General features: G+C 40.7%; 4 protein-coding genes across 9 annotated transcripts in view; 2 read left to right on the forward strand and 2 right to left on the reverse strand.

Moving 5' to 3' along the window:
• LOC137255703 (uncharacterized) overlaps positions 1–11,240 on the forward strand; it is a 22,201-nt gene extending 10,961 nt beyond the window's left edge. Inside the window, exons 3-7 of the mRNA XM_067793193.1 lie at positions 2,142–2,547; positions 3,014–3,193; positions 6,974–7,263; positions 8,335–9,080; positions 9,620–11,240. Of these exons, the coding sequence (XP_067649294.1) occupies positions 2,142–2,547; positions 3,014–3,193; positions 6,974–7,263; positions 8,335–9,080; positions 9,620–9,903 (1,906 nt within the window). The 3' untranslated portion in view covers positions 9,904–11,240. The remainder of the gene's footprint in view (positions 1–2,141; positions 2,548–3,013; positions 3,194–6,973; positions 7,264–8,334; positions 9,081–9,619) is intronic.
• Positions 11,241–31,297: 20,057 nt separating this feature from the next.
• On the forward strand, positions 31,298–44,143 carry LOC137255286 (uncharacterized). The gene is made up of 4 exons (XM_067792740.1): positions 31,298–31,478; positions 41,672–41,974; positions 42,038–42,158; positions 44,077–44,143. Exons 1-4 carry the CDS (start codon positions 31,298–31,300, stop codon positions 44,141–44,143), a joined length of 672 nt encoding a protein of 223 aa, XP_067648841.1.
• Positions 44,144–44,873: 730 nt separating this feature from the next.
• LOC137255647 (uncharacterized) lies at positions 44,874–51,080 on the reverse strand. 6 transcript variants are annotated; one of them, XM_067793115.1, is made up of 4 exons: positions 51,012–51,050; positions 50,541–50,611; positions 49,691–49,792; positions 44,885–49,515 (listed from the first exon to the last, which is right to left on the reverse strand). In XM_067793115.1, exon 4 carries the CDS (start codon positions 49,511–49,513, stop codon positions 45,011–45,013), a length of 4,503 nt encoding a protein of 1,500 aa, XP_067649216.1. In that variant the 5' UTR covers positions 49,514–49,515; positions 49,691–49,792; positions 50,541–50,611; positions 51,012–51,050; the 3' UTR covers positions 44,885–45,010. The 6 variants fall into 6 exon arrangements, with proteins under 6 accessions (XP_067649215.1, XP_067649216.1, XP_067649219.1 ...); XM_067793118.1 differs by having other exon boundaries at positions 50,541–50,767; positions 51,012–51,049; XM_067793119.1 differs by having other exon boundaries at positions 50,541–50,665; positions 51,012–51,045.
• A 3,022-nt stretch (positions 51,081–54,102) lies between these two features.
• LOC137255489 (uncharacterized) lies at positions 54,103–60,180 on the reverse strand. The gene is made up of 3 exons (XM_067792924.1): positions 60,089–60,180; positions 59,673–59,733; positions 54,103–58,198 (listed from the first exon to the last, which is right to left on the reverse strand). The coding sequence occupies exon 3, from the start codon at positions 58,194–58,196 to the stop codon at positions 54,249–54,251; it is 3,948 nt and encodes a 1,315-aa protein (XP_067649025.1). The 5' UTR covers positions 58,197–58,198; positions 59,673–59,733; positions 60,089–60,180; the 3' UTR covers positions 54,103–54,248.
• Positions 60,181–69,927: the final 9,747 nt, after the last annotated feature.

A 69,927-nucleotide genomic window follows, 5' to 3' on the forward strand; every position in this document is an offset into this window, starting at 1 on the left:
TCCCCATGGTCCTTAGTATGGTGATCTACCTTTAGTTGTTGACAATCTACAGCCTGCTTTTATGTTGTATTGTCCGAACGGTGATACTATAATTAATTTTCCTCGCAGGTTTTAATTCCATTTGCGATATTCTAGTTGTTTTACTGTCCTTCGTTGACAGGTTTTTATAGTAGACATGTATTTCTTTTCAGTATTAAATGTTCTCGTCACAATATGGCTGAGATATTGCCGATGTGACGTTAAATATTAACTCACTCAGTCACTATATTTTTAGACATTTTTATACGATGCATTTCTAAGGGTGTCAGGTATCATAGTCTTTTACATATCTGAACATGAACAGGTTAATCAACAGATCAGACATATTCAACACACATAAAAAAACACAAAATATCTTTGAGATGACCCCTTGTGCCAGTAGGCAGCACAAACATTTCGTGCCAAGTGAGGCGACGGTCCCCCGAAATGAGTTATTTCGGTATGTGCTTTTCGCAGTTGTGTAAATTTTAGGGATTCAGAGTAACAACCTAAAAACTGGGTTTTTGTCTATTTCCGACAGCACTTTTTGACAGTCTTTGGTGTTGTCCAACTGCTTAATTTAGTAGGCAGTTCAAGTCAAGCGGTAAGACATGGAATCTTTTTGTCATGGACTACCAGTTCGAAACACTGATCCTATCCAGTGATGTACGGTTTATCGACACAGTATGCGATATATCCTCTGTCACTGACAAAGTACACGCGAGGAAAATATACAGATGCATTGAATCATAACATCGTATCTGTTTTAGATGTGTAACAGACTCTAAACACGCTTCGGAAGCCAGCTTAAAAGAATCCCTCAGTAGTGCTTGCATGTATAACGACGTGTTCAGCGACGTCAACTGTTACGGGAATAAAATCTGACAAGTAAACACAGATATCACACTGGTGATCTCCCGTCGTGACTCGGTTAGATCTAGAGAAACATCTCATCCATTCGTATTCCGCAATTCGTATCTTTCCGTCAGAAGTAATCGCGCCCCTTCTCAATGACACCATGATTTTAGATAGTTCCACCAATGTATTCTGTTTGTATGAATTTGTTATGAATTATTTTAAAATGTTATGTTATTACTGTTAGTATATAAGAAAGTTTTGATCCAAACAGTGATTTAGCTTTTTGTAGATTACACAATTCCAAACAGGTCTGCATACATCTGTCAACGATCTTGGATTTTGGTTAGTTGCTCAGATCCTAGATCAACTAAACAGGAGTTCTTGCCAAGTCTGGCATGATTTAACATTATCTATATTGAATTATAGAGTGGCGTGACACTAAACAATATGGCTGTTACGTATCCTGTATTCTGTAGGTGTATCCCGAACAGAACATGTGACTACTGTTCAAAGAGATGGCTCTGGTTTCTATTGCCATTCTTCTGAGAATAAGTCGTGTGTCAGCCATGTCGACCTGTGGCACACTGGAGTTCTACTCAAATGTCTTCCATTGGTCCCGACAGCATTGATACAATTCACATGTTCACATTCAATCTTGTGACACTGATACTCCCTAACAGTACACTTGATTGGAGCAACTTAAAGGGCGGTGGGGTAGCCTAATGGTTAAAGTGTCCGTTCGTTACGCTGAAGATTCAGACGCCGTAGCGCTACGACAGTCTTAAGTTAAAGTCTTGGAATTTTAGCGCCACGATCGCTTTTATTACTGTAATGTACATATTACTGTAATTCAGACAACCTTTTGAGTAATATTTCACGTTGGTGAATCGTTCAGTGTATGATGCATTGTGGGAAATTCAGGGGTTCAAAAATCCCATCGCCCGACGCCCGGGACAAGACAGTTTTAATTTCGGGCCACCCTAATATGTTATCTTACTTGTCTGTGGGCTGCTAGATAATTTCTCTTTTCAAACTGCAAATAAACATAGATTTCATTTAATATCAGCTCAAATTAACATAAAAGTAACCATGAAGTTATTCATTAGTTCTTTCATAATTACATCATCATGATTGTGTCATAAAAATCGGGGCAAGTCAGAACAAGTTACTCTCTAAAAGTAACAGTCCCTGTGGCAAGTGGCATTTTTTAAAAAACAAATGGACCCCTGAAATGCCTTCCGTTCACAACAATTTACTGTCAACAGGCCCAAGGAGGTGGAGTCGGAAGAAGAGTCGGATTCGAGCAGTGAGGAAGAAACAAGGAAACCGAAAAAGGTCAAGGTCAAGGTCGACAACAGTTGGAAACAAAAGGATCTGAAAGGTCTTGGCCTAAAGTTAAGCTTCGTGAACAAAGAAGACGCTCTGGCTATAAGTGACTGCAAGATCGAAACATGGACAATGGATGAGAGAAACAAACAGATAGATGAGATACTGACAGAGAAGAATGAATTCATCGCGAGTGACATCTATCACGTGACGGGGCCGAAACTGACCTTGACTGACACTGTCACTGTTCTTGTTAAACTCGGCAAGGATATTTCTAAAAGACACAAGGTCAAGGTCAAGATGCACAAGAATGGGATATGGATCAACGAGGAAGCCACATTTAAGGTTGGTATTCCGCAAAGTCATTGTTCTATACTCTTAATACCTAGCGTCAGGCAAGGTAACAACGAGTAGCACTCATACTACAAGCAGCCCTGTCATGGAAACTAGTCCACTGCCATCGTTGACGCTTTACCAATGTCAGGCAAGGCTTAAACTAATGAAACCTACTATACACTTTATCGTGCTTTGAAACTGGGGCACTATCAAGGGTGTTTAATGAACTGAGACGGCTTTATTTCTTGTTTGCATCCAGCCAGCAACTGGGAAGTATCCTTTCTTCAAGTATACCTCAGGTTTAACATTGGGTTTTCCTAAAGGAATAAAAACACGTATATAAATTATTACACCTGCACATCATGAGGTGTACCTTGGAAAAAAAGGGAAATAATAGAACAGTTGTATTTGCAAAGAAGTCGGTCAGGGGGCGAGATTAAGACCTGAGATCATGTTTCTTTTTGGTATATTACAGAAAGGCAGTGCCGAATTTAAAACCACTGAAGTTCAGGACTTCGTGATTGTCGGTGACCTGGTGACGAAGAAGGTCAAGGTCCCTCCTGAGGGCATGACGGTCAAGGTCGATGAATCGTCTAAGATGGAGGTCGAAATTCCAGCTGGCGCGGTAGAGGCCGATGAAGACTTAGATTTTCAGGTATATTGTTGAATCATTATTACGTCATTGTTGATTTATTGTTGAAACCTTATTACGTCGTTGTTTGGTCATTGCTGGGCCATTGTGAAATCATTATTGCTCTATGGCTGGTTCCTTACTGAATCAGTATCGCGTTATTGTAATAATGAATTGTTAGTGCATTGTTGAATTTCATTATTGCGTCATTGCTGGATCATTGATAAATCATTATTACGTCATTGTAATACTGGTTTGTTGGTTCATTGTTCAATCATTATTGCGTCATTGTTTAAACATTAGTGAATCATTGTTGGTTCATTGTTGAATCATTGTTGTTGTCATTTGTCGAAATATTGTTGCATCATTGTGGGGGCTAGGTGTGGGTAATATTAGCAGTAGTTATTGTCAAATCAGAAACAGCAGTAGTAATAATAACACCGGCAGTAGTAGAAGAAGTAGTCATAGCAGTAGCAGTAGTAGTAGTAGAAGTAGTAGTAGTACAAGTAGTAGTACCAGCATTGGTAGTAGTAGCAGCAGTAGTAGTAGTACAAGTAGTAGTACCAGCATTGGTAGTAGTAGCAGCAGTAGTAGTAGCAGCATTGGTAGTAGTACCAGCATTGGTAGTAGTAGCAGCATTGGTAGTAGTAGCAGCAGTAGTAGTAGTACAAGTAGTAGTAGCAGCATTGGTAGTAGTAGCAGCAGTAGTAGTAGCAGCAGTAGTAGTAGTACAAGTAGTAGTACCAGCATTGGTAGTAGTAGCAGCATTGGTAGTAGTAGCAGCAGTAGTAGTAGTACAAGTAGTAGTACCAGCATTGGTAGTAGTAGCAGCAGTAGTAGTAGCAGCAGTAGTAGTAGTACAAGTAGTAGTACCAGCATTGGTAGTAGTAGCAGCATTGGTAGTAGTAGCAGCAGTAGTAGTAGTACAAGTAGTAGTACAAGTAGTAGTACCAGCATTGGTAGTAGTAGCAGCAGTAGTAGTAGTACAAGTAGTAGTACCAGCATTGGTAGTAGTAGCAGCAGTAGTAGTAGTACAAGTAGTAGTAGCAGCAGTAGTAGTAGCAGCAGTAGTAGTAGTACAAGTAGTAGTACCAGCATTGGTAGTAGTAGCAGCATTGGTAGTAGTAGCAGCAGTAGTAGTAGTACAAGTAGTAGTACAAGTAGTAGTACCAGCATTGGTAGTAGTAGCAGCAGTAGTAGTAGTACAAGTAGTAGTACCAGCATTGGTAGTAGTAGCAGCAGTAGTAGTAGTACAAGTAGTAGTACCAGCATTGGTAGTAGTAGCAGCATTGGTAGTAGTAGCAGCAGTAGTAGTAGTACAAGTAGTAGTACCAGCATTGGTAGTAGTAGCAGCAGCAGTAGTAGTACAAGTAGTAGTACCAGCATTGGTAGTAGTACCAGCATTGGTAGTAGTAGCAGCAGTAGTAGTAGTACAAGTAGTAGTACCAGCATTGGTAGTAGTAGCAGCAGTAGTAGTAGTACAAGTAGTAGTACCAGCATTAGTAGTAGTAGCAGCAGTAGTAGTAGTAGCAGTAGTAGTAGTACAAGTAGTAGTACCAGCATTGGTAGAAGTAGCAGCAGTAGTAGTAGTACAAGTAGTAGTACCAGCATTGGTAGTAGTAGCAGCAGTAGTAGTAGTACAAGTAGTAGTACCAGCATTGGTAGTAGTAGCAGCAGTAGTAGTAGTACAAGTAGTAGTACCAGCATTGGTAGTAGTAGCAGCAGTAGTAGTAGTAGCAGTAGTAGTAGTACAAGTAGTAGTACCAGCATTGGTAGTAGTAGCAGCAGTAGTAGTAGTAGCAGTAGTAGTAGTACAAGTAGTAGTACCAGCATTGGTAGTAGTAGCAGCAGTAGTAGTAGCAGCAGTAGTAGTAGTACAAGTAGTAGTACCAGCATTGGTAGTAGTAGCAGCAGTAGTAGTAGTACAAGTAGTAGTACCAGCATTGGTAGTAGTAGCAGCAGTAGTAGTAGTACAAGTAGTAGTACCAGCATTGGTAGTAGTAGCAGCAGCAGTAGTAGTAGCAGCAGCAGTAGTAGTACAAGTAGTAGTACCAGCATTGGTAGTAGTACCAGCATTGGTAGTAGTAGCAGCAGTAGTAGTAGTACAAGTAGTAGTACCAGCATTGGTAGTAGTAGCAGCAGTAGTAGTAGTACAAGTAGTAGTACCAGCATTGGTAGTAGTAGCAGCAGTAGTAGTAGTACAAGTAGTAGTACAAGTAGTAGTAGCAGCATTGGTAGTAGTAGCAGCAGTAGTAGTAGTACAAGTAGTAGTACCAGCATTGGTAGTAGTAGCAGCATTGGTAGTAGTACAAGTAGTAGTACCAGCATTGGTAGTAGTAGCAGCAGTAGTAGTAGTAGCAGTAGTAGTAGTACAAGTAGTAGTAGCAGCATTGGTAGTAGTAGCAGCAGTAGTAGTAGTAGCAGTAGTAGTAGTACAAGTAGTAGTACCAGCAATGGTAGTAGTAGCAGCAGTAGTAGTAGTACAAGTAGTAGTACCAGCATTGGTAGTAGTAGCAGCATTGGTAGTAGTACAAGTAGTAGTACCAGCATTGGTAGTAGTAGCAGCAGTAGTAGTAGTACAAGTAGTAGTACAAGTAGTAGTAGCAGCATTGGTAGTAGTAGCAGCAGTAGTAGTAGTACAAGTAGTAGTACCAGCATTGGTAGTAGTAGCAGCATTGGTAGTAGTACAAGTAGTAGTACCAGCATTGGTAGTAGTAGCAGCAGTAGTAGTAGCAGCAGTAGTAGTAGTACAAGTAGTAGTAGCAGCATTGGTAGTAGTAGCAGCAGTAGTAGTAGTACAAGTAGTAGTACCAGCATTGGTAGTAGTAGCAGCAGTAGTAGTAGTACAAGTAGTAGTACCAGCATTGGTAGTAGTAGCAGCAGTAGTAGTAGCAGCAGTAGTAGTAGTACAAGTAGTAGTAGCAGCATTGGTAGTAGTAGCAGCAGTAGTAGTAGTACAAGTAGTAGTACCAGCATTGGTAGTAGTAGCAGCAGTAGTAGTAGTACAAGTAGTAGTACCAGCATTGGTAGTAGTAGCAGCAGTAGTAGTAGCAGCAGTAGTAGTAGTACAAGTAGTAGTACCAGCATTGGTAGTAGTAGCAGCAGTAGTAGTAGTACAAGTAGTAGTACCAGCATTGGTAGTAGTAGCAGCATTGGTAGTAGTACCAGCTTTGGTAGTAGTACCAGCATTGGTAGTAGTACCAGCATTGGTAGTAGTACCAGCATTGGTAGTAGTAGCAGCAGCAGTAGTAGTAGCAGCAGTAGTAGTAGTACAAGTAGTAGTACCAGCATTGGTAGTAGTAGCAGCAGCAGTAGTAGTAGCAGCAGTAGTAGTAGTACAAGTAGTAGTACCAGCATTGGTAGTAGTAGCAGCAGTAGTAGTAGTACAAGTAGTAGTACCAGCATTGGTAGTAGTAGCAGCAGTAGTAGTAGTACAAGTAGTAGTACCAGCATTGGTAGTAGTAGCAGCAGTAGTAGTAGCAGCAGTAATAGTAGCAGGAGTAATAGTAGTAGCAGCAGTGTTAGTAGTAATAGTAGCAGTAGTAGTGGTAGCAGCATTAGTCGCAGTAGCAGTAGCAGCACCACCACCACCACCACCACCACCACCAGTAGTAGTAGTAGTAGTAGTAGTAGTAGTAGTAGTAGTAGTAGTAGTAGTAGTAGTAGTAGTAGTAGTAGTAGTAGTAGTAGTAGTAGTAGTAGTAGTAGTAGTAGTAGTAAGCCTTCAGTATATGAGATGGCCGATGCAGCCGTTGAAACATGAGTTTGCATCAGCAAACCTTAATGGTAGTTTTCTCTCTCCAGATCATCCCCCCCGATGCGACAGCCATGGAGAAGTACCTGACCGGTGAGGACCCCGTGTGTAAGTCGGTAGTTGGGGTCACGGAGTGCATGTATGGGGAGAGCCCCAAGACCGTCACCTTCAAGAAACCAGTCACTGTCAAACTCCCATTTGACAAGAAACCTGTGGATAATGACGTCACACTCGTTATGTTCCGGATGGTTGGCAATGAGATTACGATGATGGACAGAAATACACAGATTGGGATGAATGAAGGCAACGTGTGTAATCTGCAAGTGTCGACCTTCAGTGGGTAGGTCATGATCTGTTGTAAAAAGGACAATATGTGCATACATTTTCGGAGTTCAATGGGTAAGTCATGGTCTGGTGTAGAAAAGGACAACTCTGTGTGTAAAATGTCGGCCATCAGTGTAATAGTATGTTGTAGAAAGGACAAATCTGTGCATATAGTGTCGGCCTTATATGGTTAGGTCATTGTCTGGTGTAGAAAGGACACATTTTGTGTGTATAATGTCGGCCATCAAGGGGGTATGTAATAGTCTGGTGTAGAAAGGACAAATCTGCACATACAATGTCGGCCTTCAGAGGGTAAGCCATAATCTGGTGTAGAAAGGACACATTTGTGTGTAAAATGTCGGCCATCATACTCTTGCATCCAAGTGATATGTCGGTATATAACTGAAATACTCTCGCATCATGGTGATATGTCGGTATATTACTGAAATACTCTCGCATCATGGTGATATATCGGTATATAACTGAAATACTCTCGCATCATAGTGATATGCCGGTTTAACTGAAATACTTTCAATTTAAACTGAAATGACGTGATATGACTGAAATACTCTCACTGCAAACAGGAATGCTGGAATGTAACTGACATAGTTTCAATCTGAACTGATATGTATCGACTTTCCTGAATACTTCCACATCAAGCTGGTATGCATGGATTTATCTGTAATTCTGCTGAAAACTATGTTACCCCCAGGTTGTATTTTAGGATTACGTTTGCATGTATCCGAGTACCAGTTAACCGTCCTACATTTTTGTGGCTGAGTGGGTTTAGACGGCTGACTCTGTGCGCTGACGATTAGATGCCTGACTCTGAGGGCATGGGTTCAATACCCAGATGGGACCCAACGCAAGAACTGTCCTAAGAATGTGCAAACCAAATACAATATGTGATGTTTGGGTCTCACTAAATGAGTATCTAATACCTTATGCAGAACTCATGTATTGCACCTATTCCCATATGTACATGTTTGGACTATCAATATACGTTTCACGCAATTTCATGTAATCCTTCGGATATCATAGAGTGTTCCCCTTTCTTTCCACTGACCTTTTCAATATGTATTTTCAGATATATTGCAAGCTACGTAAAGAACGATGCCCTTGATGACCCTAAAACGGTTGAGTCAGAGATTCGGCTCTTGTTTGGGAAGAACTACATCGCCAAAATTCTGATATTTCGCGAGAGGAAGCTCATGCCGACTGGGTTCCCAAAGCTCTGGGTGGAGATAGTGGACAAGATCAACGTCGAGAGGGTTGTGGAGAGACGCACCAAGATGGATAAGCTTGTGGAGCTCGAGAACAGCCGGTCTCAGGATATCAAGGTTTACGATGGGTATCGAATGCGTATTGATATCGTCGGGAATCTGAAAGGTCTTCGTGATATACCGAAGAGCTACTATCTTCTGACCTACTTGGATGTAGCAGAAGACAATCATAAAATGTTTACGGTGGAGAAAAAAGGTGACATCCACACCAGCATTGGCATCATTAACTTCTACTGCGACAAGGGACCTCGCCGACAGTGTGTTCACTCTGTTCAGGTGGACACTGTGGTGGGCTTTGATAAAGTTTACCGGACAGACCATGAACCGCGTCAAAGGCAGAAGAGACTCGCCTCTGGAGGGGATGAACTCTCCATGATGTCTGGCTTCAGTGGACATGCTTCCAACACATCCATCGGAAATGATGCCATGTCAGTGGCATCTGGAGTTTCCGGTTACCATGGAAATCAACCGTATCCGTTGGAGCGTCAGAATAGTAACAGCTCCATCGGGTCTGCAACAACCCTGATGTCACAGGCTCCTCTGTGTCCAGGTAGGTTTGTCATGTTAGAACTGAAACAGCATTGAAAAATGATTGGATGGTGGCTCCTTAGACAACCCTAGGCTTCTGAGTAAGAAGTTTATATGGTCTATCAAAGGTCGATTGGGAGTGCTGATTCGCTTCCTTACCCCCCAGATCAAATATGTTTCCTTTTCCACTCACGGCATACTCTCTAAACGGTTCATGTGTGTTTGGCAGGGAGTGGGTGTCTTGTTAACATGGAAATGGTTTGACGTCTCACTCCAGTGTTGAAATTGGTAGACACGATATGAAGACTGGCTCTATCTGTGTCCTGTCTTAGGTGAAGTAACTCACATTGGAATTCGTAAAACCATTGGTCCAGACGCTGCTTTGCTATCGTACGTATGTATCAATGCAAGCAGTGTAAAACTTGTTTCTGACAGTTTTATCTTAATCAGATAACCCACTTGTCATTACCCGAATCACAGTCGCGTTACTGATATGACTTGTATACTGTTCCTTGTGGCGTTAAACCAAACTTAATCACTCACACAATCATGTTGTTTCAGCTCTGAATGAAGGCAGTCTCTTCAACATGTCGGAGATGATCAAACAGCCCGACGACGGCATGAACCTATCCGCGCACCTGGGCATGTCAGACGACTTTGATGCCATCAGTCAAAGCAGCCAGAGCCAAAGGGCGGCTGTCTTCAAACTCCTCAAAGAATGGTCAAAGAAACAGACTTCAAAAGACGAGGCTGTAACGGAATTAACATCTGCTCTGAAGGCCGCTAAACTGAAGAAAGTGGCCGAATCGTTTATGAAGGCTGTGAAGAAAAACACAGCCATGTAGAGACGAAACACCGTGTGACAAAGACAACAGAAAGTGCGTATGTGCATATACCAGGCTCTTCAAAGTTGACAGCACTGATTCCTGCAAAGGAAAGGAGGTGGCACATGGTGCGCTAGAGTTTGTTCATGTACATATGAAGGGACATAATTCCGTGATGACTGTTTGTTATAGTATTCCAGCCATACAACGGCGGTCTGTAATTAATCCAGTCTGGACATTCCAGCGATCAACATCTCGACCATTAATCTTTGAAGATACGCTGACACGTTTAACAAGGCCAGTGAGTCTCAACCCCCGACCACCTCAGTCGCCTCTTACACTCGGTGATGTTTGGTGCACTGTCACGAATGGGATATTGTTCAGCAACCGATTCACACCATGTGACCTGAACATATAGTATTACTGTGATTGCAACTTTGTTTAATGTCATCCAGTGATCATCTGATATTGATCTGCTGCTTGCTAACATATGACGAGGCTGGTGATTTCATATAACCTCCTAACACGTGTTATTATTTGGTGATTGTACCAGTTCCATTGTTACTGCAACTATTTCATGACCGATATTCCTCTTCCAGAAATTACTTGCCGTTTATTTACTACGGCTGTGAATGTCCTACAACTGGACATGAGATGACGGGGTTTAGTCTCTAATCGCCTACATCTCTTTTCGCCTACGTCTCCAATAGCCAAGAAAAGCAAGGCTGATTAACCAGAATGAAAAAAATACACCCCTTATAATAAAATCTCCTGACTAGGGCTAAAGTGATCTTGACTGACTGTTGTTATAAGAATATCTAGTGGGGTAGATAGATAAGTATATTCAATATGAATCCCATTATTTATTTATATGAAAAGCATTGGCGAATGTGTGAGTATATATAGTATATATTGTAGTATATTTTTATCTCCATTTTGATCTGGTGAAAGTTGCTCATAATGCTCATTACTATTAGGCGGATAATGTCCACTTTTTTAAACCAAAAAATATATTTTATAATGTTAATTCAGTATGTCCTTCGCCCAACATCCCGAGCCATGAGGACAATTCGGTCCTCCCTTTACAAAACTACACTCAAACAGTAGATGCCATACAAACTTTCGTGTCTGTTTACAAAATGTGCATAATGATGATTCTCTAATTCCAGTTTTGTGTAAACAGTTGTTAAGATATTCTGAGTAAACGTGTATTGGACATATTTAAAATTTACACTTTGTGTAAATCTATTGGACATTAATTTATGTATGTCCCAATCATTCCGATTAAATCTTTATTAAATCTAATATTTCTTCTCAGTAAGACATTAAATATCTCTTTGGGTGTTGCTTTTGATCAATTTGTTGTTGTTGGGCTTTTTATTTATATTTCGTATTGACAAAGGATTGTATTTAAAGGAACGCCCATCTATTTCCTCCCTGGTTATTCAGTATATCACGTCTCCGTTCTGTGGGTATATTTACCGACACCCATTTCCTGTTTATGATTACCGGGTGTTCAATAATTATAGATAAATGGTGTATATTTTTTTTTTAATTTTTTTTTTTTTAATTCTGTGATTATATATATTCGGTACACATTCTGATATAATAGCTATTCGATGTCCGTATAATGATAGCCGCTGTCCCACGTCCGTTCAGTAATAATAGCTATCCAACGTGACAATAACCAACTGACGTCTACGTAGATGAGTGAGTGAGTGATCAAAGGGCTTTAGCAGTATTACAGCAATATCACGGCTCGGGACAGCACCAACTGGTTTCACATATTTTACCCATGTGAGGAATCGAACCCGGATCCTCACCGTGACGAGTAAACAATACTAGGCTGGTCCACCGCCCCGATTCGAAGATGACAAATAATAGGCGCCCATATAGGTGATATATACCTTGTGTTTATTACGTGATTGAAAGAACCTGATCATTAGCTCATGATTAATACTCGGTTTCCATTCCATGAGTGTGCATTCCCTGCGGCCAAATCTCTCGTTATTTATACAGGGTGCCAATTGTGAAGATCCTGTGAAGACCGAACCTTGCCCTGTTATACTATTCAGTCATATTTTATATCTTGTGTTTCTTTTGAAATTCTTCTACTATTACAGACTATTTTGAGAGCTCGCTTTAATTCGAATGTTTCGTTATAAACTTTATTAGCGAGAACTTATGAGAGAGAGAGGGGGGGCGCGGTATTGTGTATTCTTAGCTTTCTGTCGTCTCTGCCAATCTTGCAGTTGTCAGTTTCTACACAATGTTACCCACTGACGCAAGTTGCAATGGCTGTGTGGGTTGGATCGATGGTTCCGTGTGCTGTCAAGAAAGTATACTACCGCTCAGAGTCTGATTACACGATCAGTCACCTACATGAATGCAACATGTGACGTAATGAGCATGGATGACGTAACACGTTATCAACAATGGAGCAAGGTGACGTATAACACACATTCTGCCATGAAATACGTGAAACACTCAAATGTAATTGGGCAGTAAATACAAGTAGACACTACCACATTGGAATGCAAAAATGTCGCTGATTTTAAGACCGCTTCATTGCGCACTTACACAACACTTCAGGCAACTTTTCTTAAATAAATTTTGCAAAACATTCCATTCTGTTTACAGGCACTGTTTACACAGGAACTGATGTATTTTGTAAAACGAAAGGATTGCAGTCACGAGTCCAGTAAATGATGGACATCAATGAAAATTGGTAAATTCTTAACCAAACCTTACACTTGTGGAGAAATTCATTTTTGATGTGACCACATATAATATACCTTGTGAGTGCTTTATGTGAGACGAAACGTTTGACGGGAAGTATATAAATTCACTTTGGACATATTGTCTGCTTATGTCAATGCCTGCCTATTTCTTGTGAAAAAAAGTATTTTGTAAATATTTCAATACAAGATAACGAATGTACATAATCATTTTCATTGTCGTTTGTATTCTGTAACCTTTTTGAGTGTTACCGGTTGGGCTTACAGAGAGTATATGCCTTCACATTACTTAATGCCACAGATCACAGCAACACTCCCCACTGTTAGTTAACGGGCACCCATGAAGAGCCACCTCCTCGTGGTGGGTGCTGGGTAACGCTAAGTGCTCTTCTCCCGTGTGGACCCGGGGCAGAATGTGTCCACAGCACCCCATTGCTGGTCGTAAGAGGCGACCAAATTGGACAACCTGTTTGCCGTGGGTTGCGTTCCGTGTCGGTGGAGGACGGTAGTCTGGTGGTTGAGGGCAGTAGGAGACTGTACATTTTATCTCCTTTTGCTCAACACACCACTTCGGCCCTTACTTCACCTAGACGGGTGGTAGAACTGGCCCAGTTCTATCAATCGGCTGGTCACGCCAAGCCCTGAGCTGAAACTATGATATGCTCAAAACTTTATGAAACTGTTGATTTGATTTTTCATGCCTGGCCAAACTATTTGGATTCTATAATTTCAAATGTATCATGTTATGTATGTTTTTGCCTAGAGTCGTATGCCCAGAAGGCGGTGGCTCATGGGCCAATCTGGTAGACTGATTATCCATTTAATCCTTCTGCTGGAATATATCATCCCAGTATCCTTGGTGCTGCAAGTTGGAGATCCACTTGTATATAGCATTGTCTTTATGATACTCCGTGGTGGGTGGGGAGCTGGGGTGATGAATCTTCAATATTTCGACATGGCTCTTGAAACCCCCTTGAAACAAAAGCGTCAACTTGACAATGATCAAGGTGCGAATGAAGGTTGCATATCTCTTAGACAAGTTGAGTACTGGCCGAGATTTCTGGTTCTAGAATCTCCGGACAAGCAACCTATCAAACTGAATCCATTTGCGATTTCGAAAGGAGTGTATGGTATAGCAGGAGATGTTAAGACTATCAAACGTATGAGGTCTGGATCACTTCTCACTTAATGTGCCAAAAGACAACAAGCTACCAACTTGCCGTCTGTTGATTCCTTAGCTGGTCTCCCTGTTTCTGTATCTGTTCACATATCACTTACTTAATTCAAGCAAAGGCATTGTAAAGGACCATGATCACCTCCTAGATGATATGTCTGAGCTTGACATAGTTTGTGAGTTAAAAGCTCAAGGTGTGACAAATGTGAAACGTTTCAATCGGCGCCAAAATTCAGACGTACTTAACACAAACACATACCTGTTTTCTTTCGTCTCTCCATCTCCACCCAAAACTACAGGTTATTGCAGCCTTACAGTTGAACAATATATACCCAACCCACTGAGGTGTTTTAAGTGCCAAAAGTTTGGGCATGGGGTAAATTCATGCAAAAGTACTATTACTTGAGCCCACTGTGGTGAGAAATCACATGTTACTGAGGACTGCGATAGACTTTAAAAATGTGTTAACTGTTCTGGTCAGCGTTCGTCCTCGTCAAAAGAGTATCCCATATGGAAAAGTGAGATGAAGATTAATAAAATCAAAACTGTTCAGAACATTACCTGCAATGAGGCTAGAAAACTTGTACCTTCCTGTGATCCTAATGGTTCCTATGCCTCCGTAACTAAAAGACCAGCAGTGATAACATCTTCTATTGGCTGCCAAACAGATTTGACGTGGATACATTCCATTAATCCAGAACCCTTCTGCATGTCCGATTCATGAACACAAACTACTTCTGTAACCCCAAATCAACAAACAGGGGTACAGAATGACTCAGCACTAAAATCACATTCCAAGAAACGAAAAAATGCTTTATCCAGATATAAAAGTGTCTCATCTCGAAACAATGAAACGAGTAGAGTATCAAAAGGTTCTGATGATCCCATCAAACTTTACAATAAATTTGGATCATTTGAAGGGATGGATGTTTCAGAGAGCATCCCTCAGAGAACAATAAGTTTATCGCCTAAACGTAATGGGCGAGCGAAATCTCCAATTAATCCGCCCAAGAGATGAAAAGTTCTCAGCCCTTGATTCAGTGGAATTGCAGAGGACTAAAGAGTAACTTAAACGAAATACCGTTACTCATACAAGATCTTAAACCGTCAGCATTATGTCTCCAAGAAACATATCTAAAAAATGCAAATAACTTTAATTTGAGACAATATAGTGATTATCATTCTTTTTCTCCTGTGGGAGATAAAGCTACTGGAGGCGCTTCTATTTTGGTTTATGAGAGCGTCATTCATAGCCCTGTCACTCTAAATACAAATTTACAAACTGTTGCTGTTCGTCTAACTTTACATATGGCCCTGACACTGTGCAGCTTGTATATACCTCCCTCTTCAAATATTCAACAATCAGATCTTCAAAATCTATATGATCAACTTCCGAAGCCATGTCTCGTCATGGGTGATCTTAACGGACACACCCCACTTTGGGGAAGTGTCAACACAAATACTAAAGGTAAAATCATCGAGGAATTCATATCCGATAATAACTTATGTATTTTTAATGATGATTCAGCCACTTATTTACATCCAGATACGGCAACATACACTTCTCCGGATATATCTCTTGCGGATTCTAATTTATATAATGAATTTGAACGGAAGGTCCATGATGACCTATGCGGTAGTGATCATTTCCCAACCATTCTTAAAGGCATCATCCCAGGGGATGATCCAGCCTTATCCAGGCGAAACTTCTCTAGGACTGATTGGTCATTATCTAACACACTTTGTTCTGAACAATTAAAACCTGATGTTTCGTGAATAGCGAAGATCCTATACAGCTGTTTTCTGATACACTTAATAACATTGCTGACCAAACTATACCAAAGTCCTCTGCAGTTCCACACATTCGTAAGCCATGGTTCAACAATGAATGTAAACAGGCCAGAAAGTGTAGGAAGAAAGCGGAAAAGTATTTTCGCTGACATCCTACTGTACATAAGTTAGATAAAGTAAAACTTTTAAATGCCAACGCCAGACGTACTTTCAAACAAAATAAGCGCCAGTCATGGCGAAATTACGTTTCTAAAATAAATTCACGCACGCCTATGTCAAAGGTGTGGAATATGATTCAAAGAATATAGGGCAAGGGTTCTAGATCTACTGTCCACCGTCTGAAGGATGGTGATAATTTATTAACTAATAAATCTGATATTGCTAATAAACTTTGCGAAACTCTCTCCACGCATTCATCTTCATCCAATTATGTCCCTGAGTTTCAAACGTTTCAGAAACAGCAGGAGAAGAAAAGATTAAATTTTAACTCAGACAACGGTGAAGATTACAATGAATTATTTTCACTATATGAGCTACAGTGCGCCCTTGAGCAAGCTCATGATACAGCAACAGGGGCTGATGATATCCACTATCAGCTATTGAAGCATTTGCCCGAATCATGTCTCGAAACGTTGCTTAATATTTTTTATACAATATGGACATCAGGAAATTTCCCAGCTTCATGGCGAAATGCTATTGTAGTCCCCATTCCAAAACCTGGCAATTATCATACAGATCCGTCGAATTACAGACCGATATCTCTCACTGGCTGTGTCTGTAAAACCATGGAACGTATGGTGAATAACATATTAACTTGGTATCTTGAAATCAATAACCTGATCACAAATATACAGTGTGGTTTTAGGAAAAACCGTAGTACCATTGATCATTTGGTACGTTTAGAATCCTTCGTTAAAAATGCTATAGTAAATAAACAACATGCTGTATCGATCTTCTTTGATCGTGAGAAAGCTTACGATACGACCTGGAAGCATGGCATTTTAAAGGATTTACATGACTTTGGGTTAAGAGGTCGTTTGCCTCATTTTATATCAGAGTTTTTAAAAGACAGGCAATTTCAAGTCCGAGTGGGTTCTACCCTGTCTCATCATTACAATCAGGATCAGGGTGTCCCTCAAGGCAGTATTTTGTCCGTCACTTTATTTAGTATTAAGATCAACAGTTTGTCCAAGGTTTTAAATGATTCAATTGATGGATCACTTTTTGTGGATGATTTTAATATTTCTTGTCGTGGTAAAAATATGCATACTATTGAGCGGCAATTACAGTTGTGTTTAAATAAAATAAATAAATGGTTTCTTTAAAACGCTTTTAAATTTTCTAAGTCCAAAACTAATCGTATACACTTTTGTAGAAAATATAAACCGCATAAGGACCCTGAACTATCTTTAAATGGCACTCCCATCAAAGTTGTAAAGGAGGCCAAGTTCTTGGGTTTAATGTTCGATTCTCATTTAACCTTCTTACCGCACATTAAATCCCTTAAAACTAAATGCCTGGAGGCACTAGATAACACGATCCGTAAATACAATACGTGACGTAATGTGCATAGATGATGTCACAAGTTATCAGCGTCACAACTTATCAAAAAAATCATAACCTGCAGCTGACCAATCGGCTCACATGAAAACGTATGCTGCCATCGCTACGTGACGTAATCAAACTTTATTGGACAGTTAATGGCATCAGCCACTGCCACTTTGGAATGAAAAAATGAATCTGATTTTAAGACCGTTTCGCAGCGCATTTATATCACACCGCCGCACAACTTCAGCTTGACCACAAACATGGTGGACATCAGAGCAACCGATGTGATGGATTTCGGATGTTTATTAATCGGCAGTTTTACAGATGTACATGGTCAGTGATGATGATTGTGACGTCACCCTCGCCAACCTACACAGTCCAGGTAAACTGCGTCCCGACACTTCATCATAATTCAACATCTTGGATATGAATACACACTGAACAATGAACATATTGTCAGCACATGTCTAGGCCTGATATTCTGAGGAAAATACCTCTTTTCGAAAATTTGTTAACGGATCACGACTGTGTAATTATGATGAATCACAAACAAACTGTAGCGAAAATGGGGTTGCGCAGCTTAGAGAATATGACCAGTCTTCTACATGTGAGCGAAGCGAGCAAAGGCTGGCAACGTACTTCCCTCGCTTCGGATCGAAAAATATTTTTCATGTCAAAAAAATATCGCCACCATCAAAGGTAGAGTCCCACTTCCTCACTTCATTGTATTCTCAGATTTCCTACCCTATGTTAATAATTAATCACTCAGGTGAAATATGTTTTAATCAACATTTTAAGCGCCAATCCTGGTATTTAGATCGTTTTTCGCCTCCATTATTACTGCCAGCATCCTGTTGAACGGAGTGACGGAACAAAAATAAGCACAAATTAAAGTTAAAATATTTTGCCATTTTCCTGCACGCGTCCTGCACATGCTGATAATTTCCCACTGCCTAAAAGTCATTTACTTTTTTTCAACATGTAATTCATTCTTCTTTACAGGGTCTCATCTCACATTATTTCCAAGTTACAAGAAGACCATCTTTGACCGTTAGACTCTGAATACCCTACCTAGTTGTAAGATAGATTTATTATTGCTAAGAAGTATGTATGGTCGTATTATTGTTATTGTTACTGACCTTTGGAACGCCACAGGCACACCGTCTGGGTTAGGGTATAGTTACGTTTCCCTTTCTAAGCAGTGGGACACTCAAGGCATTACACTGGAGGGTAATATTGTAACAATCAAACATTTAAGAGACATAACAGACATGAGGTGGGCAATTCTATGCCCAAGGCAAAGTCTTAGTAGTTGTAATTAAGCACCTCAATGGTACTATGGACCACTGGACCCCAACTACTGAATAAAGCCTGTTCTGTGCAAAGTCTTTGTGTGGCACGCAAATACAAACAAAATGCCTGTCAAACGTTTCTGCAGCAAATGACATGTCACCACATGGAAAGACAAGTTTTCGAAGATATGGTAACACTCATCAGTTCCCTGAAATGAACATTGCAGGTGGCATATGCAAATGAGCCACAGCACAAGAGGGAGTCCACATGCGAGTTCAGCTGACACTGTGTCCACTGGGGTCACTGCACAGTCCATGAATGTCCAAAGGGACGACCAGCCCACATCAGAGAGAAAATTTAGCTAAACCATTCATTTTCCGAATAGATATGTCTCCTTAAACTGCACAGAGTGGAAATGATTTAAACACATTTTATTCATTAAGAAAAGGATTGGGCACAAGTTATCCAACTTAGAAATGATGACCGCGTTGTTATCAGGCCATTTTGCTCGAATTGTGCACAATACGTATTTGTTTACACTTTTTAACATTCTCTCAAAAAATCATTCACAATAACATTTGCTCCAGTGTATACATTTGACCTACCGCAGCGTAGAGAATATGACCAGTCTTCTTGTATGAGACCGAAGCGAGCAAAGGTTGGCAACGTACTTCCCTCGCTTCGGATCGAAAAATATGTTTCAAAATAAAATATGGCCGCCATCAAAGGTACATTCCCATTTCCTCTCCGACAATCACTTATATGAAAGCCAGTAACAGTGACCAAAGTGATCACAATTATGATTTTGACTTGCACTGTATGAGTTCGTGGTTTTATCAACGTTTGCAAGTGTTTATGACGGGATGCTCCGTTTGAGAGAATACAATCACCTTTTCACGAAATCCAGGTAGCCTCACAGCGATTCCAAAAACACAGTTATTCGGAATCGCTCTCCCTCTGCTTTCTTATGATCGTTGGGACGGTTTTGTCGCCATTTGATTGTCCAGTGTGTAAAATGTCAGGACCGTCGTGGGTTTTGACAACTAAACACACTTAAACAATGTATGATTTCGTCATATGCCTAAATAAATAAGTTCTAATTTAGAAAATCAATACATTTTTGTGAAAATGATATATATTATTTTAATTCCTTTCACACAATATATTCACCATGTGTTTGGTAACAAATGTGTCAGTATCTTAATTGATTGATATTCGTTTGCATTTCCAGTCGTATATGAACTAAATTTATACATACCGTCTCCTCCTGGTTATCACGTCCACTTTTCTAAGGTACTTCAAAACTTTGTGTTTTATTCAATGGTCACCTTTAAAGTAACAGATTAGTTTCTTACCAAAGGTCAAACCATCAAACACACTCCCAAGAACGCACAAAATCTTAAAACCAGGTCGCGTGTTCGCGTGCGAAGTTCTCAAGTATACTGAACAGCAAAAGAAATGCAACTCGGGTTTTCTGTCAAGGTTTTAATCAGTTGGTATAAACATGAACACTTACTTTTATGAGATTTCATTTTTTTAAAACTGCGTTTCTATTGCTGTTGAGTACAGCGGATATATACTGAAATATTTGCTCTCACAGTTTTCTGGACTTAAAAAAGACGACAGTTCTAAATATTAGTGTTTCTGGACACTACTGTACAGTATATGGTAAGTTAGTAGCAAGCATGGCGCCGAGATCTCCTGAAAGATCGGTGCTAACCTGAACATCATCCCCAGGTTGTTTCCGACTTCCGAGGAAGCATGATTGATTTAAAGAGGGTCTTTTTTATCGCTTCGTTCAGGGTATACTCTTCACGGAGCACACTGTACGAACTTGGTGTGTCTATGGGTATTGCGAAATACAACTTTGTGATTTGAAGGAAGTCTAGGTATTGCCCCGGACTGACTGAAGAGTATACCCTAAACGATGTGATAAAAAGCCCCTCCTGTTGATAAATATCTGTCGTATTTCCCACACCGATAACTACTTGTTTATGTCTCAAAAGACATAAGCAGACTAGTGCAAACAAAAATTCAAATTCAAATTAAAAATCGCCAGATAAGCAAATTGTGGCCGTGAACATGTTGTCTCTCATACTGGAGCATACATAGAGAGTACTAAACTATGTCCCGTGTAATACCATATTTCTGAAACGAGTGAACGGTTTGGTATCTGACGAGTTAGATAAAGGGAGTTGGATACCAATACAATTCACGAGTTTCATAAATATGGTGTTACACGGGACATAGTTTAGCATTATATTTACTACTCACCCAAAATAGCAAAATAATATCGAGCAACGTACTTCTTTCCTAAGAATTCAAGGAGTGTGGTGACGCTCAGCTTTCCGCGAGTCAAGCAAGGTCTAATACTACTGTGACAGAGGTGTTAGCATTGTGTCATAACTTTGACGTCATACATAAAGCATGACGCGATGGTATTACACATTGTAAACCAAATGTCACGGTGTTCTTTAATCTGATTGGTTGAAAAACATGATCAAATGCACACTCCAGCGCAGCGATGACATAACATCACTGCCACAGGCTAATTTGCATATCACGTGACCGGACTATTCTCTTGTTTGTACACTAATGCGCACATTCATTCATATGCAGAGACTGCCGTAAGTCAAGCGATTCGAAGAGGTTTTCATAATGTTTTACACTGTTACGTAAATATATTTCTACTACTGCGTCACTAGGTTTTGACAATACATACTTACATTTCAAACCACTAGGCTTCGATGACAGCACGTGGAGCCGTACAACCCATGTAAACAAAGGATCGCTACGCAAATCGAAATAGTGTTACACATTTTAGGATAATTTCTCAGTGAAACTGAAGCATTTTAACAAAGATGTTTAATTAGATGTGTAGACTTATCAAAAGTAAAACAGCTATGAAATTTGCACATTATATTGACTGAAATGTGTAAGATGTGACGAATGGTCACATCTTTCTGGCCTGTGGCAGAGATACTATGCTTGGCCCCGTTTCACAAAACTCTGGTAAGCCTAAGGTCTCGTAAATGTTCTCGTAGCATTTGTACCTGGCATACTGTAACATAGGAGGTACAAATGCTACGAGAAAAGTTACGAGACCTTAGGCTTACGAGAGTTTTGTGAAACGGGGCCCTGTCTCGCCGCATGGAACTCTGGGTAGGAGAGTGGATCAAATGGTATTTATTTGATTCCCGGAAACTACAAGACTGTTCGGTGCGTATTGACACGTAGAAACATCGCAAACAATTGTTTTGTTGTGTCATCGGCAGTGGTGACGTCATTCAAATCACATTGTGACGTTAAGCTAGAATGACGTCACAAATGAGCAGCTCCAGATGCTACCATGGGGACCAGCTGAAACAGCCAGCTGATGACACTTCACTGCTGTACCCTGCTCGATCTAAAAGAGTGCAGACAGTAAAACCCTTTGCTTTACTTTTTGGTTTGCAGTGTCGATAAATACCATGTGTTGACCAATATCCGGGTGTTATTGAGTATTTGAAGAACGGGAATGCATTTGGAACCGACGGCGTCAGCCGGATGAGTAATAAAATACATTTGTTTTCAGATTACGATTACTCGTGAAACGAAAATGTGAGCTGATACATATTTATATTCATAAATGACGAAAGTGACTGTCCATGCCCATAACAACTAACTGCAGTATAAAGTGCAGTATAAAGTGCAGTATAAAGTGCAGTATAAAGTGCAGTATAAAGTGCAGTATAAAGTGCAGTATAAAGCTGTGTTTTCATTCACAATATGTCATCTGTTGGTGGCATTGAGAAGCATTTTCCAATGCATGTGTACGACTATACCTATCACACCAATCTAAAACTGGTGTTCTCTTGGGACTCGTTATAACTGCAGTTTATTGATAGTGGAATACCCGAAATCTACAAAACATATGAAATTGGAGCAAACATGGAATTATTTGGCGATAGTTATTGTAGCCAACCAGTTTATTTATGGTGGTCAGGCTCTCGGGATTGTTTGGTCCAGACTATTATTATTTACAGACCGCCGCCATATAGCTGGAATATTGCTGAGCGCGACGTAAAACTAAACTCACTCACTCACTTGGAGGAAGTGCGTAAGCTTAAAATCCACTTTTGACTGTTGCAAATTATTTGATAATCTTTGTCTGAATAAAGAGATGAAAGATTTTGTGCAACCAACCTGCTGGAATACCCAGACAAACCCAAACCCAAATCTAAATAACATATCTCGGATATGTGTGATCCAAGTGGTACACATACATTATAAAGGGACATCTGATAACACTGGTTTTGTAATCAGCTAGGAGTTAGAGTAATGAGTGGGCATGAGTATTTAACTGCTCTGGTCAAATACACCAGCTGTAGAGGCAAACGTCCGAATTTCCCCAATACCATATTATCTGATGTAGATATACCAACTCTAAGAAATTACTTACAGAATTTCAACTGTGCTCTTTCTACTTCTTTCCTTTGGTATATAACCCATAATTCTGACCCGTCACACACAAGTGGCACAGCCATACTACCAAATAGTTCCTTATAGAGTATAGCTCCCAACCTCTTAGAATACCCGAACGTTGACACCATAAGCAATGAATGTACAATTGTAAGCTATATAGAACAATACAATATACAGTGGAAGCTGTCTAAACCGGCACTCATTGGGACTGAAGAAATAATCCGCTTTCAAAAATGTGCCGGATTGTAGAAATGATGATAAATATGCAAGCCACGAACGGGACTTAAATTTTACGCCAATGCTGATAACTTGCCGGACTGGAGAGAGGCCGGTTTTCACACGTTTCACTGTGTAACAAAGCGACGCTAGGACGAGGACCAACACCAGACAACTGAACAGCACAGGTGTAATTGAGACACTGAATGCGATGTGTACAAAGTGACGCAGTTCGCGAGATGCACGTGAGAGGCAGGTACATCCGGGTAGGGGACCGGTCCGGCTCGCCTGGCTAGGTGCACATGTAGACTGTCTGCAAGTCTCTTATCATTACACCTCCCCTCTCACGTATGTAACGTCTCCAACTGGCGGGGAACAATCTCCAACATCAAACATGGTTAACCACACAACAATTAACAATTAATCCACTCCCAGTCTCGAGGAGACACGGCCATATCTAGTCACAGGTCGGTGACGGAGACATCATAGACACAGGAGACGTCTCGGACAACGAAGATGGACTAGACAACGATGAGGCTGTAACATCAGCGGTTCCAGCACTCTTCACTGGTCTCGGGGTGCGTGACAACACAGGATCACGAGTCCGTCGAGGTAGACTATTATCTGTCTGGACATTGTGAGATCTTGGACCAGCGTCCTCAAAGACTGTACCACGTTGTGACCAATCACTCCACTGATGACCACGCACTGCAACTCTGTCACCACACTGTAGCCTACTCAAGGGCTTAGTAAACCTGCCGTAATAGCGCTTCTGTTTTAATTTCTGATTCTCTTTGAATTTAGCAAGTTTACGAGACCTAGAAACTTGCAAAAGTTTCACAGGAATAGGTAGATTAGCGCGAATACGTCTGCCCATGAGAATCTCTGCATGGGACTGCCCACTATCCAAAGCAGAGCCTCTGTAAGCAAGCAATCCCTTGACGTTCCTTACACAAAATGTTTACAATCTGAACTGCTTTTTTCCGCTAAACCGCTCGATTGTGGATAATTTGGACTAGACGTGGTATGCTTGAATTGCCAATCCTCTGGAAACTGTCTGAACTCATGACTACGAAACTGGGGACCATTGTCTGTAAATACCTCGTCTGGGATACCATGGCGAGCAAACACTGTTTTCATGGCGGTGATGACTCGCAGAGACCATGTAACAATGTGACACTAGGACTAGGACAATAGACAACTGAGCAGCACAAGTTTAATTGAGACATTGAAAGCGCTGTGTCCAAAGTGACGCAGTTCGAGAGATGCATGTGCGAGGCAGGCACATCCGGGTAGGAGACCGGTCCGGCTCCCTTGGCTAGGTGCACATGTAGACTGTCTGCAGGTACATACTGTACAAGCGGACTATAGATCACCAGCAAGTGAAGGTTCATCACTATACGAGAGGCCATGTGGATTTACTCCCAACACACAAATACCAAAAAATCTTAACATAGAGGTTTCTCTTAGCACTAATTATTTCTTTTTCACTTGTTATCCTACTTTACTTACATGCTCACTAAATCATTCTTTGATCTGTGAGTGTTTTTATTTTCGGTACAGAACTTGGTCAGAGATTCCAAGTAACTTGTTTAAATCGACAGAAAATGTAACGTGAATTTCCAAATTTCTAGAGCCGTTAGTGAGATCTTGTATTGTCGTCCTTAAATCCATATCTAACAACGTATTTTGAGCCACTTTTTAACATGAATTAATCACAATATATTATTTGTTCCTCCATGTTGGTTTGCATCTTTTGGGGATTTTTAACAGTTTTGTTGGACTAGTCATCTTACACGTTGTCTGCTGTTTGTATTTTATTATTTTCTACAGGGAAAAAATAAAAACGTCAATGGTACACATCATTAAGAAAATAACATCAAAAGGAAAGTTTAATTATTTAATTCACAACTGACTATTTTGAGAAAATAGATAAATTTGAGGGAAAATGACTGAGAAGAAAAAAGAACATTTTTAGTAGATATTAAAACTAAAATTAGGTTAATGCAAATTTTTATCATTACTACGGTATGAATATTACTTGCAATTTATTCTATGCTTGTACTAAAAGCTATATTCAACACTTTGGGGTATACAATGCTTAGTTTTAAAGACTTGTGTGAACCAAACTTAGATAAGAAAAAAAATTACACACTAATTAAGTATACAAAAGGTGTAATCTTGTGATAAACAATACCCATGTGTGATGAGGATGGCATTGTGTTTTGTTAATTATAATGTCACATTAATTAACTCCTAATTGTTATGGGTCACAAAGGTTTAAACCGCTGAGTTTGGATTTGAACAGACACCCTGAACAATTGGCTGTGTATTTTTACCTGTCGACCGGGGAGTTGTCTCCCTTCGTTTTGCTTCCGGTTCTCTCCAGAGGATGCTGTAAGCATAGTGGTGTGATAGAAATGTAGAGTGTCTTTTGCTAGAATTCTCCAGAACTAGGTTCAGCTTCGTGGCTGGTGAGCAAGCCAAGAGAACGTCTTTTTGTTATCGATCAAATGGAGTTTACAGGTGGTGATTCAAGTCTTAACATTTCTTGTACATAATTCAGTTCCTCCTGGATTCCGCGGTTGCAGAAAAAATCGCAGAATTTATCTTGCCATGCAGAAAAACGTCTGGTCCGCTGAATCTGGTCGTGCAGAATCCGTGCACAATTTGCCACTTTTCTGCCGCGGAATTTGCTTCTTTTAAAAACTGAGTGAAACCTGATTTCAGCCGAAACGAAAAGTAGAGTTATTGTCAAAAGTAGAATTGGTTACACATAAAATGGACTGGCATATTTATCGTGACAACATTTTCAAAATAAACACGATTAAAGGAAGGAAGGAAGGAAGAGCTTTATTCGGTATTTATGGCCACATGACCAAGAGTACAATTAAATGAGCATAATATAGCACATGGACAGGTGAACAAGTTTATACGGGTAGACATAGTTTCAGGTAAATTGCAACATTTTTTAGTAGTTTGACGTTCTTTGTTGCAAGCAGCTGAGTAAACTTTGATCTGGTTGGGGATATAATATAAAAATCAGGAATGTAAATAGAACGTTGTTGTGAGTAAAATGGACATACGAGCAAGAAATGATACTCATCTTGTATTAAATTACAGTTACATTTATCACATTTCATGGAATCAGAGTTTATCCTATTATAGCGACGGTGTTGAATTTTAAGTTTATGACTCATGCATCTGAATTTAAATAAAACACGTAAAAGATCTTTTTCGTAACAAAACTCTGATATATATTTTTCAGGTTCAAGTACAGATTTATATGATGAGTAATGATTTAAGAATGACGAAGAAGTGATTTTTGCATACCAATTCTGGAAATCTATATCTTTACATCTCTGTTAAAAACATTAATAAAGCTTGTTACCTCGCCACAATCTTGCGATAACCACACAAAAGAAAATCCAGAATGAAATAAAAGTAAACGTACATGGGATACCCAATTGTGACCACCACTGTCGTCATATCTCTTTAGCAGTTCATAGCATGCCTTTGGGATGCGATAACTTTCCACATTCAGGAGTCTACACCAGTATTTTATACAACGGGTGAAATACTGCACACAAAGGTGGTTTCTACCCGTTTCACCGACTACAATATTCGACGATACGTTTTTGCTAACACGAAGGTATCTTTTGAAATAATACGTGTGCATTTTTTCAATGCTTGCACGATAAGTAAAACCCCATATTTCTGCACCATAAAGTAAAATTGGTGCAATTGTGCTATCGAATATAGTGGATGCCACAGACAGAGATGTACTTTGATATGTCTTGAATAGAGAAAAAATAGGAAATGAAGCCTTCCTAGCTTGTAAAGCTAATGTTTCACATGCTTTAGACCAGTACAATTTCGATGTAAAGACAATGCCAAGATATTTATAATGAGGTAAAACATTCATACTTGTACCATCATAAAACCATTTTTCGTTATTACGAAGGTAACCACCATTCCTGAAAACAATAATGCTGGATTTATCCAAGTTAACCTCTAGACCCCATTTGAAACAGAATGAATTTAACGTATCCAGTTTTCTTTGTAGACCTATTACTGTGTCATGGATAAGAGTGACGTCGTCTGCAAATAACAGTAAAAGTATATCATTCATTCCATTTTTCACGAATATTCCTCGTAGGCCACATGTATTCATTTCATCAACTAATTCATTAATAAAGAAAATGAAGTCTCCAGAACTAGGTTCAGCTTTGTGGCTGGTGAGCAAGCCAAGAGAACGTCTTTTTGTTATCGATCAAATGGAGTTTACAGGTGGTGATTCAAGTCTTAACATTTCTTGTACATAATTCAGTCCCTCCTGGATTCCGCGGTTGCAGAAAAAATCGCAGAATTTATCTTGCCATGCAGAAAAACGTCTGGTCCGCTGAATCTGGTCGTGCAGAATCCGTGCACAATTTGCCACTTTTCTGCCGCGGAATTTGCTTCTTTTAAAAACTGAGTGAAACCTGATTTCAGCCGAAACGAAAAGTAGAGTTATTGTCAAAAGTAGAATTGGTTACACATAAAATGGACTGGCATATTTATCGTGACAACATTTTCAAAATAAACACGATTAAAGATACTTTATTAATAAAGCAAGTTTTAGGCATCTTTCAAATAAAAGTAGATGAATTTGACACTGCAATTACATTCTCAAAATCGATCATGAAACCGGAAGTTGTTCGTCTGCATCAAAGTTACTATTGAGAGGAGAGAAATAACTTTCAGCGAGTGTTTAATTATCAAACACAGAAAAAAGGTGGGTGCTTTGTCATCAAACTTACTCAGGATGTGATTTGTATTGTCGACTTAACTTTATACCTGTGTTTGAGAATTAAAACATGAAGGTCTGTATAACGTTCTTGTTTTTTCTAAATGTTTTAACCGCAGAATGTTTTGCAGAACGTTGAAAAATGGGATGCAGAATTTGCTTAAATTTATCGCAGAATTCTTAAAAATTTGCCGCGGAATCCAGGAGGGGCTGATGCTTCAACTTCTGCAACTTTTGTCTGTGCAGCATTGACACTGAGTTTTTCTAAGAGCTGATTGTAATAACAGTAATGTAAAATGTTATGCTGAGTAATCAGGTCCCCTAGACCGCTGGAGTAGAGAGTTAGTATCATCGGTCCCAACACAGAACCTTGCGGGACACCGCATGAAAGGTTGCGTGTCTGAGATCTAATACTTTGGACGAGCACAAAAAAAATCACGAAGCTGTTTGTAGCCTGTCGTATTGAACGCTGCTGATAAATCAAGAAGAACGGGCAGACAAACCAGACCAATGCCCCAAACACAGTATCCATTACATGAAGTAAGGTTGTCTCAGCGCTGTTATTGCTCCGATACTCTGACTGGAACTCATTGTAAAGACTGTGGGTTTCTTAAATGAGCAGAAAGATGGCTATTCACATTTTTCCAGCACTTTATACACAAAGGATTTCAGACGGGTATCAGCTGGCCATATCAAGGCGTGGTTACTTCAATAAGGGCTTCACAGTAGCTTGTTTCTGGCGTTCTGGAACGTGTCATGAGACCAACCTGAGTTGTACGATTTGTGTAATGACCGGAAGGATAATATCTTCTAGCATGAACCTGGTAGGGATGGAATCCGTCACACATAAAGGTTTTGAGCTTTTATCAGCCTTTTTATCTCTTCCTCAGGAAATACATCGAATTTGTCAAGATGCATATGTGAGGTATATCCGCCTGATAGAGAGTCAGACAATTCCCATGTATTAAGATCTGAGCCGGGCCCACTTGCACACAGCAATCTTAGCGCTATAACTATTTTAAGCCTATGTTCAAGAATCACCGTAGCGCTAAGATCGCTCCGTACAAGTAGGCCCGGATGCTTGCTATCTTCTCCTCGAAAAAACTAATATATCTATAGTGTCTGAGAGACTTAAAGACAGGCAGGCAGTTCCTATTCCTGGAGACAGGACATGAAATCATGCAAGGATTTGAGTTGGTCATGTTCTTGATTTCAGCAATGCAATGCTCAGATTTAGGGTTCCGTATGGTCCACGTAGTAGGATTCCTTTCAGATTTGTACAACTGTCTGTCAATTTCCGACGTTCATTTCCGCCATCGACTGCCTTTTGCTTCTGCAACATCCGGAGAACAATGGACACCACTGGTGTGTTCAGCACTATGCGTGTGCGTGTTTATCAGGAAGGCTGGACAGGATCTTATCATAAGCTGCATACAATGAGTAACTTTCCCATTGGTTCATTCAGAACCTTGAAGGTATATTTCCAGAATATTCCACTCTCAGCAACAGTAATGTGGGTCTATTTTTATGCCACTTTTCCAGTAATAATACGCCAGAAAACGCCAGAAAACGACTTGACACATTGTACCCATGTGGGAATCTTTGACGGATCTTAGGCGTGACCATTCAAAGTATGTTAAACATTTCCACTTTATATAATCGTGGCGTATGTGTAGGTTTCATATATGGCTGGATGTGTCTAAATTGCTAACAGGTGAAGGGATGGTGTAAATCCAGTTGTGGTTCATCGAGGAAATGTACTTTAATCCCCAAGGTTCCTAGCATGGTGATCTACCTTCAGTTGTTGGCAATCCATAGTCCGTTATTATATTGTATTTTCCTCTACAGTAAAACTGTTTTCGATTAAATTACTAGTCTTAAATGGATATCTGTGATATACTAGCGGTTTTATTGTTCTTCGTCAACAAGGTTTTAGTGGCTACTTTCACTGATCTACAGTGGAATTATTATTGTTATCGTCATGATACAGTTGAAATATTGCCGATGTGACGATAAATTTTAACCAACTCACGCTTAGGCGTGAAGAGCGAACGCTTTAACCACTAGGCTACTCCAACGCCCCTGTGAACATATTGGCTTGGTCCCGAGGATCATGCTGTTGTAATTTACCTACTTTTTCTATCTTTCAAAGTCAACTAAAGATTTGCGATTCTTGTACATACTGTAAAAGCAATCGTGTTCTGTGGTAAACACAAATGAATTGGTAATTTTAACCTGGCACAATATGAAAGCAGGTTACAGCAAAAACCGATCGTGTACTGTGGTAAACACAAATTAATTAGTAAGTTTAATATGACAATTTTTACCTGGCAAAATATGAAAGCAGGTTGCATCAACATGGTATCAGTCTTGAAACAAATAATTTTTTTTAGTATATATTTCTTGTATATATATATTTTAATGACACATACAAACTTTATGGTCAATGTTCTTTCAATGTCGACGATCGAATGATTTTATGATTCCAATAAATCATATGAAGATATTTACCAAGAGGCACTGAGTAGTGCCATTAACGGGTCATGTGACCTTTCCCGACCTATCAGCTCACAGAATGAGTGGTTTTCCTACCACACTCATGAGGCATATCTTATACAAGTAATGGACAGCTAAACGTGTTCGTTTTGTATAATATATACAGTGGAAGCTATGTAAACTGGCACCTGTCAGAACTGTTATTACAGCGTGCCGGATAGGAGAGCTGCCAAGGTTACCTACGACCAGAACTGAACCAATTTTCTCACTCCCAAATACATGGTTGTATCACATGGTTCTCTCAATTGCCGCACACACAATAAGGCACCCGTGAACGGTCACCTCCTCGTGGTGGGTGCTGGGTAACGCTGAGAGCCGTTCGCCGCCGTTGTGGATCCGGGGGGATATTTGGTCCACCAGCCCGTTTGCCGTGGGTTGCGGCTCTGTGTCGGTGAACTAGGGGATCCTGGTGGTTGAGGGCATGGGAGCAGGACCAGTGTCCCTAATGCCCAATGCACCACTTTGGCCCTGACTTCACCTAGACGGGTGGTTGAATGGGCCCGATTCTGCCAATTGGCTGGTCATGCCAAGCCCTGTGCATGGACTGTGTATGTGTCATTGCTCAAATTTTATTTGGAATTGTTTGAATTTTCTTGGCACTACTATTGATCTCTAACTTTTTGGATTGTGAAATATGATAATATCAACTTTGCCTAGAGTCTTATTCCAGAAGGCGGTGGCTCATGGGCCAATCTGGTGGATCTATTATTTATAATTCTTCTGCTGGAGTATATCATCTGAGTATCCTTGGTGCTGCAAGTCGGATGCCCAGTTCTTTTTAGCATTGTCCTTGTGATACTCCGTGGTGGGTGGGGAGCTCAGATGATGAACCATGTTAAAGTAACTATGGCGTACACAACCTCCATTAAAAGAAACAAGCGTCAACTTGACAATGATGATGATGAACTACGACCGTCTATTCCGACCGTTGACTACTGGCCACGATTTCTAGTGATCGAGACTCTTGATAAATCACCTTTCAAATTAAACCCATTTGCGGTATCAAAAGGTATACATGGCATCGCAGGTGAGGTAAGAAATATCAGACGACTGTATTCAGGTTCCCTACTTGTAGAATGTAGCAGGAAACAGCAATCAACCAACCTGTTGTCAACTGAGCTGTTTGTTGGAGTCCAGGTTTCAGTTACTCCACACTCTGAACATGAGCAAAGGGATTGTTAGAGACCGAGATCAATTGTTTGCAGATATGACTGAGTTTGACATCGTATCAGAAATGAAAGATCAAGGGGTGACTTTTGTTAAAAGATTTAAACTCAGATAACTCAGAAACAAAACCTACTAACACATATCTCTTCTACTTCTCTTCTCCAAGTATTCCAAAATCTGTAAGAGCAGGATATTGTAATATCAGTGTTGATACTTACATACCCAACCCGCTCAGGTGTTTTAACCTTTAGCCTGCTGAATTAATTTCGGCATAAGGCGTTAATAAGAGGGTGGGTGATTTCAAACACTCAGTGCGTCACTAAATAAAGGACAACTGAAAAAATATTCAGCTCATTAATACTACATACAAAAATAAACATTATTATCAAAAAATATCCAGGTAATTTCAAACGTACAGATATTAATTACAAGACAAACATAAATATAGTAAATTTTCCTGAATTTACCTGAATTACTCAATTGGTAGCCGGATGCGATTTATACTAGGAACCGTATAAATTGTCCAATTATCGCAAACCGATTTCAATATTCGTATTACTGATATTTCATAAGTATCTGACTTTAATTTCGTATATTTGTATCGGCAAATATCTGCGCGACGACAAATTAAAAAATAATTCTGAAAAAAAAATAATCGAAAACGTTCGTCGTAAACAAATAACATTTTCGATGTCATAACAGGTCTTACTGAAATGGCACTATTACGTTTATTTAAACGTGTCATGTAATGAAAATAGCAGAATACAATACATGATTCATAAGCATTCATGAGTGCAAATATCAAGTTTTATGGTTCATTAATTTTTGCACAAACCCACAAAAAGACGGTGTTAAATCGTGTTACGCATACAAAAAAACAAACATGGCGCGCTTCGTCGAACTCCTACATAAAATATAGCTTTTTTGGTCAGAAGAAAGATTACAGAACTCTTCTGTGTAAGACCTGGTGAAAGAGGGAGAATTTCTCATTGTACACGTGTTCCATGTATCATTTTCCGTTTAGTATGACGAAAGACGGACGAAAATTAAGATCGTGAAATCTAACTTGTTTTCTAGTTAGTGCAAAGGTCACCGGATGTGATGTCACAGACGGGGATGCCTGATGAAATTCATTCGGTATTGAATATGAACAGAAAAGATGGAGATATTTCGTCTGAATTTAGCACAAATAACTGTTTAAAGTAACTAATCAGAGCTCATAGAATTTTCTTGGTGTATTTTTGACTATATAATTCGCACATAGCCGAACCAGTTTGACCTTGTATGCTCCCGTGACCCGGAAACAGTAGTCGATCAACACTGCAGATGCAAGTTTTTCAGTATCTTTTATTTGAATTTTTGTTCATATTAGGCACATTACTTTATTGTCCACTGAATATAAAGATAGCAAAGATATAATTGTGATGCATGTTGATCCCAGCTTATTCTTTTTTTCACATGGTCCAACACAGAAACGTGTACAAACATCATTCTCAACAACAGGTGCGCGGATATGGGCGTGGCATTTGTGTTTCAAAATAACATTCATGCTTTTCTTTTTATGACGATGTAGTGTAGTAAGAACTGCAGTATACATGTTTTATAAACAAAAATATATTTTCAGTTATAGTTTCACATGATATCGGAGGTGATTTGATAAAAATTGCGTTCATATTACATGATTGGGAAAGTTATACGTCTCACTTTAGAACAAGTTGAATTACATTCATAATTTTATGCAATGAATTAACGTTCTTGATGAATAATTATGATAGATTTGTCAATGCTTTATGTTTCATAACTGGTTACAACTTTAAATCTTTTCATATACTTTAATATGTTAAATGATATTAATAATATGACAATTATTTTTCTCTCTCAAATAGACAAGGGCAAAGACACTTAAAATCTGTCAATGCATTAGCAACGTGTAAATAACCAAATTTTAATTAATGTCTTTCAGTAATGTGGAAAGCTGACAGTTTTGAACAATTTTTTATTACAACTACATGTATGCCATAAAATATATGGATAGATGTTACAAATTATTTTGTGTATTTTATTTCTTCATAATATCGTGCCAAAATGTATATCAAATACAAATGGGTGATGAGTTATTTTTGTTTTCAACAGTACCACTTTGTTTGCTGAATTATTTTGAATCGCACGTGACAAATAATGTCAATTATGTTGTTGAAGTAACAGTACATGTAAATTTATCAGAAAATGTTATCATTTGATAAAAAAGAAACCATATACATATAAGAAGTTATATTGTCTCTGGTGAAAGTAAACAGGCTTCATATTCTGTAAATATATATTATTCTACCTTATTGTCTTTTCTTGGGTTTAGGAGCAATGTCACAATATGAAATGGGTCTAATGAACTTTCAAGGATTGTTTCTGTTTGCTGAAGTGTCTGATGGTGATATACTCCAATTATTTTGTGTTCAATAGCCTAAACCATCATGAAACAAGAAACATGAAGAACGGTCTTCCTTGAATAACAAAATGCCAAGGACTGAGCAGTCTTCCGTTAAAGATCTGGAAGCATTTGATATATATGTCTTTGCCATATACACATGGCGATGAAAAAAATCCAAATTGAAATCTTAAAGAATAGCTCCAAACTGGACAACAAAAACCACTCACTGCAGAGCTCAGTATTAGGAAAAAAGAAATTTACTTGCCACCACATGATTACCTTGATGCCAAAGACTAACATAGGTTGCACCTCCTACTCAACACTTAATTATCTGTCACTTGTAGTTTTGATATTCCATATTCAAAACATCACTACAACAAAATTATTCTAGGTCTGGTATGATAATTTCATATTACTTCATGAAATTTCATCACAAGAAAAAAATGAGTCTGTCTTTCGATCACTGTCAGTGTAATCACTGCTCCAAGAGTTTGGATCATCAGTCTCTTTCCCAGATGAAGTCTGTTTTAACAGTAAAATATGAACATAGACAGTTTGCAAGTAGGTAAAAAGTATGGCCATAAACATGAGGTACATTTTGCAGTTCAGATTGCACTAGTGCAATTTAGATTCTAAAAGCTCTATGGAACCACAGACTGAGCCACATGACATGATTTTTTTATACAAATATGCACACACGTCAAACAATTTGATCTGAAACATTACCTGCATTATACTAGGCAGAATTAACTCCGAAAGCTCTGCTGTTTGGAGTAACAAAATAATTTCAATTTTGCTCCAAATTCGTGAACAAAAGATGTGATGTTTAGCTGTTTTAATGTCTAAAATAAATACTGATTCACAAAGGCGATGACAGTTGTTTTCTAAGCAGTAATTAATTTTTATGACATACATTTACTGTACGTTACATTCTCACACTAGCTCTGGTTTCGTTCGTTTCTGCAAAAGGAAAAATGATTTTTTTTCATGACATCTTCAATCATCAAAATTGTACTTCTTGTAACGATATACACAGAAGAATATTGTTATTGTTATTGTTACGACACACTGACAATTTATATGTCTCCCCGTGTCAGAACATTCTTTGAAAAAAATAGACCGCGAAAATCATCGACTTCGGATTTGCTAAACTAAAGATCAACACATCGACGGCTAACTTCAGGAGAAATACTACAACACAAGCAACAAATGACAACTGCTATTGAACACAACTAACAGTAAATGACTGAGGATGACTGAAAGGTAATTCTGGTGTATAGTATGGATCTTACGGGAATTTGAATCAGTTTAGAAAATGTATCAATGGTCGTTTTCCAACTCGTTCACATTTTACTTCCACGAGTGCCATGCCGTGTTCGTGCTTCCGGTTTCATCAAGGGTGGGTACAATTACAAATATTGTGATACCGTTTCATGATCTGCATTATATAGGTATTGAGTCGTTTTCTTTCAATGTGTATGTGTTCAGATTCTGCTTATGAACGCATATTTTCAAACATCCTTCGTATCTTGTCACTTAGAAAGACCGCGAGTTTGGCCACGCCCTTTCGGGTCACCAACGGCTGTCAACTTTGTGAATGTTGGAAGGTTTATCAAACCAAATCAAAATAAAATCGCTAAATCTGGTAATTTCTGTGCAGAGGCAATAACATTTACCTATTCACACCGTGTAATTAATTCCGGATAAAGTAATTGGATATGTCAAAAGGATGGCACATTTTCTTCGGCATCACGATACATGTGGAGTTGTTTGTTTACCGCCGTTGCCATGATCGTTTCTATTCGTCCAATCGATGATATAACATTGAGATTGGTTTTGTTTATATTTATTTGAGCCGAAAGTTACTAATTTTTAGAAAATGGGAAACTTATGAGCTTTCTCTTCGTCAAGGAACAAAAAATATCGACTAAACTATCAAAAAATATTTCATTATGAAGAAAATATTAGACTGGGTACCACACGGCGTGGTGCGCTGGAAGTCAACAATGGCCGTTATTTTCGACTGCGTGCCGAGAAATTCGGCGATCTCATTTTTAATTCGCGGGCGTTTCGTTTTAAGGTATATAAACGTATTGAACATTACATATTTAAATAGATGAGAATTAGCACATTCCATACATAATTCATATGACACGTAAATCCGACTCGTTGAATAATTATTGCAAGTTTTATTTGGAGATGTCATTATCCTGCACTCCTGTCGAATGGGTTCGACAGTAGCATTGAGAGGATTAAACGTCAGAAATATGGACACGGTGAGAATACTTACACACTGTCTGTTGTGTGTGCTCACTGTGGTGAGAAGACACACATAACAGAAGATTGTGACAGTGATGCACCAAAATGCACCAACTGCTCAAGCGATCATTCGTCATTTTCTAAACGGTGTCCAATTTGGAAAGAGCAAATGGAGATAAACAGAATAAAGTTTACTAAAAATATCTCCTTTTCTGAGGCACAAAAAATGGTAAAGAGATCTGATCTTCCAGAAAGTTATGCCACAGTAGCAAAAACAGCATCTGGGTCTAGCTCTAAAAGAACAAAATCATCCACAGGTTGCCAAACTACCTTGACGTGGGTAAATTGTGATTCTCCACAGCTTTGTTACCCTGCTCTATCATCTCAGACTGAGGAATCACCTCTTAGTACCTCAAAGTCTTCTTCTGATCACAAATCATCATCATCTCAATCACATTCAAAGTCTCAATCGACAGCCGATAGTCAACAAACGGTGAAAAGTAAACCGAAGCCAAACCCTGATGCTTCAAAACAACAAAGTGGCAGAGCTCCTAAGGGGTCACAAAATAAAATTCAGTTATTTAATAAATGCGGGTCTCTGGAAGACATGGCCGTTTCTGTAAACGTCCATTCTAGGTCACATAGCCTGTCGCCCTCCAAAAGAGTGCGGGGTAGATCCCCAATAAATCCCTCCAAAAGATAGTTTATTCCAATAATATTGTACAGTGGAACTTCAGAGGACTGAGGACTAATTTACATGAATTACAGCTATTAGTCCAAGATTTTACACCTTCAGCGATATGTCTCCAAGAGACATATTTAAAACAAACAGATACATTTGACCTTCGTCAATTTAATGCATATCATTGTTTTTCACCTCCGGGTGGTACAGCCTCTGGTGGGTCATCTGTTCTAGTCAGACAAAACCGTTATTCAAAGCCCTGTTGCAGTGAGAATTACTTTACATGTAGCGTTTACACTATGCTCTCTATATATTTCGCCGTCTTCGGCGTTTGCCAAAACCGATCTTCAAGCTCTATATGATCAGCTCCCGAAGCCCTGTATTATAATGGGAGATTTAAATGGGCACAACCCACTCTGGGGTAGTGTAAATACAAACACTAAAGGTAAATTGTTGGAGGACTTTGTTCTGACAATGATTTATGTATTTATAATGATGGTTCCAACACATATTTACACCCTGGTACAGGGACTTATTCTGCTCTCGACTTGTCACTCACAAATTCAGAACTACTTAATGAATTCGACTGGTCAGTCCACGATGACCTCTGTGGAAGTGATCATTTTTCTACTATATTAAAAGCTGTAACTCCATCTGATGTTCCTCCATCATCAAGGCGGAATTTTAAAAAGGCTAACTGGGCTATATGAGACACTGTGTTCGGAAAAACTTAAACCCGAACGGTTTATTGACATTCCTGGTGCTATTAAATGCTTTTCTGATGAATTGAACTCTATAGCTGGTGAGTGTATACCAAGTTCCTCTGCAGTTCCACATATTCGAAAACCATGGTTCAACGATGAGTGGAAACAAGTTAGGAAGGCTAGGAAAAAAGCAGAACATAATTTCCGTCGCCATCCCACGGTGCATAATTTAAATAAATTTAAATTTTTAAATGTTAAAGCACGGCGTACTTTTAAACAGAACAAACGCCAATCATGGAAAAATTATGTATCCAAAATAAATTCTCGGACACCCATGTCCAAGGTATGGAACATGGTCCAGAAAATCAAAGGTAAAGGTACTAAATCTACTGTCCATCATCTTAAACATGGAGATCAATTGCTTACTGATAAATCAGATATTGCTAATAAACTAGGTGAAACCCTTGCTAAACACTCTTTCTCTTCAAATTATGTACCAAAATTCCAGCAATATCAAAAACAAGAAGAAAAGAAAACTATTAATTTCAATTTTGATAATGGGGATAATGATAATGAAACGTTTTCTATTCATGACCTCCATACTGCTCTTGATCAAGCTCATGACACTGCTACAGGAGCTGATAACATACATTATCAACTCCTGAAGCACTTACCAGAATCCTGCCTAGAAACTCTCCTAAATATGTTTAATGATATTTGGACATAGGGTAACTTTCCTCCCTCATGGCGTAACGCCATAGTAGTACAAATACCTAAACCTGGACGTGATCATACGGATCCATCCAATTATCGTCCGATTTCATTAACTAGCTGTGTTTGCAAGACCATGGAACGCATGATAAATAATCGACTTGTTTGGTACTTGGAAACAAATAACCTTATCACAGATATACAATGTGGTTTCCGGAAAAACAGAAGTACTATCGATCACTTAGTGCGACTGGAATCATTTGTTAAAAACGCACTCATTAACAAACAACACGCTGTGTCTATCTTTTTTGATCTTGAAAAAGCATATGACACTACTTGGAAATATGGCATTTTAAGAGATTTACATGACTTCGGGTTGCGAGGTCGTTTGCCTGAATTTATAGCCAAGTTTTTAAATAACAGGCAGTTCCAGGTCCGTGTGGGTTCTACTCTGTCTGATCATTACAATCAGGATCAGGGTGTTCCTCAAGGCAGTATTTTGTCTGTCACTCTTTTTAGCATCAAGATCAACAGTTTATCTAAAGTTTTAAACGATTCAATTGATGCATCGTTATTTGTGGATGATTTTAATGTTTCTTGTCATGGTAAAAATATGCATACCATTGAACGGCAATTGTAGTTGTGTTTAAACAAGATAAATAAATGGTGTCTTGAAAATGGCTTTAAATTTTCTAAATCAAAAACTAACTGCATACATTTTTGTCGTAAATACAAACCACATAAAGACCCTGAACTGTCTCTAGATGGCACGCCGATTAAAGTTGTGAAGGAAGCCAAGTTCTTGGGTCTTATCTTTGATTCACACTTAACGTTTTTACCGCATATTAAATCACTTAAAACTAAATGCCTGAAAGCACTTGACCTGTTGAAAGTGGTGTCAAATTCTAAATGGGGAGGGGATCAAGCTGCCCTTCTCCATATTGATCACTCGTACGTTCTAAACTTGATTATGGCTCCATCGTATATGGTGGAGCCTGCAAAAGCAACCTTAAACTTCTTGATTCTGTCCACCACCAAGGTTTGAGACTTTGTCTGGGGTCTTTCCGAACTTCACCTCTTGACAGTCTTTACGTTGAGGCCGAGGAACCATCTCTTGCACAACGCCGTATCGAATTATCTTTACAATATATCACAAAACTATACTCTAACGATTCTAACCCTGCATATAACTGTGTCTCAATCCTCTTTATGAGGATTTGTATAGCAAAAAGTCTTCTCTTGTTCCAACCTCTTGGGTTCAGAATAAAGCCGTTTATTGCTGCTGGTGGTATTGAGCCGGACAATATAGCTCCTTTCCGTCTTCTTTCTTCTCCCCCTTGGCAGTTGGTTAGACCACAGGTTGACCTAACATTAACTACATTTAAAAAATCAGAAACGAATGAATTACAGTATAAACAAGAATATAATCAATTGAAACATACATATAACAATTACAAATCCTTATTTACAGATGGGTCCAAGGACGGTGGTTGCTTGTGCCACTGTCATTGGATCCAGAACAATATCTACTAGATTACCAGACAATAGTTCTATTTTTACAGCAGAAGCTAACGCCATTTTGACAGCTCTTAAATATATTCAAAGACACCCTAAACGTAAACGGAATATAATATATTCCGACTCTCCTTCTTGCCTTCAGGCTATTAAAATATTTCTTGTAAACAAAGACCACTTTTAATTGAAATTATTGAACTGTATAATGCTCTTGCTACTGGCCAATACGACATCGTCTTCTGTTGGTAACCCTGTCATGTAGGTATTTCTGGGAATGTGATGGCCGATCGTGCTGCAAAAGCAGCACTCAACAAATCTGTGACACCACTTCTTCTTCCATATTCGGATTACAAAGCTTGCATTAGAACGTATATCCGTGATCTGATGCAGAAGAAGAGGGACACTCAAGAAGGTATCAATAAATTACATGAAATAAAACCGTATATTGGTTACACCTACTTGGGTTGTCAGTCCAGATTTGAAGAGGTAATCATGCGACGATGTCGTATTGGCCACACAAGATATACCCATAAGTACCTGTTGAAAGGTGAAGATCCTCCGTTTTGTATCCCTTGTGATGAGAGAGTCACGGTCAAGCACATTCTGCTTGACTGTGTTGAATTCTCCGTCACAAGGGATAAATATTTCAATGTGAAAACTGTTAAGGATATTTTTCACAAACGTTAATTCTCATTTAATCATTGGTTTTTTGAAAGAAATTGATTTTTTATTACATATTGAATAATATGTTCTATAAATAGATGTCTTTTAATCATTTAGATTTGTGACTTGCATTGTTAGTGGCTGTACCCTCAAAGGGGGTTGAAGTATTGTAAAATTATTGTCCTCCTGAGAGGGTACGTAAGTCCACAAATATTCAAAGTAAATTCTAAATTTCCAGGTTTTTAATCGTAGAATAAGTGTTTTTTTATTGTATGGCTAGATTTCCCAAATTGCTGACGGCTGAGGGGATGACGTAAATCCAGCTAGGGTCCATGCAGGTAGCAAAAGTACTGTAAGTCCCCATGGTCCCTAGTATGGTGATCTACCTTCAGTTGTTAGCAATCTATAGCCCAGTTTTATAGTGTATTGTCCTCTATAGATCAATTGTTTTAGGCATAGCTACTAGTTTTACATTCTTTTCTGTGATGTTCTAGTTGTTTTACTGTCTTTCGTCAACAGGTTTTTATAATACTCATATATTCCATTTTAATGTTATGTTCCCGTCACAATATGGCTGAAATATTGTCGATGTGACGTTAAATATTAACTCACTCACTCACTGACAATAAAACACAAAGATTTTAGCTCACATTCACTTACTTAACATCATTCACGGGTGACAATCTTCATTAGTTACATGAACAGGTATACCAATACAGAACAAAGATTTGATTATCATTCTTATCTACTTGAGGGACTACGGAAGCGTATTAGGGCCATGGTGAAAAAAGTTTTTGGTGTCACTATCTCCTACCTAGGACATATTATCTTCTACGTAGGACTAAATATCTCCTACGTTAGGACTTAATGTTTCCTGCGTAGGACTTAGTATCTCCTACTTAGTATCTCCTACGTAGGACTTACATACTATCTGCCATACAAGTCTTTGAAGGGCATTTAGAAGTGAAATGCATAAGAATGAAGATTTTATGGATATCAACTTCTTTATATGAGAACACAACGTTTCGGAGTTAATGCTTACTCCTTCATCAGGTGATTGAGAATGGGGTACAGAGCTATGTTTATATGTACAGGTAAAACAATAACAACCGCCCAGTTCCTCTCACGTCTCCTCGCCCCATTTGGCAAAGATGGCAAGTCCTACATCAGCGACTCTTCATCCTTTGTCAACCAGCTGAAAGAATCCAACCTCACAGGCACCACGGTCAGCTACGACGTCGTGGACCTCTTTACCAACATCCCACTAGAAGAAGCCCCGGACATCCTTCGTAGCAAGTTAGCCAACAGGATAGATAACTTGGACACCCATCTCACCATAGACAGCATCATCAACCTCGCCCGCAGCTGCTTTGACACCTCCTACTTCACATTTAATGGTAAGATATACAAGCAGATCCACGGTCTCCCCATGGGCTCACCTCTTTCTCCTCTCATTACAGAAATCTTCATGACCTCCTTCGAGGAAGCAGCCCTCTCCACAGCTCTGTTCCAGCCCCTCTATTGGTACCGCAAAGTCGACGACACCTTCACCACCATCGCCAATGACAACGACCCCATCGAGCTCCTCAACCACCTCAACGACCAACATCCTAGAATCAAGTTCACCATGGAGACTGAGACCAACCAACACCTGCCCTTCCTTGATGTATCCCTCCACACCACAGACGATGGACTTAGAACCTCAGTATACCGCAAGCCGACGCACACCGACCAGTACATCCACTACAACTCCTGCCACCATCCTCAGATCAAGCAAGCTATCATCGCCACCCTTACCAGACGTGCCAAAGCCCTCTGCCATCCTGATGCCCTAAACAATGAACTGGACCACCTCAGAAAGACATTCACCACACTAAACGGTTACCTTCCCAAGCTCGTCACAGCCACCATCAACAAGACCCTCAAGGACCGAGAACCCCGCCTCAAGCCTTCTCCATCACCCATCAGAGTAACCATACCCTACCTTGGCCCCATCAGTCATCAAATATCACGCCTCATCAAGACCAAAGCCAGCATCGATGTCACCTTCTCCAGTGGCAAAACCATCAAGACCTACCTGAAAGCCAACGGTAAAGGACCCAGCTGTGAACACCCTAACCCGAGAGGATGCATCTACCAGATCCCTTGCAACTGTGGCGACCTATACATTGGAGAAACGCTGAGACCAATCAACACCAGAATGAAGGAACACCAGACCTCTGTCAGCAAACTCGACCAGAAATCGGCCATCTCTGAACACATTCTCCAGAACCCTGGACATTCAATCCGATGGGAGGACACTAGGATACTATCTACCAACAACAACAACTGGTGCCAAAGGAAACTGCAAGAGGCCATCGAGATCCGGAGACAGAAACCAGCAATCAACCGTGACCAAGGAGTGTACCTACCAAGTGCCTGGGACTTATTGATAAATTAATCTCATCTATCTGTGTACATTCTATCTATGTAATTCATGTATAGCCAATCTACCCGTGTACATCCTTATCTACTTGTGTTTGTACATCATCAAACCTCATGTAAACATGCTCATCAACCCTCATGAGTCATGTACATCATCCTTAATCCCCAATCATGTGTTATGTAAACATCATTCAATCATGCGTAATGTATCACCATTGGCTTCCATCCTTATCCCCAATCATGTACATCGTCCTTACTCCCTACCTGTGTTATGTAAACATATCCCATCATCTGTACTGTATTACCATTGGCTTCCATCATTGTTATCATAACTGTCGGGTTCCAATCAGCCTTTGTTTATACTGGCTTCCAGCTTTCGTTAATTCATTCCACTTGTTACTTTGTTATTGTTTTACCTGTACATATAAATATAACTCTGTACCCCATTCTCAATCACCTGATGAAGGAGTAAGCATTAACTCCGAAACTTTGTGTTCTCATATAAAGAAGTTGATATCCATAAGATCTTCATTCTTATCTGCCATACAGTACTTAATATATCCTTTTAAAGGTTCGGATTATGAAGTGTGGTTATTAAATTGAGAAACTTTTGGTTAGGCAGGACGTTAGGTAGTAGAAATGCACGTCAATATATATATTTATGACACTAACGCAGTGTTGATACACAGTGTTATTGTGCGTGGGTGCGTGCGTGTGTGTGTTACGTTTGGGTGACTTGGACCTTCATCTAATTGCAGTTATTGGTGTTTTCTCTCTCACTCTCACTCTCACTCATAGACAGATACACACATGCACGCACACACACACACACCGAGGAGGGGGGAGGGGAAGTTTCTGATATGAAATTCTCGTTATGACACGTTCTCCGAAAGTTTTGCTTGTCTTCATGTGAGGCTCCTACGTAGGACTTAGTATCTCCTACGTAGGAGATAATATCTAGTAAATAATGAGACCCAAAAAATCACCGTGGCCCTAATACACTTCCGCATGTAAGGGACACCGGAGCCACGAGCAGAAGAAAAACAAGAAACCATATGACATACTGATGCTGCAGCTGCTTCCAAGGACAAATCCTGGTTTTGTCAAATAGTTCCGACTGCAAAAAGGTAGTTGAGTTCTGATGTTTTTCTGAGTTCGAATCCTTGTATCCAGTTAGATGGTGTGACCCTATTTTGCATATTTGTGCGCATTCATATTGTGATTCCTTTCAGACGTCTACACTGGTTAATGAGGCAGAAAAAATAGAATTTTATAAGAAAAACCATTCCGTCTCCTTGTGACACTATCATGGGTAGCATGTTTATTTTTAAAACTGAAACTGCCTGAATCTGTGTTTTTACTGATATTATAACTCCGATGCTGGAAGCGGATATTATAACGTTATAAAACAAAAATCAGTATAATTAGTAAATAATCTGACGGACATTAGGCAAAAACATAGCCACACCCACGCGCACACAGAATGAATTTTTGTAGTTATAGCTATGTCGAAAGTTCATTTAAACTTGTGTGTGCGTGGATGTACGTGCACGTGTGAGTGTTTTGTCTGATTTCCATCAGATTATTTACTAGTTGTACTGATGTCCCATAAGTTGTGATAATGATGCTGAATTGTTCACGTCATCGGTTGTTTCACCACAGCTAAACATAATGAACTGGCAATAGCATGAGAAAGTAATCGGATTCGAACCTCCTGACCAGGCGTAAGACACCTTGTGTAAGAGGAAGGTCGCCCAAGATGAGGACCCGCCAGCAAATAAGAGGATGGTGACTCAAGTGGGATCACCACACAAAAAGGTAACATCATACGGTGTACTTAAAGTACTAGTGGCCTCAAACTCCAATCAGTCACTCGCTTACTTTTTGACCTCTTTCATGCATTGATACTGGAACTTTATTCAATACACTGCTGAATAAAGTAGATACATAATCGTATTTGTATGAAACAGGTCCTTACTTGATTTATTGGTAGAACAGACTCAACAAGTTTACATGCGGGTGAGACACACATATTCAGTGAGGAAATTGAGCATGGCTCGACCAGCCTCATCCAGGACGTCAGTCTCAGCATTGACCCTGTTCAGTTCCTGGACTGCCTCAGGCATCGTCTGTGCAAGTTTTGCTGCTCTGTCAAAGAAGCCAGCTCTGGTGTGGAAGGTAATGAGACCAGCTGACACATAGGCAGCATGTAGAGACCTGTCGAACTGCCTGGGTTCCTGTCTGATAGCAGACAACACTAGGGCTTCGTTTAGTCGGGAAACGTCCTTATAACCACCTTGGACGAGCTCAGTGTAGAACAGAGACGTGTGTATGAACTCGTGAACTATTTGTTCTGCCATCAAGGGAACCGTCCAGTCGTCACGTGGATCCAACCATAATACACCCAAGGCAGAGTTGACCGTTCCACTTGTGTACTTTTCAGATTCGTCTTTGAAGAAGGCAATGCAGGAGACCATTTGAACCATTGCGCTATACAGCTCCTCGTGGGTGTTGTTGATTAAGTCCAGTGCTTTGTTGGCAAGCTGTCGTATCCTGTCCTCTTCCTCCTTAGTGTACAGATGTTTCCCTGCTCTAGTGTAGGCCTCAGCATCTGGTACAATGTTGATTCGCTTCAATCCGTCAACGACATCTTCGTCACCAAAGCTTAACACTATCTGGTTTCCTTTCACAGGGAGACGCATGCCCTGCACTTCTTGAAGTTCCCGGAAGAAATCCTCTTTTAAGGTCTCGTTAGTTTCAGAGGTAACTTTGTTCATCAAGCCATAAGCAGCCAGACGTTGGTTCATTACATTCATGTCATACCGGAAGGGCCAAAAGAGATTCATGAAAACTGGAGTCACCCCGAGCAGAGATATGTCTTCGTGATCAGCCGACATCGGCAGCTTGTGTGCTGCACTGCAACCATCAGGTGAAATGTTTAGAACATCGATGAATGACTGTAACGAAGATTCAATGTTGTCACTTAGCGCCTGTCGAAGACCCGAAGTTGCACGAAACCATGCCAAAATGGCGTTAGTATATTCCATGTTTCCATCACTGGATCCTTGTATTGGACGAGAGGACAACTGCTGCTCTCGCTGGGCAGACAGCAGTGGGCGAATGGTTCCTTCGTCCATTAAGTTTGCAAGCAACAAAGGTCCAGATGGGTTTCCATTATTTAACCATTCCTCTTTCAACTCCTCCTCTCGCTTGGCAGCCAGTAGTGGGCGGTCGGTTTCCTCGTATTTAAAGTTTGCAAGCAGTTGAGGCTCTGTTGGTTTTTCATTATTTAGCCATTCCTTAATTGACATTTGTTCTCGCTTGGCAGCCAGTAGTGGACGTTCTGTTTCCTCATATTTGAAGTTTGCCAACAACTGTGGCTCTGTTGGTTTAGCATTATTCAGCCACTCCTGCACAGATGCCTGTTCTCGCTTGGCAGCCAGTAGTGGGCGTTCTGTTTCCTCATATTTGAAGTTTCCCAACAGCTGAGGCTCTGTTGGCTTAGCATTATTCAGCCACTGTTGTGACAATTGTTCTCTCTTGGCAGCCAGTAATGGACGTTCTGTTTCCTCATATTTGAAGTTTGCAAGCAGTTGAGGCTCTGTTGGTTTAGCATTATTCAGCCACTCCTGCGACAACTGTTCTCTCTTGGCAGCCAGTAGTGGACGTTCTGTTTCCTCATATTTGAAGTTTGCAAGCAGTTGAGGCTCTGTTGGCTTAGCATTATTCAACCATTCTTGTGACAACTGTTCTCTCTTGGCAGCCAGTAGTGGACGTTCTGTTTCCTCATATTTGAAGTTTGCAAGCAGTTGAGGCTCGGTTGGATTAGCATTATTCAACCATTCTTGTGACAACTGTTCTCTCTTAGCAGCCAGTAGTGGACGTTCTGTTTCCTCATATTTGAAGTTTGCAAGCAGTTGAGGCTCGGTTGGCTTAGCATTATTCAGCCACTCCTGCGACAACTGTTCTCTCTTGGCAGCCAGTAGTGGACGTTCTGTTTCCTCGTATTTGAAGTTTGCAAGCAGTTGAGGCTCTGTTGGCTTAGCATTATTCAACCATTCTTGTGACAACTGTTCCCTCTTGGCAGCCAGTAGTGGACGTTCTGTTTCCTCATATTTGAAGTTTGCAAGCAGTTGAGGCTCGGTTGGTTTAGCATTATTCAACCATTCTTGTGACAACTGTTCTCTCTTGGCAGCCAGTAGTGGACGTTCTGTTTCCTCATATTTGAAGTTTGCAAGCAGTTGAGGCTCAGTTGGTTTAGCATTATTCAGCCACTCCTGCGACAACTGTTCTCTCTTGGCAGCCAGTAGTGGACGTTCTGTTTCCTCATATTTGAAGTTTGCAAGCAGTTGAGGCTCTGTTGGCTTAGCATTATTCAACCACTCTTGTGACAACTGTTCTCGCTTGGCAGCCAGTAGTGGACGTTCTGTTTCCTCATATTTGAAGTTTGCAAGCAGTTGAGGCTCTGTTGGCTTAGCATTATTCAACCATTCTTGTGACAACTGTTCCCTCTTGGCAGCCAGTAGTGGACGTTCTGTTTCCTCATATTTGAAGTTTGCAAGCAGTTGAGGCTCGGTTGGCTTAGCATTATTCAACCACTCCTGCGACAACTGTTCTCTCTTGGCAGCCAGTAGTGGACGTTCTGTTTCCTCATATTTGAAGTTTGCAAGCAGTTGAGGCTCTGTTGGCTTAGCATTATTCAACCATTCTTGTGACAACTGTTCCCTCTTGGCAGCCAGTAGTGGACGTTCTGTTTCCTCATATTTGAAGTTTGCAAGCAGTTGAGGCTCTGTTGGCTTAGCATTATTCAACCACTCTTGTGACAACTGTTCTCTCTTGGCAGCCAGTAGTGGACGTTCTGTTTCCTCATATTTGAAGTTTGCAAGCAGTTGAGGCTCGGTTGGCTTAGCATTATTCAACCATTCTTGTGACAACTGTTCTCTCTTAGCAGCCAGTAGTGGACGTTCTGTTTCCTCATATTTGAAGTTTGCAAGCAGTTGAGGCTCTGTTGGCTTAGCATTATTCAACCATTCTTGTGACAACTGTTCTCTCTTGGCAGCCAGTAGTGGACGTTCTGTTTCCTCATATTTGAAGTTTGCAAGCAGTTGAGGCTCGGTTGGCTTAGCATTATTCAACCATTCTTGTGACAACTGTTCTCTCTTAGCAGCCAGTAGTGGACGTTCTGTTTCCTCATATTTGAAGTTTGCAAGCAGTTGAGGCTCGGTTGGCTTAGCATTATTCAACCAGTCTTGTGACAACTGTTCTCTCTTGGCAGCCAGTAGTGGACGTTCTGTTTCCTCATATTTGAAGTTTGCAAGCAGTTGAGGCTCTGTTGGCTTAGCATTATTCAACCATTCTTGTGACAACTGTTCCCTCTTGGCAGCCAGTAGTGGACGTTCTGTTTCCTCATATTTGAAGTTTGCAAGCAGTTGAGGCTCTGTTGGCTTAGCATTATTCAACCACTCGTGTGACAACTGTTCTCGCTTGGCAGCCAGTAGTGGACGTTCTGTTTCCTCATATTTGAAGTTTGCAAGCAGTTGAGGCTCTGTTGGCTTAGCATTATTCAACCATTCTTGTGACAACTGTTCCCTCTTGGCAGCGAGTAGTGGACGTTCTGTTTCCTCATATTTGAAGTTTGCAAGCAGTTGAGGCTCTGTTGGTTTAGCATTATTCAACCACTCCTGCGACAACTGTTCTCTCTTAGCAGCCAGTAGTGGACGTTCTGTTTCCTCATATTTGAAGTTTGCAAGCAGTTGAGGCTCTGTTGGCTTTTCATTATTCAACCACTCCTGCACAGACAGCTGTTCTCTCTTGGCAGCCAGTAGTGGACGTTCTGTTTCCTCGTATTTAAAGTTTGCCAACAACTGGGGCTCTGTTGGTTTTTCATTATTCAACCACTCCTGCACAGACACCTGTTCTCTCTTGGCAGCCAGTAGTGGACGTTCTGTTTCCTCATATTTGAAGTTTGCCAACAACTGGGGCTCTGTTGGCTTTTCATTATTCAACCACTCCTGCACAGACAGCTGTTCTCTTTTGGCAGCCAGTAGTGGGCGTTCCGTTTCCTTGAAGTTTGCCAACAACTGGGGCTCTGTTGGCTTTTCATTATTTAACCACTCCTGTATTGAGAGCTGTTCTCTCTTGGCAGCAAGTAGTGGTTGGTCGGTTCCTTGGTTTCTGAAGTTTGCAAGTAGCTGAGGCTCTTTTGGTTTTCCGTTATTCAGCCACTGTTGTGTTGAGTCTGGTTCTTGTTTGGCGGTCAGTAATGGACGTTCAGTTCCTGAGTGTGCGTGGGGTGCATTATTTGACACATCTTCGCTTAACCATTTGCTTATCTTTAGCCTGTAAAACTCCTTGTCATAAACATTTTTGAAATTTCCAAGAGTATAACTCCTAAAATACCCTTTCATGTTGTGACGTAAAGTACTTTTGAAGTCATGTTTTGCTTGTTCCGAGAGAGTGCTAGTGATGAACGCTGGCAAACACACCAGGAACAGCAGTACTCTCAGTTCCATACCTATGGGAAGAAATATGTGTCTCAAATTACATACATTAAATATATGCAAATAAAGAATCACTTTCGTGTTATAAAAACACAACATGTTGGAACGATATAATTGCTGTTATAGACCCAGTTAGCAATATTCAAGCTATATGAAGGAGTTATGTAAATACGCAGTTGGAATACGCACGTCAGTGAGATGAACTTCCCGATCCCGTTAGTCGCGTCTTACGACAAGCAGGGATTACTGAAGACTAATTCTAACTCGGATCCTCACGGGACTTGTAACCACCTGTAAATAATAACAGCCTGACCAGACCCAACAACCTTGTGGAATGAACAAATGTAATAATACTAGTAATGTGAGGATGACATGGTGTAAACCTACGTCTCACAGTCCTCGAACAACATTATCTTCCCTACTGCCTTGCTCTCCCTGTAATGTAGTCTGTCTCACAGTCCTTGAACCACATTATCTTCCCTACTGCCTTGCCCTCCCTGCAATGTAGAATGTCTCACAGTCCTTGAACCACATTATCTTCCCTACTGCCTTGCCCTCCCTGCAATGTAATCTGTCTCACAGTCCTTGAACCACATTATCTTCCTTACTGCCCAGGCCTCCCTGCAATGTAGTCTGCCTCACAGTCCCTGAATCACATTATATTCCCTCCTACCTAGCCTTCCGTGCATTGTAGTCTGCCTCACTGCCATTGAGCCACATTATTTTCCCTTCTACCTAGCCATCCCTATATGAAGTCTCCCTCACAGTCCCTGAACCACATTATCTTCCCTTCTACCCAGCCCTCCCTGCAGTGTAGTCTGCCTCACAGTCCCTGAACCACATTATCTTTCCTCCGACATAGCCCTTTCCTCAGGTTTTCACTGGGGATCATTTTCAATTCAGAGTTGTGTATTTGTTATGATCAAAATTACTTGCATGTGTATTCAGAGATTAACCGTTAGGCAACAGGTGACGTAGGTGACTCAGGGACTCACATTCTCTTTACGATTGTTTGCTGACACATGCGGGTGTATCTTACCTCAAAAAGGGAGGTTGCGAGAACCGGGACTGTTTTTGTATAGATCCTTCCAAGAACTGCGTCCAAGGAATCTGGGTTACGAATGCGAAATATGTACATATCATGTCCCTTGTGACAGCAGGATTCTCTCAGGTTCAGCCTATCTCAGGAAGGATCTTCGTCTATCTATCAGGGGGTGTTCGCATATTCCACAGATGGTGTTCGTCTATCTCACAGAATAGATCACTCTGTCTCAAACATTTACAGAAATTATTTTAATTGGTTGCAAACCCATGTGGTGAACACTATAAGACTGTATCACCGAAACGCTTGCAAGGGTTAAGGATATAAGGATCAAACGTAGAGCTTTCAAACTCAACAGAAGAAATATTTTTAGAGGTATATATGTTTGTTGACAGTTACAAGTGAAAGTAAAATAGAAGTATTTCACAAACATACAAGGTATTTGGTGGTAAAGACAAATGAACTTACTTGTAGTAAGTGTGGTATGTTTACCAGGCGGTTTGAATGCAACCTCGAGGACACACAAACATATATATACTCTCAAAGTGGTGATAATGAGCAGTTCCTAACGCCCACTGATTAACAACAGGCAGATTCCCATACACACAATGACTTTTCAACTTTTTAATATCTAAACACTGTTACACATTATAAAACACTAGATAAGCATGTTGTGGTTATGAAACTACCAAGCACAATATACCCCGCTCTGTCACAGGTTCACTGTTGAAAGTTGTACTGCGCGATGTTTAAATAGTCCATCTTGCATATCGGTGTTTTTTCATGGTTAGTGTGCGTGGGGGGGGGGGGGGATTTGAAGGGCACGGTGTTATCATCACACTGGCGTTATGAAATAGCACATACGCCTCCCAACCACCATATCCACCAGTGAAGATGCAGGTCTTAGTAACCCATGCTTGTCTGACACAAAAAGCAACTAAGGAGGATCAGGGGGTCCTGTTCGCTGACTTGGTTGACACATTCACTGATGTTCATGGATTAGATAAGACTCGATCATTTACAGACCGTTGCCACATATCTCGAATAATTTTTAGTGCCGTGTTAAACAAAAACACACACAACCGACCAATGCACTGAATTCTGTCACCATACCCACCTTCCTACGACATTGACACCTATCTAATACAGTGTGACAGCTAGCGGTGTCTATATTCATCGTGAACATATATTTTTTTTAGCTGGCAAAATATGAAAGCAGGTTGCATCAGCAGGTAACAAATACTTTTTTTATATTTTTTATATATTTTAATGACATTTTAATTACAAACTTTATGGTCAATGTTCTTTCAATGTCGACGATCGAATGATTTTATGATTCCAATAAATCATATGAAGAAATTAACTGAATAGTGCCATTAACAGGTCATGTGACCTTTCCCGACCTATCAGCTCACAGAATGAGTGGTTTTCTTACCACACTCATGCGACATATCGTATACAAGTAATGGACAGCTTAAGGTGTTCATTTTGTGTAATATATACAGTGGAAGCTATGTAAACTGGCACTTGTCAGAGCTGAAGAAATAACCCGGTTTATACAGCGTGCCGGGTAGTAGAGCTGTCACGGTTACCTACGACGAGAACTGAACCAATTTTCTCACTCTTATATACATTTTTGTATCACATGGTTCTCTCAATTACTGTACACACTGACAATAAAACACAAAGATTTCATCTCACTTACTTAACATCATTCATGGGTGACAATCTTCACTAGTTACATGAACAAGTATACCAATGCTGAACAAAGATATGACAGCTTACACTGTATATATTACGTTAGTCAATCTGAACAAGGTTCTGGGTGTTGTCTTTCAGTTTAGAATATGTACATTGTTAACAGTAACTCTGATCGACACAGGTAATGATCGATTAAGACTTGAGGAACACAAAAGCCACAGTCAGAAGAACAACAAGAAACCATATCAGGTCTTCTTGGGAACAGGCTGGAGCTGCTTCCTACGGCAAATCCTGGTTTTGTCTAATAGCTTCGATTGCAAAAAGGTAGTTGTATGCTGAGTTCGAATCCCTGTATCCAGATGGTATGACCCTGTTTTGTATATTTGATTATTCATATTGTCTGCACTGGTTTATTCGGCTGAAAAAATAGAATTTTATAAGAAAAACAGTTTTTTCTTCTTTATGTGACACTATCATGTGTAGGTACCCAGTATGGTGATCTACCCTTCAGTTGTTGGCAATCTCTAGCCCATTTGTATATTGTAATGCCCTCAGTAATTAAACTCTTTTAGATATCATTACCAGTTTTAAATAAATGTCTGTGATATACCAGTGGTTTTGGCTGTTCTTCGTCAACAGTTTTCAGATTGTTTCAAGTATTATTGATATATATTATGGATTTTTTGTATTGTTCTCGTCACGATATGGCAGCGATATTGCCGATGTGACGATAAATATTAACTCACTCACTCACTATCATGTGTAGCATGTTTATTTTTAAAACTGAACCTGTGTTTTTACTGATATTATAATTACGATGCTAGAGACTGATATTACAGTCTCATTTAGGAGATAAACATCATGTGTTGGCCAATTTCCGGATGTTATTGAGTATTTGAAGCACGGGAATGCATTTGGAACCGACGGCGTCAGCCGGAGGTTTCAAATGAAATATTCCCGTGCTTCAAATACTCAATAACACCCGGAAAATGGCCAACACATGATGTTTATCGACATTGTAAACACAAAAGTAAATCAAAGGGGTTTTAGTGTCTGCACTCGTTTACATCGAATACGGACACAGCAGTGAAGTGTCATCAGCTGGCCGTTTCAGCTGGTTCTCATGCTAGCATCTGGAGTTGCTCATTTGTGACGTCATTCTAACTTTACGTCACAATATGATTTGAATGACGTCACCACTGTTGATGACACAACAAATCAATTGTTTACGCGTCAATACGCGGTGAATAGTCTTTGAGTTTCCGGGAATCTAATACCATTTAATCATGTTTTTCAACCAATCAGATTACAGAACACAGTAACTTTTGGTTTACAATATAACGTTATAAAATAAAACTCAGCATAATTAGTAAATAATGTGACGGACATTAGACAAAAACACCCACACCCACACGCACACAGATTGATTTTTTATAGTTATAGCTATGTCGAACGTTCATTTAAACTTTGTGTGCGTGGATGTACGTGCATGCGTGAGTCTTTTGTCAGAGCTCCGTCAGATTATTTACTAGTTGTACTGATTTTCACTCCTTTAAGTAGTGATAATGCTGCTGAATTGTCCACGTCATCGGTTGTTTCACCAAATTTTAACATAATAAGTGGCCCTAGCATGAGAAAGTAATCGGAGATTCGAACCAGGAACCTCCTGACCAGGCGTAGGATATCTTGTGTAAAAGGAAGGTCGCCCAAAATGATGACCCGCCAGCAGATAAGAGGATGGTGACTCAAGTGGGATCACCACACAAAAAGGTAACATCATAAGGTGTACTTAAACTACTAGTGACCTCAAACTCCAATCAGTCACTCGCTTTTTTTACCTCAAATACTCCGTCTTTCATGCATTGATACTGGAACTTTATTCAATACACTGCTGAATAAAGTAGATACATAATCTTATGTGTATGAAACAGGTCCTTCGTTCATTACGTTAATGCATCAAATAGTCACACACTTGCATTTATTGGTTGAGCAGAATCAACAAGATTACATGCGGGTGAGACACACATATTCAGTGAGGAAATTGAGCATGGCTCGACCAGCCTCATCCAGGACGTCAGTCTCAGCATTGACCCTGTTCAGTTCCTGGACTGCCTCAGGCATCGTCTGTGCAAGTTTTGCTGCTCTGTCAAAGAAGCCAGCTCTGGTGTGGAAAGTGATGAGACCAGCTGACACATAGGCAGCATGTAGAGACCTGTCGAACTGCCTGGGTTCATGTCTGATAGCAGACCACGCTAGGGCTTCGTTTAGTCGGGAAACGTCCTTATAACCACCTTGGACGAGCTCAGTGTAGAACAGAGACGTGTGTATGAACTCGTGAACTATTTGTTCTGCCATCAAGGGAACCGTCCAATCGTCCCGTGGGTCCAGCCATAATACACCCAAGGCAGAGTTGACCGTTCCACTTGTGTACTTTTCAGATTCGTCTTTGAAGAAGGCAGTGCAGGAGACCATTTGAACTATTGCGCTATACAGCTCCTCGTGGGTGTTGTTGATTAAGTCCAGTGCTTTGTTGGTCAGCTGTCGTATCCTGTCCTCTTCCTCCTTAGTGTACAGATGTTTCCCTGCTCTAGTGTAGGCCTCAGCATCTGGTACAATGTTGATTCGCTTCAATCCGTCAACGACATCTTCGTCCCCAAAGCTTAACACTATCTGGTTTCCTTTCACAGGAAGACGCATGCCCTGCACTTCTTGAAGTTCCCGGAAGAAATCCTCTTTTAGGGTTTCGTTAGTTTCAGAGGTAACTTTGTTCATCAAGCCATAAGCAGCCAGACGTTGGTTCATTACATTCATGTCAAACCGGAAGGGCCAAAAGAGATTCATGAAAACTGGAGTCACCCCGAGCAGAGATATGTCTTCGTGATCAGCCGACATCGGCAGCTTGTGTGCTGCACTGCAACCATCAGGAGAAATGTTTAGAACATCGATGAATGACTGTAACGAAGATTCAATGTTGTCACTTAGCGCCTGTCGAAGACCCGAAGTTGCACGAAACCATGCCAAAATGGCATTGGTATATTCTATGTTTCCATCACTGGATCCTTGTATTGGACGAGAGGACAACTGCTGCTCTCGCTGGGCAGACAGCAATGGGCGAATGCTTCCTTCGTCCATTAAGTTTGCAAGCAACAGAGGTCCAGATGGGTTTCCATTATTTAACCATTCCTCTTTCAACTCCTCCTCTCGCTTGGCAGCCAGTAACGGGCGCTCGGTTTCCTCGTATTTAAAGTTTGCAAGCAGCTGGGGCTCTCTTGGTTTTTCATTATTCAACCATTCCTTAATTGACATTTGTTCTCTCGTTGGACGTGGACGTTCCGTTTCCTCATATTTGAAGTTTGCCAACAACTGGGGCTCCGTTCGCTTAGCATTATTCAACCAGTCTTGTGACAGGTGTTCTCTCTTGGTACCCAGTAGTGGACGTTCTGTTTCCTCGTATTTAAAGTTTGCAAGCAGTTGGGGCTCTGTTGGCTTAGCAGTATTCAACCATTCTTGTGACAGGTGTTCTCTCTTGGTACCCAGTAGTGGACGTTCCATTTCCTCGTATTTGAAGTTTGCAAGCAGTTGAGGCTCTGTTGGCTTAGCAGTATTCAACCATTCTTGTGACAGGTGTTCTCTCTTGGTACCTAGTAGTGGACGTTCCATTTCCTCGTATTTGAAGTTTGCAAGCAGTTGAGGCTCTGTTGGCTTAGCAGTATTCAACCATTCTTGTGACAGGTGTTCTCTCTTGGTACCCAGTAGTGGACGTTCCATTTCCTCGTATTTGAAGTTTGCAAGCAGTTGGGGCTCTGTTGGCTTAGCATTATTCAACCATTCTTGTGACAGGTGTTCTCTCTTGGTACCCAGTAGTGGACGTTCCATTTCTTCGTATTTGAAGTTTGCAAGCAGTTGAGGCTCTGTTGGCTTAGCATTATTCAACCATTCTTGTGACAGGTGTTCTCTCTTGGTGCCCAGTAGTGGACGTTCCATTTCCTCGTATTTGAAGTTTCCAAGCAGTTGAGGCTCTGTTGGCTTAGCAGTATTCAACCATTCTTGTGACAGGTGTTCTCTCTTGGTACCCAGTAGTGGACGTTCTGTTTCCTCATATTTGAAGTTTGCAAGCAGTTGAGGCTCTGTTGGCTTAGCATTATTCAACCATTCTTGTGACAACTGTTCTCTCTTGGTACCCAGTAGCGGACGTTCTATTTCCTCGTATTTGAAGTTTGCAAGCAGTTGGGGCTCTGTTGGTTTAGCATTATTCAACCATTCTTGTGACAGGTGTTCTCTCTTGGTACCCAGTAGTGGACGTTCCATTTCCTCGTATTTGAAGTTTGCAAGCAGTTGAGGCTCTGTTGGCTTAGCATTATTCAACCATTCTTGTGACAGGTGTTCTCTCTTGGTACCCAGTAGCGGACGTTCCATTTCCTCGTATTTAAAGTTTGCAAGCAGTTGGGGCTCTGTTGGTTTAGCATTATTCAACCATTCTTGTGACAGGTGTTCTCTCTTGGTACCCAGTAGTGGACGTTCCATTTCCTCGTATTTGAAGTTTGCAAGCAGTTGAGGCTCTGTTGGCTTAGCATTATTCAACCATTCTTGTGACAGGTGTTCTCTCTTGGTACCCAGTAGCGGACGTTCCATTTCCTCGTATTTAAAGTTTGCAAGCAGTTGGGGCTCTGTTGGTTTAGCATTATTCAACCATTCTTGTGACAGGTGTTCTCTCTTGGTACCCAGTAGTGGACGTTCCATTTCCTCGTATTTGAAGTTTGCAAGCAGTTGAGGCTCTGTTGGCTTAGCATTATTCAACCATTCTTGTGACAGGTGTTCTCTCTTGGTACCCAGTAGCGGACGTTCCATTTCCTCGTATTTAAAGTTTGCAAGCAGTTGGGGCTCTGTTGGTTTAGCATTATTCAACCATTCTTGTGACAGGTGTTCTCTCTTGGTACCCAGTAGTGGACGTTCCATTTCCTCGTATTTGAAGTTTGCAAGCAGTTGAGGCTCTGTTGGCTTGGCATTATTCAACCATTCTTGTGACAGGTGTTCTCTCTTGGTACCCAGTAGTGGACGTTCCATTTCCTCGTATTTGAAGTTTGCAAGCAGTTGAGGCTCTGTTGGCTTAGCATTATTCAGCCACTCTTGGGACAGGTGTTCTCTCTTGGTACCCAGTAGTGGACGTTCCATTTCCTCGTATTTGAAGTTTGCAAGCAGTTGAGGCTCTGTTGGCTTAGCATTATTCAGCCACTCTTGGGACAGGTGTTCTCTCTTGGTACCCAGTAGTGGACGTTCCATTTCCTCGTATTTGAAGTTTGCAAGCAGTTGAGGCTCTGTTGGCTTAGCATTATTCAGCCACTCTTGGGACAGGTGTTCTCTCTTGGTACCCAGTAGTGGACGTTCCATTTCCTCGTATTTGAAGTTTGCAAGGAGTTGAGGCTCTGTTGGCTTTTCATTATTCAACCACTCCTGCACAGACACCTGTTCTCTCTTGGCAGCCAGTAGTGGACGTTCCGTTTCCTTGAAGTTTGCCAACAACTGGGGCTCTGTTGGCTTTTCATTATTTAACCACTCCTGTATTGAGAGCTGTTCTCTCTTGGTAGCAAGTAGTGGTTGATCGGTTCCTTGGTGTCTGAAATTTGCAAGTAGCTGAGGCTCTTTTGGTTTTCCGTTATTCAACCACTGTTGTGTTGAGTCTGGTTCTTGTTTGGCGGCCAGTAATGGACGTTCAGTTTCTGAGTGTGCGTAGGGTGCATTATTTGACACATCTTCACTTAACCATTTGCTTATCTTTAGCCTGTAAAACTCCTTGTTATAAACATTTTTGAAATTTCCAAGAGTATAACTCCTAAAATACCCTTTCATGTTGTGACGTAAAGTACTTTTGAAGTCATGTGTTGCTTGTTCCGAGAGACTGCTAGTGATGAACGCTGGCAAACACACCAGGGACAGTAGTACTCTCATTTCCATACCTATAGGAAGAAATATGTGTCTCAAATTACAAACACTAAATATATAACCAATCACTTTCGTATTATAAAACATACGTCGTGTTGGAACGATATTACTTGTTGTTATAGACCCAGTCAGCAATTATTCAAGGTATATGAAGGAGTTATGTAAATAATCTATTGACCAACAACACAAGCATCAAGACACGCAGTTGGGATACGATGACATTTGTCAAGCACGTCAGTGAGATGAACCTCCCGATTCCGTTAGTCGCGTCTTACGACAAGCAGGGATTACTGAAGACTAATTCTAACTCGGGTCCTCACGGGTCTTGTAACCACCTGTAAACAATGACAGCCTGACCAGACCCAACAACCTTGTGGAATAAACAAATGTAATAATACTAGAGATGTGAGGATGACATGGTGTAAACCTCCGTCTCACAGTCCTTGAACAACATTATCTTCCCTACAGCCTTGGTCTCCCTGCAATGTAGTCTGTCTCACAGTCCCTGAACCACATTATCTTCGCTTCTACCCACCCCTCCCTGCAATGTAGTCTGTCTCACAGTCCCTGAACCACATTATTTTCCCTTCTGCCTAGCCCTCCTTACAATGTAGTCTGTCTCACAGTCAATGAACCACGTTTTCTTTCCTCCTACATAGCCCTCCCTACAAAGGCGAAATGCCTAAAAAACAAGTCTAGATTTCCCCAACTTTTCACTGGGATCATTTTCAATTCAGATTCGTGTATCTGTTATGATCAAAATTATTTGCATGTCTGTTCAGAGATTAACCGTTAGGCAACAGGTGACGTAGAGCTAATGTGAAACTCTCACAATTCATTTAGAAATGATGTAGGATGGAGATGTGAGTCGACAAAATATATTGCTTCCTGCATTACAAAGGGATAACTACGCGCAATCAAAGAACACTGGGAAACACGTGACGTCACACGTCCACTATACAATACTATGTTCAGTCGTCTCGTGTTTGTGACCAATTGACCAGCCTTTGCAAGTGTTTGTGATGGATGGCAGCTGTGGGGCAGTCTACGCTCGCATTTCTGCGTTTTGATAGTGAATCAAGCGCAAGCACATGATGTAGACGGAACAATGGCATCACCGGACTATGGAAGCGGTTGTATGACGATACAAAGGACCATTGCCCCAACTACGTCGTGACGTTTACATGATGAGAGTCGACGGAAGTTAAGGTTTATGCCAATAGAGCCTTAATATAATCATTAGTGAAGCACTACAACATGCAACCATAGACTCCAGTCAACGATATGGCTGAAATATTGCCGATGTGACGTTAAATATCAGCTGAACTCACTCACTCACTCACTCACTCAGTCAAATTTCTATGGAAACGGCGTTTAGTGTCAAAAACGGTGAAGTAATCACGTAAAAGAAGAGTGGCAAAATTGCCAAAACTCTGCGATTCACATTCCATTTACGATTGTTTGCTAACGCATACGGGTGTATCTTACCTCAAAAAGGGAGGTGGCGAGAACCGGGACTGTTTTTGTATAGATCCTGCGTCCAAGGAATCTGGGTTACGAATGCAAAATATGTACATATTATGTCCCTTGTGACAGCAGGATTCTCTCGGGTTCAGCCAATCTCAGGGAAGGGTGTTCGTCTATTTCACAGAAGAGATCACTCTGTCTCAAACATCTACAGAAATTATCATTGGGTGCAAACCCATGTGGTGAACAATATATGATTATCACTGAAACCCTTGCAAGTTACACATTGATGTTAAGGATCAAACGTAGAGCTTTCAAACTCAACAGAAGAAATATTTTTAGAGGTATATATGTTTGTTGACAGTTACAAGTGAAAGTAAACTAGAAGTATTTCACAAACAAACAAGGTATTTGGTGGTAAAGACAAATGAACTTACTTGTAGTTAGTGTGGTATGTTTACCAGGCGGTTTGAATGCAACCTCGAGGACACACAAATATATATACGCTCTCAAAGTGGTGATAATGAACAGTTCCTAACGCCCACTGATTAACAACATGCACATTCCCATGCACAAAATTACTTTTCAACTTTTTAATATCTAAACACTGTTGCACACTGTAAAACACTAGATAAGCATGTTGTGGTTATGAAACTACCAAGCATGACATACCCCGCTCTGTCACAGGTTCACTGGATGAAAGTTGTACTGCGCGATGTTTAAACAGTCCGTCTTGCAAATCAGTGTTTTCAGGGTTAGTGTGCGTGCGTGCGTCCGTCCGTGCGTGCGTGCGTGTGTCCGTGCGAAATTCTTCTTCAATAACATTTTTGTCATTCAATTTACAAAATAAGGTAAAATTGTTATTTGCTACATTTATTCAGAACCCGGGGTAGTAATCACTTCGTCGTATCTGGATATATAGAAGATACTGAACGACCTCCCGTGTAGTACATAGAGGATACCAAACGACCTTCCGTGTGATACATAGAGGATTCTAAACAACCTTCCGTGTAATACATAGAGGACACTAAACGACCTTCCGTGTAATACATAGAGGATTCTAAACGACCTTCTGTGTAATACATAGAGGATTCTAAACGACCTTCCGTGTAATACATAGAGGATACCAAACGACCTTCCGTGTGATACATAGAGGATACCAAACGACCTTCCGTGTAATACATAGAGGATACTAAACGACCTTCCGTGTAATACATAGAGGATACTAAACGACCTTCCGTGTAATACATAGAGGATACTAAACGACCTTCCGTGTAATACATAGAGGATACTAAACGACCTTCCGTGTGATACATAGAGGATACTAAACGACCTTCCGTGTGATACATAGAGGATACTAAATGACCTTCCGTGTAATACATAGAGGATACTAAACGACCTTCCGTGTAGTACATAGAGGATACTAAACGACCCTCCGTGTAGTACATAGAGGATACTAAACGACCTTCCGTGTGATACACAGAGGATACTAAACGACCTTCCGTGTGATACATAGAGGATGCTAAACGACCTTCCGTGTGATACATAGAGGATACTAAACGACCTTCCGTGTGATACATAGAGGATACTAAACGACCTTCCGTGTAATACATAGAGGATACTAAACGACCTTCCGTGTGATACACAGAGGATACCAAACGACCTTCCGTGTGATACATAGAGGATACTAAACGACCTTCCGTGTGATACATAGAGGATTCTAAACGACCTTCCCTGTGATACACAGAGGATACTAAACGACCTTCCGTGTGATACACAGAGGATACCAAACGACCTTCCGTGTAATACATAGAGGATACTAAACGACCTTCCATGTGATACATAGAGGATACCAAACGACCTTTCGTGTAGTACATAGAGGATACTAAACGACCTTCCGTGTGATACATAGAGGATACCAAACGACCTTCCGTGTGATACATAGAGGATACTAAACGACCTTCCGTGTGATACATAGAGGATACTAAACGACCTTCCGTGTAGTACATAGATGATACTAAACGACCTTCCGTGCAATACATAGAGGATACTTAACGACCTTCCGTGTAATACCATTTTTATTAAACGAGTTAATGATTTGGTATCAAACGAGCGAAAGCGAAATTTATGGTACAATTGTTATGGTTGGCACAGGCAGGAAAGTGCATAATGGCACAGGCAAAAGTGACGAATGTAAGCCAGATATATGGTCAATAATGAACCCAAGTTCAATCGAGCCGTACATGACATGAATGTCGCTTTCTGATTGGCTAAGTGCTATTCTATTATTTTCAATGTATCCCGCTTACAGGCGATGTATTATTTTCAATGTACACCGTTGGGTATTCCGAACTCTTCTGGTGCTTCATGGTACTACTCCTTTTTCTCGAATAACATTGAATCTTGCATGAAGCACGGAAATTATCGATGTTTTGCGATTGAAAATCGATGGAAGGGAGATAACTCTAAATCTGTTTACCTTGTGTCGTCTGCAAAATGGCGATTCGCACCTTGTGTCGTAGTCTAATTATGTGGCTGTCATGTAGTCATAAGAGGCAGCGGTCCCCTCCACACCTGGGGATTCATTCAGTGCATCCATCCACACATCCTGGGCTTGATCCACAGGTAGGAGGGGAAGAGAAGCAGCTCGTCGGGCATGAGTGTTGAAGGCTGGGTTGTTCTTGTAGTCGTTGACAAGACCTTTCTCTGAAATATGTCGCCACACCGCTCACGTGAAATGAATAATGCAGCGTAAGGTGTTAATATACCTGTGTGTCCTCGGGATAGGTGGCAGAACTTTAGCACGCTGACGATAGAGGCCAGAGCGAACACTGTAGAAGGAATCAACAGTAGCAGCAGCATCTGCACCAAGTACCTCTTCATTGTAGATCTGTTGGACGGGCTGTATCTCATCTTCGACACGTTTTCTCAGTCTGGTCAGGTTGTGCTCTGTGACAGAAGATATTTGGTCGCCTATGGCACTGCAGTTCCCCTTTGCATCTGTCTATGACGTACTTCCAGTGTGTGACTGCTTGTCTCACAACATCCAGACGATACTTGTGTCCGTTATGTAGAACCTGTCTTCCTCCTCTCTACGACACTATGAACTCTGTCCTCTGTAGGTTAGCCAGTGCGACCATCGATGCTTGACAATAACTCCAGTTTTAAGGGTTAAGTTTGTTTAAAGGAAACTAAACCTATCAGTAGCAGAGAAGTTTGCATACCATGATAATTTAATCCGTTTCATTTTGTTTGATCCCAGGTGTGACTTCATATTGAACAGACCTATATTCTTCCTACCCCACTAAATATTCTTATAACAACAGTCAATCAAGATCACTATAGCCCCGGCCAGAGTAGGGTGCATGTTTTCATCCTAATCAGCCAGCTTTGTTTTTGTTGGCGAATGGAGACGTAGGCGAATAGAGATGTAGGCGATTGGAGACTAAACCAGCTGGTTATTAATGACTGGCGATGTGGACACCTGATCTTCGCTAACCGGGGCTTACTCCGTGTTCCAAAGCTGACCTAATCAGAATGCATTTAGAACTAACTGCTGGATTGTTGTTCACCAGCAGCACACTCGAGGTAGCAAGCGCACAGTTCTATTTTGAATTTCTCCTTAAGTGCCAAATGTTGTACATTGTTTATGTTCAGATTCAACAGAGGTTCATTATATTGTGTTTTATCACCATGTGGTGCAAGGATTTGGAGTAAGGAGTGAACAGCGACGGTAATCAACCATAGTTCACATAACATATGGCGGAGTGATAATCATATACTACAAGGCAAAAGAAAGTTTTCACATTTAAATTGATTGTATAAAAAATATTTAAAAATGATGGTACGTTCGCCCAAATGCACCATGGCTCCCGTTAACAACGTAGCTGAAATCTTCGTAGGAATCGTGCATTTTTGAAACTCATTGGTCCAAACGCACGTGCATGATTGTATACTTGCTTATATACCAGCCTACCGCCCCTTCCGTCCAATTGCCTGGACCCGTCTACACCGTCAACCGATGGCTGCATGAACGGTGTCAGCTAAATGGGTACGGTGACTGTGCTGACCGTATCAAGATTGGCAGCTAAATTGGTATGGTGAGGGCGTTGAGAGTATCAAGGCTGTCAGCTAATTGGGTACGGCGAGTGTATAGAGCGTATCAAGGCTGTCGGCTAAATGGGTACAGTGAGTGTGTAGAACATATCAAGACTGTCAGCTAAATGGGTACAGTGAGTGTGTAGAACGTATCAATGCTGTCAGCTAAATGGGTAGTGCGAATGTGTCGACCATATCAAGACTGTCTGTAAGTGAGTATGATGAGTGTGTAGAGCGTATCAAGGCTGTCGGTTAAATGGATACAGTGCGTGTGTAGAACGTATCAAGATTGTCAGCTAAAAGGGTACAGTGAGTGTGTCGAGCGTATCATTGCTGTCAGCTAAACTGGTGTGGCGGGTGTGTCGAGCATATCAAGACTGTCAGCTAAATGAATATGATGAGTGTGTAGAGCGTATCAAGGCTGTCAGCTAAATGGGTATGTCGAATGTGTCGAGCATATACCAACTAAATTCGTATGGCGAATGTGTCGAGGATATCAATGCTGTCAGCTAAATGGGTACAGTGAGTGTGTTGAGAGCACCAAGGCTGTCGGCTACAGGGTACAGTGAGTGTGTAGAACGTATCAAGGCTGTCAGCTAAATGGGTATGATGAGTGTGTAGAACGTATCAAGGCTGTCGGCTTAAGGGTACAGTGAGTGTGTAGAACGTATCAAGGCTGTCAGCTAGATGGGTATGATGAGTGTGTAGAACGTATCAAGGCTGTCGACTAAACTGGTATGGTGAATGTGTTGACCGTATCAAGGCTGTCAGCTAGATGGGTACGGCGAGTTTATAAAGCGTATCAAGGCTGTCGGCTAAATGGGTACAGTGAGTGTGTAGAACATATCAAGACTGTCAGCTAAATGGGTACAGTGAGTGTGTAGAACGTATCAATGCTGTCAGCTAAATGGGTAGTGCGAATGTGTCGACCATATCAAGACTGTCTGTAAGTGAGTATGATGAGTGTGTAGAGCGTATCAAGGCTGTCGGTTAAATGGATACAGTGCGTGTGTAGAACGTATCAAGATTGTCAGCTAAAAGGGTACAGTGAGTGTGTCGAGCGTATCATTGCTGTCAGCTAAACTGGTGTGGCGGGTGTGTCGAGCATATCAAGACTGTCAGCTAAATGAATATGATGAGTGTGTAGAGCGTATCAAGGCTGTCAGCTAAATGGGTATGTCGAATGTGTCGAGCATATACCAACTAAATTCGTATGGCGAATGTGTCGAGGATATCAATGCTGTCAGCTAAATGGGTACAGTGAGTGTGTTGAGAGCACCAAGGCTGTCGGCTACAGGGTACAGTGAGTGTGTAGAACGTATCAAGGCTGTCAGCTAAATGGGTATGATGAGTGTGTAGAACGTATCAAGGCTGTCGGCTTAAGGGTACAGTGAGTGTGTAGAACGTATCAAGGCTGTCAGCTAGATGGGTATGATGAGTGTGTAGAACGTATCAAGGCTGTCGACTAAACTGGTATGGTGAATGTGTTGACCGTATCAAGGCTGTCAGCTAGATGGGTACGGCGAGTTTATAAAGCGTATCAAGGCTGTCAGCTAAATGGGTACAGTGAGTGTGTAGAGCATATCAAGGCTGTCAGCTAAATGGGTACAGTGAGTGTGTAGAGCATATCAAGGCTGTCAGCTAAATGGGTACAGTGAGTGTGTAGAGCGTATCAAGGCTGTCAGCTAAATGGGTACAGTGAGTGTGTAGAGCGTATCAAGGCTGTCGACTAAACTGGTATGGTGAATGTGTTGACCGTATCAAGGCTGTCAGCTAGATGGGTACGGCGAGTTTATAAAGCGTACCAAGGCTGTCAGCTAAATGGGTACGGCAATTTTTTGTGTGTAGAGCGTATCAAGGCTGTCGGCTTAAGGGTACAATGAGTGTGTAGAACGTATCAAGGCTGTCAGCCAAATGGGTATGACGAGTGTGTAGAACGTATCAAGGATGTCAGCTAAATAGGTACGGCAATTTTTACGTGTGTATAGCATATCAAGGCTGTCGGCTTAAGGGTGCAATGAGTGTGTAGAACGTATCAAGGCTGTCAGCTAAATGGGTATGATGAGTGTGTAGAACGTATCAAAGCTGTCGACTAAACTGGTATAGTGAATGTGTAGACCGTATCAAGGCTGTCAGCTAAATAGGTACGGCAATTTTTACGTGTGTAGAGCGTATCAAGGCTGTCGGCTTAAGGGTACAATGAGTGTGTAGAACGTATCAAGGCTGTCGACTAAACTGGTATGGTGAATATGTTGACTGTATCAAGGCTGTCAGCTAAATAGGTACGGCAATTTTTACGTGTGTATAGCGTATCAAGGCTGTGGGCTAAAGGGTACAGTGAGTGTGTAGAACGTATCAAGGCTGTCAGCTAAATGGGTATGACGAGTGTGTAGAACGTATCAAGGCTGTCAGCTAAATAGGTACGGCAGTTTTTACGTGTGTAGAGCGTATCAAGGCTGTCGGCTTAAGGGTACAGTGAGTGTGTAGGACGTATCAAGGCTGTCAGCTAAATGGGTATGATGAGTGTGTAGAACGTATCAAGGCTGTCAGCTAAATAGGTATGACGAGTGTGTAGAACGTATCAAGGCTGTCAGCTAAATAGGTACGGCAATTTTTACGTGTGTAGAGCGTATCAAGGCTGTCAGCTAAATGGGTACAGTGAGTGTGTAGAGCATATCAAGGCTGTCAGCTAAATGGGTACAGTGAGTGTGTAGAGCGTATCAAGGCTGTCAGCTAAATGGGTACAGTGAGTGTGTAGAGCGTATCAAGGCTGTCGACTAAACTGGTTTGGTGAATGTGTTGACCGTATCAAGGCTGTCAGCTAAATGGTTATGAGTGTGTAGAGCGTATCAAGGCTGTCAACTAAATGAGTGTGATGAGTGTGTAGAGCGTATCAAAGCTGTCAGTAGTTTCATATGCACAACCTGAAGCAAATATATCCAGGAAAGTTCACTCCAGTCTAGAAAATATGGCAAGACTAGATATCCACAGCTTCAGAAAATAAAGACAGTCTGAAGGATCCTTTTGATTATATTTTGTATTTTTACAATGAGTGAGTGAGTTTAGTTTTACGCCGCACTCAGTAACATTCCAGCTATATGGCAGCGGTCTGTAAATAATCGAGTCTGGGCCAGACAATCCAGTGATCAACAACATGAGCATCGATGTGGGCCACTCGGAACCGATGTTATGTGTTAACCAAATCAGCGAGTCTGACTACCCGATCATGTTAGTCACCTCTTACGACAAGCACAGTCAACTTTTATGGCAAGCATGGATTGCTGAAGGTCTGTTCTACCCCGTGACCTTCACGGGTCTTTTTGACTATGACCGTTCTTCTATAAAATATGTTCATTTCAGAGATTAGTTGTTAGTCGAGGCTGCCAGTCGAAATGGTACGAAAGTCGCGAAGGACATTTCGTGTGAATATCTCATTTTTGATTGGTTTAATTTAGAAGTTTACTATTTAATGGAATCTACAAGCGCGGGTTTTAACGCACACTAACTCGGCACGATAATTCTGTATCTGTGACTAGAACACTAACCCTAGGTTAATTCTGACACACCTCCAGGTGCAATATACGGACCTTACATACAGCAAGTCGCAACTGAAATGACTTGATAAGCAGATTGGAGCTAGTTCATAAAGAAATCTGTTTGTGGAACAGTTTAGCACCTGCCATTCTACCCATGAAGATAAGTGACGTTTCATTTAACAGGAGACTGAACAATGTCAACTCATACACCCCCGTCTCGTTTTGTCGGGTGATTCACTCACTGGTTGATTGGGGACGGCACATGCTTATACTGACCACTTCAGTATTGGGGCTCCTTTCAGTTAAACAACATTAACTAAGGTTAACCTTAACTCCCATTTTTAACACTGCGTTATGGCTACCTTCGTGACTTACGACCGCCTTAATGCTTTGTGAAAGGAGGCCTTGGTCAGAATGTCGAGACTCTGGCAGACTGAACCTCAGAGTGAGTGAGTTTTGTTTTATGCCGCTTTTAGCAATATTCCTGCAATATCACGACGAGGGACATGTAGGGAAGCGAACACGGGTCTTCGACGTGGCGAGCGAACGCTTAACCACTAGGCTACCCCACCGCCCCTCATGGACCCCAGGAGACAGTGAACACGGATCGATACCCATCAGTGATGGAAGCAAGGGTTGTTGATATGAGGATGTGTTTCAGGTTTGAAAATAATGAAATAAGTTAATTCTAAGTTTTACTCTTTTTTGGTGCTAGCGCCTTAAACAGAAATCTGCCGAATATATGAGGCAAGATCGGGTCTGACTCGCACAATCCGGTGATTCACTTATAACCATCCACGACGATTGATTACGATGACACGCAATAAACTGACAGATGTCATGTACATACGTGTGTCTCAGTATAAATGTGATAGTTGTACACGTGTGTGTGTCTAAGTATAAATATGATACTCGTACACGTGTGTGTGTCAGCATAGATAAGATAACATTCATCTACATGTGTCTCAGTATAAATCCGATAGTCGTACACTTGTGTGTGTGTCAGTGTAAATGTGATCATAGTCACCCGCATGTGTGTATCTCAGTATAAATGTGATAATACTCATATAATGTCTGTGTCTCAGTATAAATGTGATAATACTCATCTACATGTCTGTGTCTCAGTATAATTCCGATAGTCATACACTTGTGTGTGTCAGTGTAAATGTGATCATAGTCACCTGCATGTGTGTATCTCAGTATAAATGTGATAATACTCATATAATGTCTGTGTCTCAGTATAAATGTGATAATACTCATCTACATGTTTGTGTCTCAGTATAAATGTGATCATAGTCACCTACATGTTTGTGTCTCAGTATAAATGTGATCATAGTCACCTGCATGTCTGTGTCTCAGTATAAATGTGATCCTAGTCACCTGCATGTCTGTGTCTCAGTATAAATGTGATCCTAGTCACCTGCATGTCTGTGTCTCAGTATAAATGTGATAATACTCATATACATGTCTGTCTCAGTATAAATGTGATAATACTCATATACATGTCTGTCTCAGTATAAATGTGATCCTAGTCACCTGCATGTCTGTGTCTCAGTATAAATGTGATAATACTCATCTACATGTTTGTGTCTCAGTATAAATGTGATAATACTCATATACATGTCTGTCTCAGTATAAATGTGATCCTAGTCACCTGCATGTCTGTGTCTCAGTATAAATGTGATCCTAGTCACCTGCATGTCTGTGTCTCAGTATAAATGTGATAATACTCATCTACATGTTTGTGTCTCAGTATAAATGTGATCATAGTCACCTACATGTTTGTGTCTCAGTATAAATGTGATCATAGTCACCTGCATGTCTGTGTCTCAGTATAAATGTGATCCTAGTCACCTGCATGTCTGTGTCTCAGTATAAATGTGATCATAGTCACCTGCATGTCTGTGTCTCAGTATAAATGTGATAATACTCATATACATGTCTGTCTCAGTATAAATGTGATCCTAGTCACCTGCATGTCTGTGTCTCAGTATAAATGTGATAATACTCATTTACATGTTTGTGTCTCAGTATAAATGTGATAATACTCATATACATGTCTGTGTCTCAGTATAAATGTGATCCTAGTCACCTGCATGTCTGTGTCTCAGTATAAATGTGATCCTAGTCACCTGCATGTTTGTGTCTCAGTATAAATGTGATAATACTCATATACATGTCTGTCTCAGTATAAATGTGATCCTAGTCACCTGCATGTCTGTGTCTCAGTATAAATGTGATAATACTCATCTACATGTCTGTGTCTCAGTATAAATGTGATAATACTCATCTACATGTCTGTGTCTCAGTATAAATATGATAATACTCATCTACATGTCTGTGTCTCAGTATAAATGTGATAATACTCATCTACATGTTTGTGTCTCGGTATAAATGTGATAATACTCATCTACATGTTTGTGTCTCAGTATAAATGTGATAATACTCATATACGTGTCTGTCTCAGTATAAATGTGATCATAGTCACCTGCATGTCTGTGTCTCAGTATAAATATGATAATACTCATCTACGTACGTGTGTTTCAGTTTAAATGTGACGATAGTCGCACACGTGTGTGTGTCGTATAAATTAGATAACAATCATCTACATGTGTGTGTCTCAGTATAAATGTGATGATAGT

Source organism: Haliotis asinina, chromosome 11, assembly GCF_037392515.1.
Source record: "Haliotis asinina isolate JCU_RB_2024 chromosome 11, JCU_Hal_asi_v2, whole genome shotgun sequence".
NCBI classification, from domain to species: Eukaryota; Metazoa; Mollusca; class Gastropoda; order Lepetellida; family Haliotidae; genus Haliotis; species Haliotis asinina.

Excerpts from the sequence above, each read along its gene's own strand:
- LOC137255489 (XM_067792924.1), bottom strand. The coding sequence starts at position 58,196 with ATGGAAATGAGAGTACTACTGTCCCTGGTGTGTTTGCCAGCGTTCATC.
- LOC137255286 (XM_067792740.1), top strand. The coding sequence starts at position 31,298 with ATGGCGTACACAACCTCCATTAAAAGAAACAAGCGTCAACTTGACAAT. Across the intron at positions 31,479-41,671 it reads AGGTATACATGGCATCGCAG|GTAAAACAATAACAACCGCC; the intron begins GTGAGGTAAGAA and ends TTATATGTACAG. Across the intron at positions 41,975-42,037 it reads CTCCTACTTCACATTTAATG|AAATCTTCATGACCTCCTTC; the intron begins GTAAGATATACA and ends CTCTCATTACAG.
- LOC137255647 (XM_067793114.1), bottom strand. The coding sequence starts at position 49,513 with ATGGAACTGAGAGTACTGCTGTTCCTGGTGTGTTTGCCAGCGTTCATC.